The sequence below is a fragment of the Symsagittifera roscoffensis genome, chromosome 3, assembly GCF_963678635.1.
Source record: "Symsagittifera roscoffensis chromosome 3, txSymRosc1.1, whole genome shotgun sequence".
NCBI lineage: Eukaryota > Metazoa > Xenacoelomorpha > Acoela > Convolutidae > Symsagittifera > Symsagittifera roscoffensis.
The window spans coordinates 51,103,961-51,176,049 of NC_087064.1; the positions used below are offsets into that span (position 1 = coordinate 51,103,961).

Consider the following 72,089-nt stretch of genomic DNA (forward strand, 5'->3'; position numbering starts at 1 on the left):
GCTGGATTTGAAAGTCACACTTGGAAATCAGACGACACAAAGCTAGTAGAACGACTCCCAGGGCACTATCGAGAAGCAGCAGACAAAATGATAATGACAAGTGACGAGTATGTCATCAAAAGTCTTGGAATCAAAAGAAACCCTGTGCCAGATCATTTTTGTCTTACAGTTAACTTAACCGAACAGTCTCCGGTGATCAAACGACAAATACTCTCTAGTCACGAGACTCTATGACCCCCTTGGATGGCTTTCGCCTATGACGGTTCAACTGAATTCGTTCGTACTACTCATGTTGATGGACAAGATCTCGTGGGATCAAATGATATCATTCACACTACAGGAACACCCTGGACGCCTTCGACAGCAGCTAAAAAAATTGGAAGGTACAAGTTGTCTAAACGAGTTCTGTGTACCTGAGAAAACCTAAGGTCCTCATTTTTGTTTTGTGTGACGCATCAACTACAGGCTATGCAGCTGCCGTGTATATGCGACAAGAAACCAGCAAAAGGACAACAAGGACTGGATTTTCAAGCTGCACTTCAAAACGTAGCGTAGTCAACTGTTACAGGAGGTATTAGTACCCGAGATGGTATTGGCACAACAATAGGTTTGCTGACAGAGGAAAGCGATAATGCCCGGGAAGGTTATCGTACAAAAACAGGTGTTGGTACAGGAAAAGGTTTTGGTACTGAGAATAATCGGAAAAACGCAATGGAAAAACGCAAGGAAACCTAGGAAGGCATTGGTACAGGGGCAGGTATTTGCGTAATGGTTGTTATTGATAAAGTTATGGATACTAAAACGCATTATTACTGGATGCTAAAAAAGGAACAGGTACAAGACTAGATGATGGAACAGGTGTGGGTAAAGATTTGGATACAAGCGCGATTTCTGTTAGCGCCACTGATTGTCGTTCTGGTAAAGGTACAGGTAGGGAAATTAGAAGTAAAGGTACGGGGTTGGATAGCATCTGCTTTGGGGAGCTAAATTGCAGACTTCGCCGCAATCGCTAATTGCGCAAAGGCAACTATTTCGTAGAGCAGAAACTCAGGGAGCGAAAACATCGACATTTAAACTTACGACTCATGACAATGAAAGCTTAGTGAAGTTCATTCAAGGGAACGACAACGACTCAGAGGAACTGCATCAGATGCCTATAGCTGAAAAACTTTCAGCCGTAGAAGTTACGGAAGCTCGCTCGACTCTGTACAGCTTGATTCAGCAGCATCATCATGCCGAGTTTCAACTTATCAGAAAGGCAGAAAGGGAAACGTATTTCAAAGAAAAGCAACCTTCTGAGCTTTTCACCCATCTTCGACGATGAGAGCAACGTCATTCGTGCAGGAGGATGCTTCGCATGTTCAACAAAAAATATTCCCGTGTTGATTCCCAGGAAATCACCCATCAACAATTTGCTCATTAGGGAAGCGCATGATAGATCGTTTCATAGCTGTCGACGGATGACACTCTCTATTCTTCGACAAACGGTATGGAACCAGGAGGTATAGCGTTGGCCGAACAAGCTTTTCATAATTGCGATCCTTGCATTCGATAGGACGCCAGGCTTCTTCAACCAGAGATGGGAGATTTGCTCTTAAAAGAATTGTAGAATCTTTCACCTTTAATAACACAGCACTCGATTTTTATGGACCTCTCTACATCAAAGACAGCAGCAGCCAAAAAAATAAAGTATACTTGGGTATCTTCATTTGCTTTGCAACTAAAGCAGTTCACATGGAAGCCGTCAACTCTCTCACAAAGGACGATTTCTTAGACGATGTAGAACGATTTTGCGCCAGAAGATGATTACCAAAAGCTTTTTCAGTGACATTTAGATGACTTTTATTGGCTCGCGAGGTGAAATAGGATGCCAAAATCTGATGATGAACGAAGAATTTAAAGAAATATTCAGCACCTTCTCTAACGACAACTCAGTTTTATTGTAAAATATTCCACTCAGAGTGCCACACTTCGGAGGATCACGGGAAGTGGCAGTAAAATTGCTGAAACGACACTTCTACTGAACAGTTGGGAAGCGCTACTACAACTTCATCATTTTCCGACAGTTCTGACACAAATTCAGGCCATCCTCAGTTCAAGACCAATTGTTACGCCATCGAATGAATGACGTCAACGATGCACTCGCTTCAACGCCAGGACATTTTCTCATCGGACGACCACTGACAGCAATGCCGAGTTCGACACACGACAAGAAGTCATCGCTTAGTCGACAAATCAAAGCCATTTTTCGACAACATAGTTCGACAATTTTGGAAACATTGAAAAGAAGAATACTACTTCTTTGCAACAAAAAGCTAAACAGACGACTTCGCCATCACGACAATTCGAAATTGGAGACGTTGTTATTGTCGAAAAGGACAACATCCCGCCTTTGATGTGACCGATGGGTCTTATCATTAAAGTCTTCGATGGCAATGACAACAACATCTGGTTTGCACAAGTCAAACCCGAACAGGACTCAACAATCGACCAGTCAACAGATTCATTCAGGACGTATCTCAAAGGTTCTTTGTAGCCTTTCAATTGAACCCGTTCATAGAGGCCGGGAAATAAAGTTACCTATCTCTGCAAGGCATTGTAGCCGGGAAACCTGTATCCATGTGGACAACTGTAACCGTGGAGCTATTGACTTTAGCTTAGTTCGTGAAACTAAAAGAAAATCATTTTACTCAATTCTGAAGAGTTTGACTTTCTCACGTTTACATGTTAGTAAACTAGGAATTTATCTTAATGTGGTTAGGAATCTATGATTTAGGAACAGAATTGGAATATAACAATACCCGCATGCGCGTTTTATCATAGTATGAACTGGCTCAGCGAAACTTAAGATCACACAGTCACAATCATTTTTTTTTTAAGTTAGCGAGCATTTGAGTCAAAAATTGACAAGTTTCAAATGATCTGAACAAGCAATTGGACACTTTGTTTTATAAGCTAGTTATTGTTCGTACCTTGTCAAATATGTTCGAGTCATGACTGGGGAAATTTTGAGCTACGCAGGCACATCAAACATCATAGATGGATCAATGTAATTCCATATTAATAAACAATTGTCTTGTAATAGGTATCATAGTTTAGTTCTCTTTCAATTTAAGCCTTGAAAATTCACTTTTACTCCAGTAACTTTAGTAGTCAAGGTTTTTGTAGTCAATTTTTGGTGTTTTCTTTTCTAACTTTGAAAAAAATATATTGGCGAATTTAGTTAAATCAATAGGATTGTCAAATCTGCCAGAGTTCCAGAGTTTACTTCGATCTTTTCATCACGCCTCGAACAAACAACAAAATTTGAAACAGAAAGACACTATTTTTCAACCAGTACCCTTAAAAGTTTTGGATGCATGAGTTTTCTCATTTTGATTATGTTGCTTTAAGAGTTGGTAATTTAAACTGTGTGATGGAAACCCGAATTGCAATAAGAAAATGTTTCTGAGAAAAACAAGCCAGCTAAAAAATAAATTCACTTTATATCGCACTCATCATGCTGAAAAACGAATTCGAAAAAACTTTGTTGTGTTTTTTTAAGACTATTGCCGGAACATTCTGTGATACTTGCACAGTAACCTGCTATCTTTGTTTTTTATCAACGGTCAATAACTCAAGTTATTTACTGTTTTTTTTTGCTTTTGTTCCTCGTGAAAGCTATTGTTCTTGAAAATTGTATTAACTGATGAACCTGTTTAAATGAATAAATGAATAAATGTGCTGAAGGTAACGAAAAGGGAAATGAATTATTCTTATACAATTATGGTTTAATAAATTTTTTCTCAAACTGACGTAATTTGAAATAGGTTTTCCTTGAACTAGTTTGTTTCTTCTTCATAGCGGGAGCCTTTCAGTAGCGACTCATCAAAATTGTATGTTTGCCAATTCTTCATTTTATGAGACAAAAGTATTATAGCCTTGCAGCCATTGTAATAAGATCTCGCGTGCTAACTTTTGGTCTTTTCGATGAGTGGACTATTAGAACTGCGTTCACAGGAAATGCACAACCATGTCCGTTAGAAAAATAAATAATCCGTTTTCGGCTCTGGAACTGTAGCTGTTAACATTTTCATGCTGCCATCAAAACCTAGGAAGCAAAGCAAACAAAGAAAGCAGGGCAGTCACTCATCCCAATCGAAGAAGTAAGAGCCGTAATCAGATAACAAATTTCAATTTCCAGGGGAGTTATACTGTCCATAGCGTTTTTGTTACTCATCTACAAAATTCAAGAATCTCGTGTCGTTAAAAAATTACTATGATACAGATAAAGGTAATGACAACGTTAAGACGTTGGGATACTTAAATTAAGTCTAGCTTAAGACTCGATAGGATAATGGATCTCTACTAAACTAACTAGTAGACTTTTATCTAAGACAAGATTAAAAGACGTTGGTATAAGATAACTAAGCTAGATAAAAGATATAATTGGTTACGAAGTTGAATTGAGAATTAGTTTCCATAAAAACATACATTGACTAAAGCTCAGTTGTGCCAAAAGTCGATTCGTTTTTGGCAGGTATCAAATCTGAATTAAGTTTAGAGCAAGAGCAACATAAAGTTCAAAAGATCACTTGTGACATTCCCCTCGAAAATTTAAAATGCGGCAGTATGTGTTGTAAGAATTTAAATGCACTTTTCACCCATGAGTTGCGGCTAAGGGGCAAGATGGCAAAACGGCCATACAAGTATTACGCCCGAGGATCACGACCGAGCTCAGTTGTGCCAAAAGTCGATTCGTTTTTGGCAGGTATCAAATCTGAATTAAGTTTAGAGCAAGAGCAACATAAAGTTCAAAAGATCACTTGTGACATTCCCCTCGAAAATTTAAAATGCGGCAGTATGTGTTGTAAGAATTTAAATGCACTTTTCACCCATGAGTTGCGGCTAAAGGGCAAGATGGCAAAACGGCCATACAAATATTATGCCCGAGGATCACGACCGATCGGTAAATTTTTAGCACTCAGTAAAAGGTTAAGGTCCGCGTAGACCAGACAGAAAACTGAAGGTTTAATGAACTAACTAAAAAGAAAAAAAGCTGTTTTGAGCACCATGATTGTATTTGATCTTAAAACGGAAAAATCCGAGTTGAAGATCGAACCAAAGCCAAGGTAATTAACGCCGGATACAACACAAGACTTTTTTTGCTTGTGGAAAGAAGTCGTGAAAGTATTTAAAGCACACAACTTTTTTGAAACTCATTTCAAGGAATGTAAGTTTGTTTTTAACAAAAAGTTTATGCTTCATCTCTGTTCAGGGCTCTATTTTCAGTCCATTTCCTGAGTTTTTGAAGTGTCATTAAAAGGCCTAGCAGCTCTATCGCGGTGAGGATTGAAGATGTGTTAAGCCAATCGGGTTTGATCACTGTAGGTAATTCTGCGACGGCCGACGGTTCAGTGGGTAAGCCCGATGGGTCGTATTCACTCTTCCGTACGTCCAGCTTGAACTGCAATATTTTGGAAAGTGATGTAGGTGAATTGATTGTCAAATATTTCGCTTTCTTTCACAATTCGGATCCGCGTCTTCTAGAGCTATCAGGGTTCGAGTGTCGTAGTGGAGAAGAGTTTGGGGTGGTTAAGTTCACGACGTTTACCGTCGGATTTTCTGTTTGGATAGTGATTTCTTCTAAAGATGAGATGGGCAGAGCGGTCGATAAGTAGGTTGAAGTATGTTCACCTGGTCTGTCGTCTAAAGCTTCAACAAGGCTCGTAATTAATCTTTCTCCCAATAAGAATGGAGGTGGTCTAGCTCGAATGGGCATCGTATTTTGTCTGATCTGGGTTTTAGAATTTTTTCGTGGAGATGTCGATTTCATGGGCGACGATACTTTACTGTAAGTTTTGTTTTAGACGAACCCTGAGTCGGAACAGGGACTATTCTCTGGATTTCGGGGTCCGTATCGACTATGTTCGTAGGTTTCTTCGTGTCCCGAGTTGTTATTGGGTTTTGAAATTCTGACCTTTCGCCTTCGTTCAGTTTTTGAGCGATTTTTACCCATTTCTTCCTGACTACCGAATTGGATCATTGGTGGTATTGTGAGTTGTTCAAGATTGATCACGGTTGAATTCGGGTCAGCTGCGGCTTGAGGTGGGTCCTGCTCGTTTCCTAGTTTCGGTTTTTTCCGTAGTGTTTCTTTTTTTTTATTATCGCTCGGTTTTGAACTGTGTTATCCTGTAATTTTTCTAAATTATTTCTGGTGAAAGGCTTAATTTCTTTGAGTATTATCCATCGACATATTTGCGAGTGTTATGTCTGATTTGTCTGGTGTTCGTAGTCGGCTGGGTTGTCCTGACGGGATAAAATCTTGGTTACCCTCTAATCCAACACGACATCGAAGTCTTTTTCTCTCATCTTCCTCCTCTCGTAACAAAGTATCCATCGAGCTATTCATGACTGCGCTTCGACTACCGTTGTATCTTTTTTTTCGAATTTAGCCTGGAGGTTCCTTTTATTTTGAGTTGTCTTCGAACTTTTAAATTCGACATTTCTGGCTGGTTTTATCACTTTCCTATAGGTCCTTTTTTGGCATTAAACTTCATTAGTTGATTCTTCTTACGAGGGCTCACCTTCTTCGGTTTGGTAGGTCTTTTCACGGCTAAATCACATGCACTGATTTTTTAAAGCACTTTTAAGAGGTATTGTATGATCCGATTCCCTTACTATTTCTTCTTTAAGTTCCTTATAGTATTGCTCGTTCTTTTTTGTGTCTTGAACGTTTCTATAGACAAGGGTTTTACCCGATTGGTTACTCAGAACGGGATTGGCCACGCCTACAATTTTTTGTTTATCTGGACAGCGGAGAACTTTCATTGGAGAGCCCGAGCTTGTTGGCACGTATCTGGTAGCGTTTGAAACGTCGTCTGATGAGAAGGAATTGTCGTCTAAGTCTTACCAGATTGAGCCGAATAGTTATTGGTGAATTACCGAAATTTGCTTCAAAAGGAGAACAATTTAGGGATTGTTGAGTTACAGTCCTTAAACATTTTATAATCTTCAGTAAGGCTATTTCTCAAAAGGGTTTTGGCTTCTCTTGTGCCATGATCATAAGTTGTTCCTTAAATGTTCAAATCAACCTTTCAAACAGTCATGTAGCTCTTTGGTCGCCCATTGGGCTGAATATAACATTAATATTTTGTTCTTCAAAAGTCTCGGCGAAAATCTCGGACTTCTTTAGAAACAAATTCCGACCCTTGGTCCATTCTAATTGTTCTAGGTATTCCGTGCAGAGTGATATAGTTTCTAAGAAAGTTTATGACGGATTCAGGAGATGTGCTAGATATTGTTTGCGCCGAGAGGAGTTTTGAGAATCGGTCTTCGCACAGGAAGTATATATTTTTTTGTTCCCCAAGTTGAAGGTAGCGGGCCGGCAAAATCTAACTCCTTTTCTTGGTTTGGTTCTACCACCAATGGCAGTTTTCGGAGATCTTCTTTTTTTCAAAGAGTTTTTATATTTTTACCTACTTTAACTCACTAAAAACAGATCTCTCCGTGAACTTAGATTTCTCGGTAAATTTTCTGCCACCAGATGTAAAGGGTTGCCAAATTTTTCATCGCGAGCTGGACAGGTTGTGCTTCATGTAGCCTATGTAGCATAGCAGTCCGTAGGCATGCTGGTATCACAAGTCTTCCGTCAAAGTAAAGACATTCCCCGTTCACGTGTAATTTTTTAATAGAAGGTGTATAGTAATTTCGCTTTTGCAAGATACCTTGTTTCCGATCTTCTTCGATAGTTTTCTTTATCTTTTTTAATACAAGGTCTTTTTTAGTAGGTAACGCCATGAATTTAGAAAAAAAAACTTTTGGACCGCGAGAATAGAAATAGTTCATGCTTAATAGACTTGGGGCTTTTTTCATTTCTTTGTGTCTGGTCTGCGGATGTACTCGGCGGGTAGCAAGTACAGGGCAAAGAAGATGCGGATTCATTTGCAATTAGATTTTCAGTTTGTTCGGTAGTGTCTATTTGATCGGAAATTTTTAAAAGATTTTTCAAATTATTTGAAAAATCGATTGTTTGGCAAGATGGAATGCCATCTTCTGTTCGCGAGTGAAAATTTCGATAAACTGAGACTTTTGAATGCTTAAATAGAGTCTGCAGAGATTCTGCTGCCTTCTGAATTCGTTTCTCACGTTCGAATTTTTTTCTTTTCATGTAATTAGTCGATTGATCAGTCACAATGCAGTATTCAAAGTCATGAGATGCTGTTTGTTGAGAAAATTTGTCCCTTATTTGCGAGGGAGAATATCTAGGCATCAATTTTTCAAAGCCTAAAAGAAAGCTAATATGAGTTACGAAGGCACTCACGAATTCATCGGAAACTGGTACGTCATTTCGTTGTCATAGGAAACTGGTACGGGGTCGCATCGATGGGTGTCTAGAAAGGTAGTCCGCAAATCCCATTTCCTTGCCCGGGAGATGTTCTACCGTAAAATCATATGGTAAAAGTTAATCTGCCCAGCGGGTGAGGAGAGGTTGGGCTGTCTTTGTATATTTATCGTCCTTCGGTGCCCCTAATAAAATTTTATGATCGGGAAGAATAGAAAATTGTTTACCCTAATATTAATTTTTAAAATGGTCTAATGCCCAAACAAAACCCAACAGTTTGAGTTCATTCGTGCTGTGTTTTAATTCGGCAATATTGAGGAACCTACCCGTGAACGCTACCGTTTTCCAGACTCGAGGGATGCACCCAATTCTAAGTGTGAAGCATCGCATTTTTTTCTCTCATTGAGCTTAACGTTGAAATGGTGGTTTGTTACCGTATTACAAGTTTCCTTCTTGATTTTCGCGAATGCAGCTAAATGTACCTCCGACCACTTAAATTGTTTTTTTTTGCATTAGTTCTCACAATGGTGTAGATAAGGTTGCTAAGTTCGGCATGAATTCATTAAAAAGGTTGGTTGAGCACATTAACGATTTTATGTCCTTGATACATCACGGTTCTTTCAAGTTTCTAATTGCGTCTGGTTTGTGGACTAAAAGAGCGGTCCCCTTCGGGTCGAATTTGAACCCCAAGCACTCTTTGTCGTAGGTCAGTTTATTAATTTTCTCCCAATTTGTAGCTAGTCCTTCGTTGTACAAAATTTTTTGAACGTCAGTAAATAATTTGCAGTGTTCTTTAGCGCTACCTGCTGTAGCGATTAAAATTTCGTCTATGTAACAGTAACTATTCGGTAGTTTTTCCGTTAGACGGTCCATAATACGTTGAAACTCTTTCGGCATATTGCCCAATCTTTAAAATCCCGTTTTAAAACGGTATGAGTATGTAAACTCTCCTCCCACAAAGTTAATATTGCATTGGTTACTTGCTTTTTGAAAGTTTTATCTGGCTGTATGAATATCTTAGGTCGATAGATGAAAACCTGATTTCGTTTTCGTCGTGACCACTAATTGTTAAAGCGACGTTATCAATTAGTTCAAACCAATTGGCCGTTTGATATCAGTTGCAAAATATTTGTTTGTTGAGTAGTTTGAGCTCAGAGCCAATTTAATTGACCCGTCTCTTTTTGCTGTTATGACGATGGGTGAATTATAACAATCTTTTGAACATCTGGACAAATTTTCAATATGTCCCTCGCTAAGCAACTGATCAATATATAATTTCACTTTAGGCAGTAGTTATATTGGTATACGCTTGCCCTTTGCATGTATTGGTTTTAAAGGTTGGTTGAAATATGTGCTTACTATAAAAAAAAGTTTGATCTGCCTGTTCTTTTTAAAAGTTCGGGAAATCGATTGGATATATACAGTTTGATCTCACGTTGGAGTGACGTGTCGAGAAGTGGACAGGGTTGACTGTCATATTCAAACTTTATCTGGCCTACTTCTATTCCGAAACACCCGGGATATTCCAGGTGTCTGACACTGTGGGTGGAGCCTGCTTCTGTGAGACCTTTATTCCCAAATTCGGAAGTATGTCATTTCCCAGTAAGTTTCCTTCTGCCCCTTCAGTAATAAGCAGTTGTTGATCTTTGGCATCCCATTCCTTCGATCGTATCCTCCCTGTGACTTTTTCTATTATATTGATCACCTCCTAAAGCCTTGGTACGCCTTTATGCGATCTCATCAACTGCTTCTACCTTTTGAAAGCTGTATCTTATCTTGAGATCGTGAAGTAGATCCCTTTTCATGAACGATACCGTGATGGCTGAGTCAACCTGTTTTTCGGCTAGGTAAGGATTAAAATTGCCCATTAATACCATCAATATCTTCTTCAGATCAAGTCCTTCATGTGTAAATACTGTTCTGATTCCTCCTTCGATTGTGTCCTTAACAGCTTTCATTTGATTATGAAAATCTAGGGCTCGGACTGAAAAGTCTTCTAAACCTACTTCGAGTTATCCTGCCGTTTTTTTCTGTGGGTTTCTATTTCGGGTAGTTTCGGATTTTGTTCAATTATGTTGGTTTCTGTTCTGGCTGCACTTTTACAATGTTTAGCGAACTGATCTCTGCGACCGTAGGTGTTGCAGTTTCTCTCTCTTGCGGGACAAAATGAAAGGGGTCCTTTCTTGAATTATTAGCCACAATTTCTACATTTATTACTTTCTACAGTAATTAAAATTGGCTCGTTTTTTCTACACAATGTGGTTTTTGTACAGAGTTATATACAGGGACTTTTATATGCTGTTGGTGTAATTTCGTGCCTTTCTCGTGGACCAGAACGCAGGCTAGCACAATTTCTGGGGTCAGATATTCGATGCACAATTGTTTCTAGATTTGTACATTTCTCATATTCGTATTAAAGATATCTCCGACTAATTCGGTCTCTATTTTGCCTAGTTTACAATTTTTTGCCATTTCTGAAAGGTCTTTGTAAAGTGTAATTTTTCTAATGACTCATGAAATTTTTGTCTACGACCGAAGAATTTGTGTCTTTCGCAAGTCAAGTTTGTAGTTATCGTGAATGTAGTTTTTAGTAATTCCAAAAATTCTTCAAAATTTATATCTAGTATTCTTTTACGGGGTTTTTGTGTGCGAAATATTTTGTTCTTTTTTTCCAAGTGCCAAGTACAGTTGTGATTTTAGTTTTTTGTCGATATCACCAATTTGTGAGCCACTAAATTTTGCGTTGTTTTCCGCTTTCCTCCTTCTCGCTTCTTCTTTGTAGGCTTGTTGTGCTTGTTTGTATCGTTCTTCTTTTTGTGTCCGACGGGTTTGATCGTCGAAAGACTCCGATGTTTCTGGGACAGGGTATAATAACTCGGATCTCTCCGGTGGATTAGTCACATCTTCGATATCCACGGAATCTTCAGCGATAACTGTTAGTTGAAAATTTCCGCCCATTTTTCCCAGTCTTGATGGTTCTCGCTTGATGCGTTGTTCCAGAGGAACTCTAGATCTCGTAGGTTCGACTCGTTTGACTGCGCCATGTTAAAAAATTACTATGATACAGATAAAGGTAATGATGATGTTAAGACGTTGGGGTACTTAAACTAAGTCTAGTTTAAGACTTGATACGATAATGGATCTCTACTAAACTTACTAGTAGGCTTTTATCAAAGACTAGATTAAAAGACGTTGGTATAAGATAACTAAGCTAGATAAACGATAAAATTGGTTACGAAGTTGAATTGAGATTTAGTTTCCATAAAAACATATATTGACTAAAGCTCAGTTGTGCCAAAAGCCGATTCGTTTTGGCAGGTATCAAATCTGAATGAAGTTAAGAGCAAGAGCAACATGAAGGTTAAAAGATCACCTTTAAGATAAAAGATCACTTTTGACATTTCGCTCGAAAAATTAAAATGCGGCAGTATGTGTTGTAAGAATTTACTCTCACTTTTCACCCATAAGTTGCGCCCAAATGGCAAGGTGGCAAAACGGCCAAACAAGTATTACGCCCGAGGATGACGACCGATTGGTAAAATTTTAGCACTCAGTGAGAGATTAAGGTCCGCGTAGACCAGACACAAAACTGAAAGTTTAATGAACTAACTAAAAAGAAAAAAAAGGTTTTGAGCACCAAGATTGTATTTGATCATAAAACGGAATAGTCGAACTAAAGAATTGAACATCGAACCAAAGCCAAGGTAACCAACCCCGGATACAACACAACACTTTTTACCACCCATAGCATTGGCAGTTTAATAGCATATGTAGCTGCGTTATTGGTGGCTAGTGTTCGTAAGGTGTCCACTGAGGGTGGCGCAGATTTGAGGACAGGCGACTACAAATCTTTTGGTCGTGGGTTCAAATCCGTTAAAACAATTTTTTCCTTTTCAAGGCTTATTTTTACTTTTTTTTCTTATTTACAGCTAATTTTGTCGTTTTCTTGCTTGTGTTTTCGAAGAGCTACTTCGCCTCTGTGTCTTTTGTAGTAATTGATTTTGTGTGGTAAATAAAAAAAGAAAACACTGAAACACACGATGTCAAAAATCTTCCTCATTTTCAATTGAGTCATTATCCGGAGAAATGTTATGTTCAAGCCCAAAAAACTAATGTATAGATAATAAAGCTTATTGGTAACAGCGTTTTAAAAATTGAGCTTGAGCGAAAATTAAAGCCAGCAGCCTGGAATTGAATCCAAGTTTTAAGTTCTTTCTGATTTTTTCTCGCATGTACTTGCGAAGCATTCACTCGTCTCTGTGAAAACATTTTAAGATGTTTGGTATCAGAGGAGAAACTGTTTGAAGTACGAGACTTTTACCATTGCTAAATTGCTTGGAATCTTGCTTAAGGAGTGTGAAAGTTTTCATTATGAATTAAATATTCACAGTGACCGCTTGTCGAATGTCTTTTTTTTCCGACTTTCACAAAAAGCAAAATTTATGCTTGGGGGTAGTTTTTCCATCCATAGACTAATTTCCATCTTTAAGTAGTCATTTTAGAGAGAACTTATTTACATCTGAATGCTATTAATGTCTTCAACTCAAAATCAAAATATCAAGTTATGGGAGTTTCGAAATTGCCAATTTGAAATAATGAACACGATGGGTTATGGCTGGCTTATTCAAGGCTATCAGATTCAAGCAAAACTGCTGAAATTCTGATTTTGGGTGGAATATAGGTATAGAATTTGTATGGGTTATTAAAAAACTAGTTCAGATGCCTTAACGGGCAGTCGGAACATTCAAGGCTTTGCCTTGCAGTCTTGCGAGCAGTCTCGTTTCCATTTTAATTTTTCATTTTTTCGAAACCGCAACAAAAGAATGCTATTAAGCAAAAAACTATCCTCGCTAAGAATATTATTATTTATTTTCGAGACACTCAAATACTTCGAGTTTCTTCTAATTATGAAATCGATAAGCCCGCAAATACTTTTAACCCCTACAATCTCATGCAGGTTTGCGATCAGAAGAAGTGACATACATAACTTAGTGTCTTTGCCTTTTCGAGATTTTCTTGTCTATTCGTGCCTTAGTGTGGAGTCTCACTTTCAGCTATTTCAGTTTATTTTACAGTTTCGATGGCCATATCTAAGCCAAGAACGGGATAATTATATCGCAAATCGTAAAACCCACCAGGCCTTTCTTTACTTGCTGCTATTTACTTCAGACGCAAACAGACTGTTTAAGACTCCGTTTAAAATCGGGCAAACATTCTTTTCTGGGTCCGTTCGCGGTTTGGGTTACACTCTGAACTCGAGATATTTCCCCTCAGCTGTCAAGTTTACCGGCGCTAGTTATAAGCAAAACAGGCGCGTTTAAACTTGTATTTAGTATGTCCACAAAGCGAGTTCTGTTTGAGAGCTGTCGTCGTGTATTATGATTACCAAGTCACTTCAGGGGCCCTTACGTGGATTTTAAGCAGTTCCTTCTTACATGCATGCAATCATAGGTCTCGCAATGCTCTTGTTGTATTTATACCTAACATTTTTCCTTGTGATTGAATGAAATGAAATGTCTCTCAGAGCCTGTTTCTATTGGTCCTTTTAATTCTTTCAGCCGGTCGTTCTGTTTTTATGTTAATGCAGTTTTGCTGAATACGACTTAGTAAAATGCTAAATAGCAGCAGAATTTAAATTAGGTCCAACTGTGACGGCCGATTGTTTAAATCGGACGGGCAATTTTTTGAATTTATTTGGCCGCTAGTTAGAAACAAAAAACAAGCCCTAGTGCTGGTTAGGGTAGCTCAAAATCACTCGCTTTGAATAAAAAACTGCTGATCCAAAATTGCAGTGAAATTGATTGTGGACGATTTTACCTGGAGATAACGTAATTTTTACTTATTATTTCTGGTTGTATTACCTATCTTATATCTTTAATCTTTTTGGAGCTATTTCAGTTACTGTATTAATAGCACACTTGGTTGGCTACGTTTCAAAATTTTATATCCTTTGTTTTTTCTCGCTATTTATTTGGTCCATTGAAATTGGCGAAATCAAATAAACGGATATTTTGAATGGATTCTTTGTTGGTATTTTCCTGAATGTTTCCCATTTTTTCAATGATGTATCATTTGCTTAAAGGCTGTTTAAAACGTCATTACAATCATTATGCATGCTACAAGTACACCTTTTAGACATTACCAATTCATTTCCCACTCTTCTGTTTTAATAACTCTCAATAACGAGATGTGTTCCTGAAGTTGTTAAAAAAGGTGATTTCATTGATCGAATGCGAGGAAAACTTCATTGTTCGACACAGCAATTAAAACCTCGGTTCTGTTGATAATTATCCTCAACGAGTTATAATGAGCTCCGGCTAAAATCATCATTAGTCCAATACGAAAAAAAAACATAGATGCAAACTCGTTTGAATGAGTTATGAAAATCGTTTAATAAATTCAAATTTTTTCACTGCAGTACGGATTTAAAATTACAGATACTTTGCATCACTCAACGGAGGAGCGTAGGACGCTTAATTACTTACAGTATACAGTTAAAATCATTATTAATTATCACAAGGTTACGATTTGCAATGAATCAGAAAGCAATATCTAACCACTTTTTTCTTGCCTTCGTTACAGCTATGCTGTGCAATGCCGCTTCAATTGTTGGTCAAAAAAAGCTTAACTTGCCCGAAAATTCTCCAATTGGGTTTCAACTTAGTTCACTTCGAAAACTCGACATATACGCTTCGAGTAACCAAGAAATTCTGCTAGACCCTTCTGAGCCTTTCAAAATTTCAAAAGACTCAAAAGGTGAATTGTATTTAGCTGTTGCGAAATCCATTGACCGGGAGGACTCCTCGTTGTGTAAACTATCTCGACAAGATGACTTTAAGTGCATTGTAAACTTGGACGTGATTTTAATATTTGATAACGGAATCCCAGAAAGTCATCGGGTTAATGTTTTCGTCGAAGACCAAAACGACAACGTGCCCCGTTTTGACGAGAAACAGCATTTCATATCTGTTCCAGAAAATGCCGACCCTTCCAATAGTGCTTTTAGTATACCATACGCTACGGATGCAGACTCTTCTGAATACGCCATACGAAGTTACACCTTAGAACCCACTGACAACTCCTACTTCTCTTTGAAGGTATCGGAGAGATCGGACGGTGTCCTAATTCCGAAGTTGCTGGTCGGCCGTAATCTGGACTTTGAGGAGCAAAGTAGCTTTAAACTGACCTTAATTGCGAAAGATCCAATGAACGAAGGGTCCATGGAGATAATTGTGTCGATTATTGATATCAACGACAATACTCCTGTTTTCGAACAGTCAGAACAAGCTGTTGAGATTCTCGAGAATGACCCAATTGGTAAAGTGGTGCTCCAAGTTCAAGCTAAAGACGAAGATTCGGGTAAAAACGGCCGAATATTTTATCGTTTTGCGGAAGAAACTTTGCCTGAAATTTTGGAGTATTTTACTATTGACGAGACCACGGGTAAAATTGTTTTGTCAAAATCACTCAAAAGTCAGGGAGGTCAAACGTTGTCAGTGCAAGTTGAAGCTCGTGACGGAGGAGTACCACCTTTCAAAGATTTGATGACAACTGAATTTGTCATCAAAGATGTGAACGACAACAAACCAACCATATCTTTCAACCCTAGAAGTTTCTGGGAGGTTGAAGGCCAGGAAATCTACTTCTCTGAAAACGAGGACCCGAGAATGATAGGGTTCTTTAAAATAACCGACGAAGATCCCGGAGTTTTTGGGAAAACCCAGATGGTGCAACTAAACGGAACTAGCTTCTTCACTCTGCATAAAATCGGGACTGGCATGTACTCGTTTTCGACTACACAGACGTTCGATCGAGAAGAACAAGGTGCTTACTGGGTGAAATTGGAGGCTTCTGATTGTGCCGTGGAAGAGTGGGATCCGGAATACAGAAGCTGCACCCCTCTGAAGACATCCGAAGTGTTTCAATTCAATGTCGGAGATGTAAATGATTTCAAGCCTCGATTTGAAAAGTGAGATAAATTGTTCCTTACTGCTTATCATAGCTAATCCTATTTTTCCGAAACTTGGATAAAACTTTTTAAAAGCTCCGGAAAAGTAAGTAGGCGAGATCACTCAATTTATCGTAACTTGATGGCACTTTCATTCTTATCATTTAAACTTATCAATTGTAATTTTTCAAGACTCGATGTATGATACCGCTTTTTCTACGATCAGCAACTAGATTTAATCGTGTGTGATATATAGAAGTGATGACTTAACAGAATCAAACTCAAATGATTGTCAGGTACCGATACAACTACACTATTATTGAGGAAACAGAGCCCAAAATTTTGGATCGAATCGTGGTCGAAGACATGGATTTCGGAGCCAATGGGACAGTCAAGTTTTCAATCCACTCTCTTCAGCACGAGAAGTGGTTCCACATAGATCCAGACACTGGAGTTTTCAAGATACTGAGAAAACTGGATCGAGAGATTCTGGGGTCATCTGTCAATGTCACTATCAAGGTATATTTTGTAATATTTTATATTTTTGTTATGCCCTTAGGTTAAATGAAATTTGCTTTTCAGTTACTTTTAAGATTCATAAATGCAGTTTGAAACAAGTTTTTGACAATCAGTAACTTGAATTAAGTTCACCTAGGAGATCTTGCTTTGTCGAAAACTGTCACAATTTATAACTTGATGTTTTCTTAATTGAGCAGTTATTTCCAGGCATACGATTTGGGATCCCCTGCCAAAATGTCTTACAAGCTATTCGAGATCACACTAATTGATATCGATGACAACCAGCCAAAATTCAACCAATCAAGTTACAAGTTCGACATCCTTGAGGGTCGTGGGATCGGTTGGGAGGTGGGACGAGTCACCGCTGTAGATCCCGACATTGACGGGTGTGTTCGCTATTATGCCGCAGATGATGACATATACAAGGCCATTTTCAAGGTCAACGAGACGACGGGTGTAATTAAGACATTGAGGGATTTTGATTACGAGACTGAAAAGCAGAAGGAGTTTTATTTTGAGATCCTGGCCAAGGCGTGTAAGAAACCAGAGCAGGTGGCGCTTGCGAGAGCGAACATCCAGTTGATTGATGAAAATGACAACAGGTGGGCATTAATGTTTAGGAAACAATTATTACAAGATGGGGACTTCAATTTGCTGTTTTATTCTAGAATATTAGTGAAAAATTTGTTTGTAGTAATGGGAAACATTTTTTTTGGATGTGGATAGACCAGTCGAAAGAATAATGAATCAAAACGGAGCATGCTAGTCAATTGGAACATGCTTAATTTGCGTAAAAATTTGTAGGATTTTTCATTACGGTTGCGCATTTGTTGCATAATTATTACGTAACTGTTCACCGCCTTTGACTACTTTAAAAAGTAGCTGATTTCTTTGTCGGCTGGCTTCTATAGAATTAAAATATTAAAGTTATATGAAAAAATCGCTTGATTAAAATGCCTTTTTTGTCACTTTCAGCCCTCAAATTCTCAAACCATTGCCGAACGAGGAATTCTCAATACCCTGGGATGCAAACCCGACTTACATTGTCACCCAAATCCGAGCAGTAGACGACGACTTCGGGCGAAACGCGAAGCTCACATATCACATTTCGGACTCTGCCAAGATATTCGGAGTAGATCCCGACCAGGGTTCAATCATAGTAAAGAAACACGAAATATTCCGCAACAGAGATCGGAAAATCAAAGTAGAAATTTGGGTTTCGGATAATGGGTTGGAACGCAATGAGAGAAGGCAATGGAATTTTATCTATTTGGACGGTAACGAGACTTTATTCAACCACACTTCACTAGACGAGACGAGAGTAGCTTTTCTGCCGACTGTGCCTCGATTCATGGTGAGTTGACCTACAGAAAACATTTACTGCGATCATGGACAATTCAATTAGGCGAGACAAAACCAGAGCTCGGTTTTAAAAATGATCTCACTTGAAACGATTAAATCTGATCTTCCGTGTTATTCGGAAAAATTCTTAATCTATTCCTGGCTTTCAATCGAGGCCAAAAATTAGGTTTTTCGTAGTGACAGCAAACAATGGTTCACGATGCCATGTTACCTATGCTTATGAACTTTATTAATATGCTAATTTTTTCAATGAAAGAAGCAGGAAATAACAAAATTTTGTTCAATGTTTTTCCGCGAAATTGCAGAAAAAAAAGAATTCCTGTCAGACATTTTGTTAATTTTGAATGATGTGATTTTATTAAAAGGCTTATTTGCAACATAATTTAATATGAAGACCCGTTGAGAAAATGAGTTATTATGAAGTCTAAGTGAAAAGGTGCATAATTCATCTTCATTAGAGTAAACGTCTATGTCCATTGCGTAATACCTCTGCGTGAACAACGTGAACGACCTTTTTATTCATCAAATTTATCCCGGAAATCGTGCCAAGTGGGAAAAAATATTCCATTATGGACTTGCATGACTAATCTTGGTACTTAACTTCTTAACCAATATTGAAAAACAAACCACTGCTAACCAGATTAAATGGTTTATTCATCCTCAAATTTGAAACAAAAAGATCTTTTTTACTCTTCTTTGTACGTATGAGTGACATAAAATTAAGTTCAGGTGTTTCATTTGGGAAATTTAATTAAGCTACTAATATTTTCTGTCACTTTTTGTTCTCCAACTTATTCATGGAATGTAGGTGGGTCACCTTTAGCAGTTATAATTTATAAAGAGGTTATCGGAAATTTAGTTTAATATTAAAAGATGAAGATGGGCTCTCGGTGAGATGCAATCTTTCCTAACCGCACAGGCCCTCTGGGAATATTGGAATGGGCGGCGATTTACTACCCACTGATCGCTATGCAAATTTGTCCGATTTCGCAGCAGAACTGGCTAGGAATTTTAAAATAGCTTCTTTTTTTCTCGAATTGAATCTAATCATTGAACTTAACAAAAATACAGAATTAATGGGTCTCGTCTTACTCTGATAAAAATGTCAAGAAATTTCAAGACTATCAAATTTTTAACCTGACGACTCCAATTTCATTTCAAAATTGGAACTGCAAAAAGACTTCAAAAGGAATACACCTACTTAACTGCCTACATTAGAACGATTATTTTTTCTTTTAAAAATCCTTCGCTACATTGATTTTCTTCCCGAAAGAGATCACGAAACAAAATGCACTTTTTAAGATAATTATAGATGATCTACTTTTAATGACCTGTGTAGTTTAATTTAGATCTTACTGCCTTACATTGCTTTTTAATATCTCCAAAACGGTTCTGTTTTGGGTCCAGAAAATTGGTGTGCATTAACTACAAAACGAATCTGTGTTTTGATAATGTGGCCACTTTAGATTAAAATGGACCCAATCTAGAGCTGATTAGCCCCGCAGTATCCTATCGTCAAGTCATACCGGCAGACTTATGAGACGGTATCAAATAAAGGGCAACACTAGGACAATTTCTGCGCATTAGGAGTGCATTTGAAAGCTTGATTGTAGATTACCTGGGCCCATCTCAGCTAACAGAAAGCTCACCTGACCGAAAAATAAATCGCGTTCAACTCTCCTAGTATTTTTGTTTCAGTCTGATTACCAAAAAGTTAAATCGATGTTTTTTGACGTTTACTAGCTTAGATGCAATGTAATGAACTGGTATAATCTGTTCAGCTTTCGATTTGTTGACAAATATTGGAAAATAGGCTCTATTTAATTTATTCCCCAGAATCCACGCTAGCTTGATTAATCACGGGATTAGTGGCGGGCAATCTGGGATAGGAGAAAAGCGACTCAGATCCCGCTGGAGGGGTGGGATCAATTCAAAGCATGGAAGCAGTAACGGGCATTTGTCATAAAAGATTAAATAGTACAAAGGGAAACAGACAAGAATAAATTCGAACACCGCCTGACAGTAGAGAAGAAATTTGCGCAGTTGCCGTAATTGAAAAAACTCCCCAATTTCTACAAGTGCGGTTCGATACGTCTTTTTACACTTGTGTAAATTTTAGCTCGAATGGTCGTTTATTGTGTCAAAATAAATTAAATTTTACGGCATTAAAAAAGTTTTAGTCCGAAAGTTTTCATTGACGTCAAACTTGTGTTTTTTTTTCTGTGAGAATAACGTTGAATTGATACTTAGTCTTAGTTTTAACGGTTTTTGGCCGTTGAACTTTGACCTCCCTCGAGTGCCTGTGAAATGTATTGAAATTACTGAATACGTACAAAGTTTTCACAAGTAAAAAATTCGAATTTTTCTCAAAGAGTTTCAAACTATTAAAAATTTATTCTTGCATGTAAAAAAAACATTTCACTTGAAAAACAATCTTTTCTCTTTAGATCTACGCCGTGTGCACGATCGCAGCAATAGTAGTCCTTATAATCGTCGTCTGGCTCGTCCTCTTAATCCGACTAAGATCTGCCCGATCCACCCGTGCCTCCACTGTCAAGGCCCAGTACTCAGCAGTAGCCGGAGAGGCTCAACTACACCGCCACCACCCACATCACAACCAGTACACTTTAAGCAACGGAACTCTAGCAAGAAGTCAGTCGCCTTTGGGAGGCAGTCTAGCTAGTTCAGGTCAAGGTGCGTTCCTGAAAAGTTCCTACCCTTCTCCGGACGCGGTTGCCGGTGGGGATTCGGTATCCCGTGGAACCCCAAGTCCAGACGACAATAACAGTGGAAGGGTGCAGGGAGGCAATGGGACTGTAGCTAGCAGTTCTCTGCATAGTAGTCAGCTGAGCACTTTCAATGAGAAAGGGGGACTGTTGGCTCCCCATCCGAACCCGGCCGGAAACGGGAGGTATTCTGCAAACAACACTATTGATGGTCGAGGTAAATTTTTTAGTTCGTCTTATAGTTCAATTATTAAGTTTTATGATAAGGTTATTTATGTGGTAGAAAATTTACCTGTAAAGCGCGAGTTACATCGAACCATTTTCAATCCTTGATTTAGATGCATTTCAATTCGTTTCGTTTTCCTAAATGAAATTTTTGTCAAAACTAATTGAAGTTATACGCAAAATTTTGATCCAGAGAAAACTATTTAGTACAAAATTCTTTCAATATCAATATCATTATAAGATTTAGCGCAAAGTATGGTCATTTACTGATTAGAATGGAAGAACTGCGTTCCATGCTTTTACAATAAATTGAACGAAATGCATAATGACCATAAAAACCATAATGACTTTGATTCCGGGTCATCTCAACGTGCGACGAAATATCCTTTAATGTTTCACAAATTTCCTCAAAGAGGCGTGATCGTGGAAAACCCGTGACGCTAAAACCTCATTTAACTTTCTAGTGTAAACTAACATCATCAGCTAACGGGGCCGTCTTAGCTACGAGGGGTAAATTGCTTCATTCTCAACCGCTTTACTCTAGCGATTTTCATACCTTTGAACATAATTGATAAGTGGAATCTAGAAAGCGATGTCCCGCGAGTGTAAAATTTAAACTACAAGACTAAGCTGTACGGTCAGTCAGTTACGCTTAATTTCGAATTCATCGGAGTGGTTCGATGTGGTAAATACTGCGATATTATCGGCCCTGGTACAAAATGACGAAATATGCAAGCGACGAAGCGAGACTGAAAACTTGTGGCATCTGATAGTTTATTGACTTGAATGAAGATACTTCAATTGGTTTTAATCAGTGCGTTTGTTATTGAATCACAAAAACAACAAACAAGTGAAATGGTGGTGTGATTAGAGCCAGGTAATTGGGTTGGGCTATGCTCGAGTTATGCCAAACATGCATTTTGGCCTCATTGTATTTATTGATCCGTAGATACTCCTCAAATCAACAATATCCTGTAATAACTAAGGTAACAACATTGTGGCTAACATTCATTTATGAGACGCTTTAAAAAAGTTTTTTAGCAGTTCTCAAAGTTCTTGACAGCAAACGACTTAATTCCTTAAATTCTTATAAGGGCTCTTGAAGATAATTTTTTATGGTACAACAGATATTCTTTCAAATGAATGCAATTTATGCGATATACTCATCATCATACTTAACTCGACTCTTTAACAAATTTCTCCGATGAAAACGGTCATCTCCTCATGTTTAAGTGCTTTTTATTAGGCTGTTTTTTGTTTAAAAAATGAGACATTTTATCGGATCATGCCATAAAGAAGCGACAATATTCCTAAACGCTATTGTAAAATTAGTGATAGATTTTTTTCCTCCTGGCAATACATGGTCGAAATTGGATTTGGTGATTGGCTTTTTTGAGTTCATTCACATGGTATTAGGTTGCTCAGTTTTAATTATGCGCTTCCGTTATGGTGCAAAATTCCGCAATTAGCCATCAATATCGTGTATGTGATCCTAGTATATGGCTTCGCCTATTACTTGACTCTTTATTTCCTGAAGCCTTTTGAACTTTACACCAACAAAATGTGAAATTCAATAGCAAACAAAAGTTTAATGGCTTTTGTTTGGAAACATGATCGGTCAGAAAACCACAAGCAAACATGTTATTCAGTTCTCATTATGGGTTAGTTTGTGGCTTTTACATCATGCATTTTGTTACATTTGCGGGGAAAAAAATTGCATTTGTAAAGACCGCTGTCAACTTTGAAAGTGACGCTTTTATAGGTCGCACTTAAGCAAGAAAATATAAGATTAGACGAAGTAATAAGAACTTCGCAATCGTTATTGAAGTCGGGCGAGGTTGATGACTATACAGTACGGGAAGGGTATAAAACTGCGTTTAACTGCTCTCCGTTTTACTGAGAATTAAGTCAACTTCTATGCACAGCCTAATAGTTCTATCATTGATCACTCTATTGACTTGCAAATTGAGTGAATTAAATTCTTCATTTGAATTCTCAACTGTCTGTATATATTTGATGCTTTTGATCAGCTGGTTTGGTTTGAATGGGCCTTGATCGGTCTGCTGTGGTTGTTTGTTGTATTGTCTGATTCAAGAACAATTGACTTAAGAAAAGGCATTAACATCCGTTTTCAGGATGTCTGGTCTAAATCAAACCGGTCCCAAAGTATCTTTTTCTGATAAAGCTGAGCTGATAAAATAATATAGCACAACAATTTATTGACCTAGCGTGTATTGTTTAAGAAGGATTGTGGTTTCATGTGCTTCTTTGAGCTCTGAAACTTTTTGCTTATGTAAATATCATAGAAATGGTGTTAGGATTTTTCTTTTAATTTTTTTGGGTAAAATTATTTTAAATGACCCAAAAATCGGAAGAACCAATTATTTGCTGGAAATTAAATGGTAGCAGCGACAGATTTTTCAACTGATTCAATTTTTACTTGCATCCTGAACTTGAATTGGTTTTGAGGTCTTATCTTCATACTTCATGAATCATTTTAGGTTTCGACAGCGGTAGCACTCTGGACAGACGTCGCAACTACAATCCCCAGTACAGCGGCGTTGGACCCCCAGGAGTAGCAAGTGCCCCTCCTCATCCCCACCAGATGATTCACTACCCCTCTCGATCCTGTCATCCCTCCATGTCCTCCCCACCCCCTCAGTACCCTGCACCAGGAGTACCCGCAGGATACCAACCCAATGTACAAGGTCAGAATAATAACAAGGGTAGCCGGCTGCTGAGCAAGTAGCATCGATTGTTCCGAATATACTCTTAAAAACAAAAAAAATATATTTTAATTTCTTTTTTTTTTCAAGTTAGTGTCGTTTTTTTTGTGCGTGGTGTGATAAAGGATCTGAACGAAAGCCTAAGACTTAAGCATATTCCACCGCTGTAGTAAGATAGGCAAATTGGTCAACATTTTTTGTCGAAAAATGAACAGAAAAACAAAACAATTCATAAAAAAATCAAAACTATTTTCCAAAACATTTTTGCTTTTTTTTTTGCAAAATTTTGAGTTTTTTATGTTAACTTGCTCGAAATTGAACTAAAATTAACTTTCTGTCGGCACTGAGACAATTTTTTAAAAAAAAAACTGATGTCATTTGAATTATCGCGCAAAGGGCTTTAAGTAATATGATTTATTCCTCGACACATTCCGATGTTTATTTGTTATACCTGATTTTTCGTAAAAAACAAAAAGTTAAAAAGCCGAAAACGCATCCAAATACAAAACAAGGATATCTGATAACTATGCAAATAGCACAGAATGTTCCGACCATAGTCCTAAGAAATACAAAAAAATATATATTTTTCTACGTAATGTGATAAAAGGGTCTGAACAAAAAATACATCTTAGACATAGTCGTCTGTCATTACAGAACAGGCAAATTGGACAACAGTTCTCCCAGAAACATGATTTAAAAAAATCGTTCTAAAAATCAATTTTTTTTTAATTTGAAGTTTTTGATTCCCAAATTTTATCTTGGAAAAAATCCAAAAAATACTTTTACTTGATTATAGCTAAATTTTTGCGGCCTAAATTAAGCATAAATAAGCTATCTTAAGCCGGCTAGCAAAACTTTCAAATCGGTTTTTCTCGACACAAGAAACATTTTTTGGGAATTTTTAATGTGGTTCGAATCACAACTGAAAATGATTTAGTTTGATATATCACTCCACCCTGTCCAATGATTATTTTGATTTACCTGATTTTGCCTGGAAAAAAAGTTAAAAAACCCGAATACAAAATTCCTCCCCATTTTCAATGGTCGGATCAATTACTCTCATTTGAGTGGCTGGAACAAAAGTATTTAAGTTATTCAGACGGCTGGATTCAATCTTTGGTGACGTGTGCTCTTTCTTACCGAAAAGAGGAACTTGAGGATTTAATTTTGTCAAGGTTCACGCCTAGATCAAAGAAATGTAAAACCCATATTTTTGGAAAAATTTTCGTTGAAAATAATTTTATTAAAAGTTTTTCCGACCACTACAAAAGGGGGCGCTATGTATTTCGGTGTGTTTTTTCATTTTTTTTTCGCAAAAACAGATACCATAATTAATCATCAAAATGGATCGAAAGGTATATAATTTTAAAAAAATTCAGTCGTGATTCTAAAGACATCAAAAATTTTTTTAGTCTCAAGAAAAACCAGTTGAAATTTTTGTTTTTTAGTTATATTTTGAACGAGTAAAGCGAGCAAGTAGCGATATTACATAAAAATTGGTTATATCAATTTTTGTTAGAATTTTTTCTAATATATATTTTTTGTTTTTTGTTTGTTTTCTTGCTCATCTTTTAAAGACAACTAGAGTCAATGAAGAAGCCCTATGCTAGTGTTCTGAGCAAGCTTTTAGATCCTCTGCTCTCATCACGTACAAAAAAACCTAAACTTGACAAAAAAGGCCAGAAAACGTTTTAAAAGAGTTTTTTAAGTTCCAAATAGCTGTGCCCGAATTTTCTGCGCTACTTGCACAGCAGTAGACTACTTTTTTTTTTATTGTTTCGGTCATTGAAAGTGATAATATCTTTGTACTAGGGTATGTTTTAGTTTTCTTTTCACGCAAGATTAGTTACCATAAATTATCATCAAAATAGGTCGAGTGATATATCATATTGAAGCCTTTTGAGTCGTGATTCGAACGACATCAATTTTTTTTTTCAAAAAGTCGTCCTAGTATCAAGCAGGTGCAAATTTTTGATCTTTGGATAACCAAAGCTTATTTATTTATATCTTAATTTAAAACGTGAAAACTTGGTGTTACTCCAGTAAAGTTAGTTTTGGAGTTTTTAGCGCCATTTCGGGAATCAAAAATATCTCAAATTCAATATTTTTTTGCAATGTTTTTCCATTCATTTTTCTACAAAAATTTTTGCCAAATTTTAATATGACTGTCGCGAATACCTAAGTTTTAGTTTTTCGTTCAGATTCTTTTAATATACATCGCAGAAAAACTACACTAATTTGAAACAACTTTTTTTGAATTTTAATAAGACTATGGCCGGAACATTTTGTGCTAGTTGCACTGTAACCGGCTATTCTTCTTTTTATTCAGCAATTGTCAGCATCCATAGAGTATTTCAAAAATGCAAAATATTAGAAAATTGGTTTGCATAACGTATCTCAGCCTTGTTATTTCTATCCGATTTTTATCAAGAAATTCTCAAAAATATATTGTTTTCGTTCTTATATGTACATTTTTTGAAAATTTTCCCAAATTACTCCAAAAATAAACACAATATTATTGTACTGCAACTTTTTTCTTTTCAGGATAAAAAAGTCGAGAATGTTTTTTTTGTTGATTGATCACATGCGCTTGATGATTAACTTCAAAAACTCGTTATTGAAGTTTTTTCTCTTATTCTAGTACCTAGTCATTTTTTCATTAAACTTTAATTAAGGCGCTATTTTTCAGTTTAATTTACCAACCGACGTCCAAATTTCTGCTTTGATCATTTTATTTATGTACCGATCACAAACTTCATAGAGTGGTGAATTTTACACCACCAGCAACATCTTTGAATAATTTCACCAACTTTTCCTTGCTTCAAACATGTTTTATTGTAACCCTTGCTTGTAAAAACAACATAAACTTCGGGTTTACGAAGCCAGTTAAATCCGGAGACAAAAATTGAACAAGTTCTCTGCTCAGATAAACCGAATGAAATTTAGGGAAACTTCACTTAGGAATTCGAGATCGCGGAATGTTTTTGGTTTGTGGTTATGTAACCTACAGGAAGCCCTAAATTAAAATAATTCAATAACACGAAAATATTTATGGTATTTGGTAGCAGCTAAATTTTAAATTGTAAGTCACGTTTTCCCTAAATCCCTCTAAGCTTTCTTAAAACGACCCTTAATTCGCGACTTCATTCTCAGTTTATATTCGAAGGACCGAAAATTTGAAACGAGCTTTTTCAAAGAGATAAGAAGCTCTTATTAAATTCTTTCTCTCTGGCTATATGTTACCACAATATAAGTAGTCATAAATTTTCAGTTGGTAACTAAGCTTTCATTTCAGTTTTCTTATCTGGTAAGAATTGAATCCATTAATTCTATAAGGGTCTTTGGTCGGCGCAATAAAAAACGGAAGACGGTGTTTACTAAGCTCGCGCTACCAATTTCCGCTCCAGTTTTATCCAGCCAATGTTTACTAGCCTTATCCAATTTGGAGAAAAGTGAGCAAATTTGGCAACCTAACGGGCGCCGAAAGCAAGTAAATATTCCCAAATCGATATTGCCGCTTACCATTTGAATACTTTGGTATGTTTGAGCAACACTCTTACCCAAAAAGTCAACGTTTTTGTGGTATTACAGTTTTAACTAACCAGTTGCAGCATAAGTCAAGCTTTGGGTTTTGGTCATAAGCTTGTAATTGTGATTTTGGTTTAGTTTCCTTTAGTGAACCCCCTTTCTCGTGGTCCAAAGTTCAAACAGCAGAAGAAGAATCGGCAAACTTTCCTTACTGAAGGCTCCTACATTTTTCGATTGTCTCGTAATTGTATTAAGTAGGGTGAGGCTTAAAGCCATTAGCATGCCGAGCGGGGGGCAAATCCTCCCCTCCTCAGTTCTATCAATTCTGGTTCCAAAGTTTTTCCAAAGGGTCCCCCTTCGGTACTATTTAGGTCATCTGCTTGAGTCGAACTCCAATATTTTTCTGTAACGTCTGTCATTGCCAATATACACTAAAACGCGCGCCCATAAAACGCAATTTTTGAACGGAAGATTGTGTGATACTTTAACAGCAACCGGCCACAAATCCTGTTTTTTTTTTCATTGAGCAATTTTGTTCGGTATGTATTGTCAAGAAAGAAGACAAAATGTCAACATGTCCAGATGCACAATCAAGGCCCAAAATATGATATTTTAAAGCATTTTTTTAAACAAATATAAGCAATTGAAAAGTAACCACCTTTTAAGTTTCAGACCAAAAACCGCGTTCTAAACTAATTCTTTTTATCTACGCAACGAAATTTTCAGATTCAGTGGGATCCGCCATCTACATTTTGAAAGGATTTTGATTTATTTGGAGCCATACACTCTCGATTTCTCAACACTCTCGATCATGGAACGTTTTTTTTCTCATTTTCAATTTTGACACAAAAGGACTGCATCATAAAAGGATGGCTTTGTAGAATCATACCAGTTTTAAAAGCGGCTGGTGGCATTATAAATAAAAACTATTTAGAGGCACCTGGCTTTTCGCGGCTTTTGTTCAGCACTTAATCGCAAAACGCCACCGTTGAGACGCGCCGTAAAACGTGAAATTGGGGAAATGGCGTTTTAAGGTGGTTTAAGTGGTTTAATTATTGATAACAGAGGCGTGAATACTTCTTGATCAATTTTTATTGCATGAGTTTTTTATGTTAACTTGCTCGAAATTGAACTAAAATTAACTTTCTGTCGGCACTGAGACAATTTTTAAAAAAAAAAAACTGATGTCATTTGAATTATCGCGCAAAGGGCTTTAAGTAATATGATTTATTCCTCGACACATTCCGATGTTTATTTGTTATACCTGATTTTTCGTAAAAAACAAAAAGTTAAAAAGCCGAAAACGCATCCAAATACAAAACAAGGATATCTGATAACTATGCAGATAGCACAGAATGTTCCGACCATAGTCCTAAGAAATACAAAAAAATATATATTTTTCTACGTAATGTGATAAAAGGGTCTGAACAAAAAAATACATCTTAGACATAGTCGTCTGTCATTACAGAACAGGCAAATTGGACAACAGTTCTCCCAGAAACATGATTTAAAAAAATCGTTCTAAAAATCAATTTTTTTTAATTTGAAGTTTTTGATTCCCAAATTTTATCTTGGAAAAAATCCAAAAAATACTTTTACTTGATTATAGCTAAATTTTTGCGGCCTAAATTAAGCATAAATAAGCTATCTTAAGCCGGCTAGCAAAACTTTCAAATCGGTTTTTCTCGACACAAGAAACATTTTTTGGGAATTTTTAATGTGGTTCGAATCACAACTGAAAATGATTTAGTTTGATATATCACTCCACCCTGTCCAATGATTATTTTGATTTACCTGATTTTGCCTGGAAAAAAAGTTAAAAAACCCGAATACAAAATTCCTCCCCATTTTCAATGGTCGGATCAATTACTCTCATTTGAGTGGCTGGAACAAAAGTATTTAAGTTATTCAGACGGCTGGATTCAATCTTTGGTGACGTGTGCTCTTTCTTACCGAAAAGAGGAACTTGAGGATTTAATTTTGTCAAGGTTCACGCCTAGATCAAAGAAATGTAAAACCCATATTTTTGGAAAAATTTTCGTTGAAAATAATTTTATTAAAAGTTTTTCCGACCACTACAAAAGGGGGCGCTATGTATTTCGGTGTGTTTTTTCATTTTTTTTTCGCAAAAACAGATACCATAATTAATCATCAAAATGGATCGAAAGGTATATAATTTTAAAAAAATTCAGTCGTGATTCTAACGACATCAAAAATTTTTTTAGTCTCAAGAAAAACCAGTTGAAATTTTTGTTTTTTAGTTATATTTTGAACGAGTAAAGCGAGCAAGTAGCGATATTACATAAAAATTGGTTATATCAATTTTTGTTAGAATTTTTTCTAATATATATTTTTTGTTTTTTGTGTGTTTTCTTGCTCATCTTTTAAAGACAACTAGAGTCAATGAAGAAGCCCTATGCTAGTGTTCTGAGCAAGCTTTTAGATCCTCTGCTCTCATCACGTACAAAAAAACCTAAACTTGACAAAAAAGGCCAGAAAACGTTTTAAAAGAGTTTTTTAAGTTCCAAATAGCTGTGCCCGAATTTTCTGCGCTACTTGCACAGCAGTAGACTACTCTTTTTTTTATTGTTTCGGTCATTGAAAGTGATAATATCTTTGTACTAGGGTATGTTTTAGTTTTCTTTTCACGCAAGATTAGTTACCATAAATTATCATCAAAATAGGTCGAGTGATATATCATATTGAAGCCTTTTGAGTCGTGATTCGAACGACATCAATTTTTTTTTTCAAAAAGTCGTCCTAGTATCAAGCAGGTGCAAATTTTTGATCTTTGGATAACAAAAGCTTATTTATTTATATCTTAATTTAAAACGTGAAAACTTGGTGTTACTCCAGTAAAGTTAGTTTTGGAGTTTTTAGCGCCATTTCGGGAATCAAAAATATCTCAAATTCAATATTTTTTTGCAATGTTTTTCCATTCATTTTTCTACAAAAATTTTTGCCAAATTTTAATATGACTGTCGCGAATACCTAAGTTTTAGTTTTTCGTTCAGATTCTTTTAATATACATCGCAGAAAAACTACACTAATTTGAAACAACTTTTTTTGAATTTTAATAAGACTATGGCCGGAACATTTTGTGCTAGTTGCACTGTAACCGGCTATTCTTCTTTTTATTCAGCAATTGTCAGCATCCATAGAGTATTTCAAAAATGCAAAATATTAGAAAATTGGTTTGCATAACGTATCTCAGCCTTGTTATTTCTATCCGATTTTTATCAAGAAATTCTCAAAAATATATTGTTTTCGTTCTTATATGTACATTTTTTGAAAATTTTCCCAAATTACTCCAAAAATAAACACAATATTATTGTACTGCAACTTTTTTCTTTTCAGGATAAAAAAGTCGAGAATGTTTTTTTTGTTGATTGATCACATGCGCTTGATGATTAACTTCAAAAACTCGTTATTGAAGTTTTTTCTCTTATTCTAGTACCTAGTCATTTTTTCATTAAACTTTAATTAAGGCGCTATTTTTCAGTTTAATTTACCAACCGACGTCCAAATTTCTGCTTTGATCATTTTATTTATGTACCGATCACAAACTTCATAGAGTGGTGAATTTTACACCACCAGCAACATCTTTGAATAATTTCACCAACTTTTCCTTGCTTCAAACATGTTTTATTGTAACCCTTGCTTGTAAAAACAACATAAACTTCGGGTTTACGAAGCCAGTTAAATCCGGAGACAAAAATTGAACAAGTTCTCTGCTCAGATAAACCGAATGAAATTTAGGGAAACTTCACTTAGGAATTCGAGATCGCGGAATGTTTTTGGTTTGTGGTTATGTAACCTACAGGAAGCCCTAAATTAAAATAATTCAATAACACGAAAATATTTATGGTATTTGGTAGCAGCTAAATTTTAAATTGTAAGTCACGTTTTCCCTAAATCCCTCTAAGCTTTCTTAAAACGACCCTTAATTCGCGACTTCATTCTCAGTTTATATTCGAAGGACCGAAAATTTGAAACGAGCTTTTTCAAAGAGATAAGAAGCTCTTATTAAATTCTTTCTCTCTGGCTATATGTTACCACAATATAAGTAGTCATAAATTTTCAGTTGGTAACTAAGCTTTCATTTCAGTTTTCTTATCTGGTAAGAATTGAATCCATTAATTCTATAAGGGTCTTTGGTCGGCGCAATAAAAAACGGAAGACGGTGTTTACTAAGCTCGCGCTACCAATTTCCGCTCCAGTTTTATCCAGCCAATGTTTACTAGCCTTATCCAATTTGGAGAAAAGTGAGCAAATTTGGCAACCTAACGGGCACCGAAAGCAAGTAAATATTCCCAAATCGATATTGCCGCTTACCATTTGAATACTTTGGTATGTTTGAGCAACACTCTTACCCAAAACGTCAACGTTTTTGTGGTATTACAGTTTTAACTAACCAGTTGCAGCATAAGTCAAGCTTTGGGTTTTGGTCATAAGCTTGTAATTGTGATTTTGGTTTAGTTTCCTTTAGTGAACCCCCCTTTCTCGTGGTCCAAAGTTCAAACAGCAGAAGAAGAATCGGCAAACTTTCCTTACTGAAGGCTCCTACATTTTTCGATTGTCTCGTAATTGTATTAAGTAGGGTGAGGCTTAAAGCCATTAGCATGCCGAGCGGGGGGCAAATCCTCCCCTCCTCAGTTCTATCAATTCTGGTTCCAAAGTTTTTCCAAAGGGTCCCCCTTCGGTACTATTTAGGTCATCTGCTTGAGTCGAACTCCAATATTTTTCTGTAACGTCTGTCATTGCCAATATACACTAAAACGCGCGCCCATAAAACGCAATTTTTGAACGGAAGATTGTGTGATACTTTAACAGCAACCGGCCACAAATCCTGTTTTTTTTTCATTGAGCAATTTTGTTCGGTATGTATTGTCAAGAAAGAAGACAAAATGTCAACATGTCCAGATGCACAATCAAGGCCCAAAATATGATATTTTAAAGCATTTTTTTAAACAAATATAAGCAATTGAAAAGTAACCACCTTTTAAGTTTCAGACCAAAAACCGCGTTCTAAACTAATTCTTTTTATCTACGCAACGAAATTTTCAGATTCAGTGGGATCCGCCATCTACATTTTGAAAGGATTTTGATTTATTTGGAGCCATACACTCTCGATTTCTCAACACTCTCGATCATGGAACGTTTTTTTTCTCATTTTCAATTTTGACACAAAAGGACTGCATCATAAAAGGATGGCTTTGTAGAATCATACCAGTTTTAAAAGCGGCTGGTGGCATTATAAATAAAAACTATTTAGAGGCACCTGGCTTTTCGCGGCTTTTGTTCAGCACTTAATCGCAAAACGCCACCGTTGAGACGCGCCGTAAAACGTGAAATTGGGGAAATGGCGTTTTAAGGTGGTTTAAGTGGTTTAATTATTGATAACAGAGGCGTGAATACTTCTTGATCAATTTTTATTGCATGGCTGGAACCTCAGTATTTTCTGAATGAAGTGTGATGGAAATCAATGTCGGCGTGTTCTTCTTGTGGAAAAAAAAACTAAATCAATTGAAAAACTTCAAATGTGATTTCTCGCGTCCGATCTGGCGCAGAAGGTTCTGAGTCTGACTGTTGTTTTTCTTCAGTTAGCTGCATGAGATCAGTAATCCTGAAAAAATTGAGATTAGTATGTATTAGTTGCAGTCGAAAGATCATTCTCACCTACGTTCGGCATCTTATATGATTGAAAAAAAATTACAAAATATATTAGAAAAAAAATTCTGAGAAAGTTATACAAACAATAAACGAAACTTTGGGTTAGCTCTAGCTGCTATTTCATTTTCATCTTCTTTAGTTACAGATTGGTCAAAATCTGAAAAAGAGAGGCTAAGGACATTTTATAGTCTTTTATATATATATATATATATCCCCAGTTCGCATCTTTGTTATTGATTTTTAAGCCCTCCGCCTCAAAACTGATTACCTCTATAGATAGAAACGTCACTACCGTTCTTTCTTTCTTTCAGCAACTTAAGATATACAGCAACTTCTATTATACACAAGATGCCCTTTGTTGAAAAAATCCTTCCAATTTTGGGAAACCGTTTTTTGTTGAAATGTGTACTTAAGGATAGAGTAAATTTAACATGAATATATAACCGGATTAAATGGACTCACGTAGATGCAGTATAAATGTCATGAGCCGAATTGTCATTTAACCGAATAAAAATTGAAATCTCGTTCATTTTAATTCTGGAAGCTCACTTAATATAATATTCTGCCAATACCTCACTTCGGCTTAGATGGGACTCAATTTGCTGACGCAGCGGAGTCTTGATTTTTTTCCGGCAGATTATTCGGTCTTAGGTACCGTTTAGAGGGGTTGAAGTTTTAAGCAAGATGGGAGGAAAGCGGCACAAATCAGCACCATTTAATCGGACATCCATGTCCGATCTATTGAAGATTGTGTACTTTGTGGTCTCTGCGTAATTGACAGGTTTCCTTTGAGACATTCAAGTCGTATTTTGTCAGTCTTTTGAAGCATTTTCAACTTAATAATTCAGCTTATAATTGAACTAAGGGCATGTCAAAAAAAACAATTCAGATAAAAGACTCCAGCTGTTTTACGGACGTTAAGAATTTAATGAGGTCGTTTTTCTCTTGTGTTCCGGCAGGGACGGATCTAGGGTTTTCTCGAGGGGGGATGGGAGATTTTCAAAAATGTTTCAAAAATTTTGTCGACCTTTTATTTTAGGTTGAACAAATTGATTTTTTGAGCGCTCTCACACCACTATAATAATTTCTTTTGTCGAAAAGTTTAGCGCTGCCGCAAATATTTGAAACAAACAGGTCAAAAATGCTGCTTTTGGGCACTTTGTTGAAAATTTCTACCAAAAAATTTCTTCCCTCAAAGTTAATATAAATTGGCACCCTTTGAAAAATGTTAGGATTGGTTGGCCGAAAATAGATGTCATATGAAAGATGGTGATGGGTAGAATCCCAGAGGAGGATCTACCCACGAGGGAAAAGAGCAACAATTGAACTGTTCGACTCTATGCGGAGAACCGCTGCAGCACCCATGACTAATATAACCGACCCATAATTTAAACACGAAGTGAGCTAAACAAGACTGCTCCTGTATATCAGGAAAAGTCTTGAATTTTCGGACTGCCCCTCAATCCATATCGAATGTTATTGGGAAAAAAGAATATTGAAAAACTTTAAATTTTGGACAAAATCAAAGATCAAGTGGGAAAATTTGAATCGTTCGAAATGAATACGACCGATTAGCTAGCCTCAATTCACTTTGGAACAATTTTGTTGTGCCGGATAACTCGCCACGCATAAATAGTTCGCGTTATGCTTTCAGTATTATGCATAAAATCTACAAAGCGCATACATTAGCCAAGAGCATGGCCAAACTTGCGATTTTCCCCAAAACTTTTCAAAAAACGATCGGAGGTAAAGTACCTTTTTAAATTGGATGTCAGGGAGTTGATATCTTCAATGAATCATATTTTTTTTGTTAAAAACTATTATTTTGATCGCCGAAAATTGCCTGAATAAAAAAACACACCAAGCATAAATTTTCCGTTTTCTTTGAAAGTCGGAATGATTTTGATTTTTAAGACGTAACTGATATAGTGAAACAAGAGTGCCATACTTTTCTGCAAGACGCTTATATTAATCTCAGATCAACAAGAATAAAGTATTTGTAAAATAATTATTGTTCCGACTTTCGATACGAAAGTAACGGAATATTTGTGCTCGGGGTGGGTTTTTTTTTCTTCAGACAAATTTCGACTTTTTAACTAGCCATTTTTGACGGAATTTTTTTATATCATTCGAAAGGTATTGTTGTCCTGAGCTCAAGTTTGAAACGATATTTCACCTGTGATCATTTTTCGTAAAGTTACGGGGGTTTAAAGATTTCAATTTTGGCCAATTTGGGACAATTAACGCGCGATATATTTCGCGCTATTAACGCGTAAGCGGAGAGTTAATCCGTCTTAGAAATCGTTCCAAATTGGTTAAAAGAAGCTTATTTGCTATACTTGTTTTGTTACAAAGAGCGAAGTTTATCTTTTTGTACTTTATATGGCGTGTGGGGGGAAAGTTTTCATAAAAAACTACAATATTTAGAAAAAAATTTTTTTTTTTCATTTTGTTCTATTTCATATAATTTTTTAATGTTATTACTGATCCATAAACCTTAAAAGGCAGTCGGAACATTCAGGGCTTCGCCCTGATACGAGCAGTCTTGTTTGCTTTGTGGTATAAAAAAATTTGATCATATTAGGTTAAGTTTTTGTTCCGTCCACTGAAATTAGGGAGGAACCTCGACTTCGGGTTGGTTTTGATTTTTTATATTTTATCTTAATTTTTTTCCACGTAAAATCTGCTACCAAAAAAATTATTGAAAGGAATCGAATGATATATCATATTAAAGCCCTCCAGGTTGTGATTCGAGCTACTTTTATAACTTCAAAAAAAATTCCGTGTCAAGAAATTTTAAAATTTTTGAGTTTTTGTTTACTTTGAGCAATTTAAGTAAACGAGTAAGTCCTTAATGGGAATACACTAGTCTCAGTCATAAGCTAAGCCATGAAAATTTATTTTTGTTGGAGTAAAATTATTGTTCCGACTTTCGATAAGAAAGTAACGGAATATTTGTGCTCGGGGTGGGTTTTTTTTTCTTCAGACAAATTTTGACTTTTTAACTAGCCATTTTGACGGAATTTTTTATATCATTCGAAAGGTTTTGTTGTCCTGAGCTTGAATTTGAAAAGGTATTTCACCTGTGATTATGTTTCGTAAAGTTATGGTGGTTTAAAGATTGTCATTTTGGCAATTTGGGACAATTAACGCGCGATATATTTCGCGCTATTAACGCGTTAGTGGAGATTTAGTCAGTCTTAGAAATCGTTCCGATTTGGTCAAAAGAAGCTTATTTGCTTTGAAGAAGCGTAATTGTTTGGTTACAAGGAGCGAAATCAATCGTTTTGTAATTTTTTGAAAAAAAAATTCAAATTTTAGAAGAAAAAAATTTCTTTTTATTTTATTTCATTTAATTTTTTATTGTTATTACTGCTCCATAAAACTTAAAAGGCAGTCGGAACATTCAGGGCTTCGCCCTGATACGAGCAATCTTGTTTTATTTGTTGTAATTTAGAGGCTTTATCAGAACTTTTAATCAAAAAAGTTTTCAGATTTTTTTCTTGTTGTGGTCGGAACTTTCTGTGCTATCTTGTTTTACTACTGTTTCAATGCGTAAGGAAAGCGTGCGGGAAACTGAACTTAGAAAATTAAGCATTTTTTTCTACTTTGGATGTACTGGAGCGCGTCTAGAAATATCTCGAGGGGCGGGGAGTTTCAAGAAGAAACTCAAAAATCTCACTTTTTTAGAAGCACTTTTGATTTTAAGAGATTCAGGCGCATTAACATTGATCCATGTGCACGGTTTCTTCTTCCCGAATGCAAGCGCAGTGGAGCAAGTGGTCGCTATAGTAATTGCCAATGCCATGTTATGAATTGGAGGGTTGTAGGTCGTGGTGAACCTTAGTAGAGAGGGTATGGGGAGTCATTGTACGATTGACCCAAACTTATTTGTTATTTCTAAGTTCATGAAATTCATGTGAAAAAGTTAGTTTCTGGTTCAAAACGAAAAAAGTTTCTGGCTTTTTGACATTTGGATAATAGAAAGGCTTTCTCAATGAATCAAAATTATATCAGATTTTCTTTTAAATTTATGATTACTTCTGACATTTTTTGTTCAGATTTGCTTAATCCCGGGTTAGTTTGTAAGCTGTCCATAAATCCGCTTTTTTGTATCTTTTTCATTTATTTTATAGCTCTTTGTTGATAAGAAAGAAGAACAATGACAATAAAAGCGAGGCGGCAAAAACAAAGACGCTCCTAGGAAGAGATTTTTCTTTTGATTTCATTCTGTTTATTTATTTTTCCTTGTGTTTACCTTCGGGGCAGGGTCAAAATCATCAGAAAAACAAGCAACATAAGATTTGATGGAGAAAAAAAATCAGAAAATGCCACATGTGGTCATGGTTTAAATCAATCCTGTACCAAGCCGACGATCTTTGTTAATCAGTGTTAGCATTATTTGATTTCAGCTTTTAATCACTGTCTGAAGTAAGGGACTTCTAATGTCAATTGAACGCGAAAAAATTGGCTTTTAGTCTACGGCATTCAACTTTTTAGCTAATATCTAAGGGTTATTTGAGAAGACGAATTTGTGTGATGAAAATTTTTCCCGCAATTTTTAAAATAATAATTCAAATGATTTCATGCTGCAAATCAATATTCAGATATCAAACTTTTGGTTGGTTCACTTTTTTGTTCTTGAATTTGGTAACTTCGGTGACAACTTCGTGTAAGTAACAAGACGGCCCATTTTGTCTTGCATTTCGTTTACTTTCTGTACCTGAACATACGTCAAAAGCTGAGATTGAAATTGTGTCACATCAATATATTCTACAGTGTACTTCATTAAAGTTACATACTCTCCTCCAACTTCACGTAATTGGATGTTCGTCTAAGATAAATGTCGATAGCTCTTCACTGGGAGTTGAGCTAATTCTGCAATATTGCTTTGTGCTATCAGATTTCAAGGATTTATTCAAAGGCACGCTTAAAGGGTTATAGCAGAAAAACAAGTCATTTAAAAGGAAAGACTTTAAAAACGGTTTTGAAAATCATGCATATTACAGATTGTCTAAGTGTACTTAAATTTCAACCCGAAATACCAAACTTGCTCCATCATTATTAAACAAGCTTAGCTTGTGCTATAGTATGAACAATATATTTTTTTTCAACCTAAGTCGCAAGTATTGTTGCGGCAAAATTTGTTCATTTTGATCAATAACCAGCTATTAAGTACTGCCAATGTTAAGGATATTAGCACAGACTATTAAATTACAAATTCCTGTTTGATAAAAAACATATTATGACAATGTATGGGATCGGTTTTTTTTTCAGACGCTTTTGGAAAATTTTCGTTTTTCTCAAAAACTACTACACCGAGTTTCAAAAAATTGGTACTAATGGCGAGTCCGGCCACTCCCTTGTTTGCTTGCATACTCTACTAGTCTGTTTCTACCTTACGCCACTTTCTACAGCCTTAGAAAACGTGTGTGGGAAATTTTGACCCCAATTTTTGGATTGTTTTTTGTATTTTCTCGGAAACTACCCGCCCAAATCTGAGATTTTGGGTTCAATGGATAGAACAGGTTGTGCTGCCCTGCATAAGTGGCTACGCCCAATTTTTTTCACAAATTGTTACGGCCTTCAAAATAGACAATTTGAGATTTTGGTTTCAATTGGTAGAACGGGTTGTGGGAAGCTGTCTTGCTAATGCGGTTACGCACATCTTCTTTTACACAGAAAGTTATGACCCTCGGACCATGGAAAAATTAAATTTTTGGCTGTTTTCTTCAAAATTTTTGACTTTTCTCAAAAAGTGCCCTCCCGAATCTGAGATATTGGTTTCAATGAAGAGAGAAAGGGCTCATTGTATAAACTCTAATGTTCAATTTTTCTAACACAAAAAAGTTATGGCCTTCAGAAAAGTCAACGTTTTGATTTCTAGTCCGTTTTAAACTTTTGCCTTCTCGAAAACAACTCAATCTGATATCAAAGGTTTAATCAAGGCAACAGGTTGTAAGACGCCTCTGTGCATAAACTGTTACGCATTAAAGTTTGAGCAAAAAACATGTGTTTGGGAAAATTCTAGAATTACAAAATTTTTCACTCATTTTGTTATAGAGCAACAACCAAAGTTTTGGCTGAAGCTCAAAGCATAAATTTTTTAAATAACCTACTTCATCCCGTATCGGTACAACAAATTCAGAAATATCAAACAGTTACCTCAAGCTTTAGCTGGGTATCTAGTAGCTTTTACGTTTTAAGGTATCATGGATCTGTAGTGTAGACGTGGGAAAGGAGGCCCGCAACAAAATAACTGGGTGCGAACCTGGCCAGCGTCGGATGTTTTTATGAACTTCTTCGTATACTAGTTAAAATGCGTCCGCTCCATAAAATGAGGCATGTTAGTTCTTACGTTCCTTTTTTTCAAACTTACTGGTTCTGCTAATGCGTCATAACTGGCGTGCGTCACTTGAGAAGTTTTGTAGACTCAAAATTTTCCTCATTCAGTTTTCAGGTTTTCCCAGTTGCGTTATCGGTCATATTTTTGCTTGTGTACGCGAAGTGCAACTTCACCTCTGTGTAAAACCTAGCCTTTTAACTGTTTTCAGACCAACTTCAGCCTTGTTGACTTTGTATCCACAATTTTTTATAGTAATTTTTCGAAAACTATCATTTTGTTATAGCGTAAGAATCAACCATATGTGAACTGATTTTGATGTCACTTAGCAGGATGAGATTTTCAACCGGACTGCAGCAGGTCCCTATTCCGCTACCACCTTTCCTTTTCCCTCTTCGAATTGATCGACAAGGGCCCGTTGTTTACTTATCAAACAGGTGTGCTAGATTGCGCCTTCGGGCGAAAATGTGGGCTGCGAGATAAGAAGCAAAAATCAATCCACCGAATTGAATCGTTCCATTCAGTGTCTCGGTTTGTGTGCTAAAGCACACACAATGAATAACAACTATAGTGTTAACCCAAAAAAGTTGTAAAAAATAAGCTACCACAAGAATAGCCGGCTTCTGTGCAATTACTAAAAATTCCAACCGCTAATACTATTGCAAAAAAGTTATACTTCAATCAGAAAATTTTCAAAAAAATTGAATTTCTATTTTCTCGCATGATTTTCTACACCAAGTAAAATCACTTGCTTAATTTGGTGTTTCAATATCGAGTTTTCCAAATGTTTCAATATCGATCAAAATGACAAATGAAAGGTCTTGAACATGATAGATCACTCGACCCATCTGACATTTGTTTGTGGTACTTGATTTTGGGAAAAAACACACACTTGAAGCCTTGATTCCCTCTATTTTTTGGTTGTCCAAACAAAAATGGTCGTTTTTGAAAAATTGATGTATGAAAAATTGTAGAAGCTTATTAATCATTAGGCTTTTGATCTTTTGAACACAATAAAACAAATGAAAAATTGACTCTTAAAATATTTCGTATTCCGTTCTTGCATTTATTGCTCGTCTATTAAGTGGGCGGAATTTCAATTATCGGTCAATTTTTAAATATTTAATCACACTCTTTTGAGGTGCAATTTGAGCTAATAATTAAATAGCTTGTCTGTAGGCTTCAATTTGAATAGCACAAGTGTGTGTGGTTCCTTTCAAAAATAAAGAGCCCCCGGGTCTTCTCCTTTTTTCTCTTCTCGAGCCTCGTGAATGAATCAGTCTCCTCCGAGCATCTTTTCACGTGCGCTTCCTTCCCCCCTCATCCCCTTTCTATCCTGTCAATCAAAGTGGAATGCGTATTTCCGCATGTCTTGCTGGTCCTCGGGGCTCCTTTCACATTAAATAGACGACACACGTGTCAAGTAACGGAACTGAGTACCTTCCACCACCACCAGGCTTTTTGAACAATGTGAATTAAAATTCTCACCTTCACTTCACGTTCAAACAAGGACGCTTCAACTTGGGCTCAGAGAAGTCTTTAAGGGAAACTAACCCAATCTAAGTTCATGATAACAACTACCTGGCCAATTTTCGGGATAATATCTCCGATAAAAAATGTCGCTAAAAGATCCCAGCCGGTAAAAAATTAAATGTCAGGAAAGCGATCAAAAAGAGATAATTTACTGCCATAGTGCAAAAAATAATTTTTGTAGTTTTGGAATAGTGTTTCAACGCCTAGCCCAATCTTCAAGACACAACCGAATCTGAACTTTTTGATCAACAGCCAATCTTAATGGTAGTTGAGCAGGGAATTCAATGCCCGCAGTTTTTGCTACAATGTGATCTATAACTGTCTCCAGAAAATTGCCCTTTTTTGAAATCCTTTTTTGGCCGCCAGATCGCCCTGCTGTCAGCCATTCGAGGGAGGAGATGTTCATATATGGTATTTGTCAAAGTTAACACAACACGTGTGAGAGCCCCTTGACATTTTCAGTCTACCAGTTTTATGCTATCGACCATCGAGGGTTGCAAACCCCTCAAGGCCACCGTGTGAGACATGGTATGCGGCGTTCCCTTTTCAAGCCCAGTTGTTGAATTTGAAGCAGTATTCAGGAACTTAAGGGGGGCTGATTTCCAAAAAATGGGGCTGATTTCCTGTGGGGCTGATTTCCAAAAAATTGTCAAAAATGTTTGGTAGTCACAAATTTATTTTTCGAGCAGTCTCAGAAACCAATAAAAATTTTGGAAATTTTTGACCAAAGAATCGCGTCCCTTCAAAATTAAAATATATTGGCGCCATAGACGCCTTCAGAAAAATTTTAAGGTTGGTCGGCCGAAAATGGATGTCATAAAACAAAATAATAGGGGCGACCTTTTGGCTGGTGAGAAGGAAAAAAAGCGTCCCCCCGAAATCTGCCCCTGGTTGAATTCAGATATTTTTGCAAAACATTTTGGGCCGAGGAGCAATAAAAGCCGTTGGTATCTCTCAATTTTGTTTCTTTTTAGTGAGGGTAAAAATGCATGGAAAACTGTAAATTGAACGTGATTCATGGAAGGTTTCTATAGGAGATCTCAATTCAGAATTTGAGAAAGGAAACAGATTGCGACCACAGTTTTTGAAAAAAAATTCAAGAAAAACGAGAAAACTTTTTTTGTTAAAAAAAAGTTCACGGAGAAGATGTAAGCTTTTAAAAATCGGTTAATTTATTCCGATCTTTTAGAAATTGTTTCTGCTTCAACCTTATCTTAACAGTTTACTCGGATTCGGTAGTTCAGTTGTAATTTCTTCACCTCGACGTTTTCTCTACCTTCGTGAGCCATGAACGCCTACTCGAAGTTATTCAACTACTCGAATTTTCAAAATAAAATCGCAACGGCGATGCCCGATCAACAAGTTATCTCAATTGCATTTGAGTGGAGAAAATAAATGCCAGCTTTTTGGGTTTAAGAACGCTCCAGAAAGTCACATAAAATTGTAGTTTTTTGTCCCTTGGTCGCCCAACTTTTTTTGGAGAATCTGTTTATTAAAAAAATGCATCATACTTATCCAAGTTTACATCTGTGAGTGGCTTGGTAGCATTTTGAGAATACAAGTTTGAGGCTATCGACCATCCAGACCATCCACCTCAATTTGACAGTGTAGACAATGTACACGACTGTCGCATTTCAGACCCAGCTGTTGAGTTTGAAGTTAATAAAAGATACAATTGCAGTTCTAAGGACAGCAAATCAGATCTCTTCTTTCAATGGTCAAGAAATTAACCATTATAGTATTTAACTACTGACGTTTTTTCAACTCTATTTCAGCGAAAGATGGACAAAACTTGTTGGAATCTCTTTTTTTTTTCAATTATAGTGTGGGGGAAAATTTTATGTGCACTTGTTTGGATTACACTTGCTAGAGCAAGTGTCTTGCATTTGGGAACTAGACTCTTTTCCCTTTAGCAACTTTAAGAACTTGAAAAATTGTAAGAAACAAGCTTGCTTCATCATTAAACTTTGAAAATTTCCACTCCTTCAACTTTCCTTAGAGGCAACGCGGTTGGACTAACAACCTGAGGTCTGAAGTTTGACTCACAGCTGTCATTTTTTCGTGTAGCTGCAATGTTGTTCATTGCAGTTTCAGGTTGTTCATTGTAGTTTCTATTTTTATTTTATAAAATCAAAATGTTTACGGCTCAATTGGTGTCTATTCAAAGTTTGTCCGCGTTGTTTTCTTTTCGTAAGTTTTGTTCCGTTGCTAATTTAGTATTCAAATGTGTCGCTTGGTATGTTTGTACCGACTGAACACTTTTGTCGAGACAAACGAAAATTTTGGTAGACGTAGTTTTTGTTCAATATTTTTCTTTTTTGTTTTTTTTACTCTTTTTTTTGTGTGTTTGTGTTGTATCGCAAGTGGTCTCTGTGTTAAAACTTGATACAGATATTGAGTTAATACCGGATTGCGACAACAGTTATTGTTGTTGCTAGAAAAATTCCAAAAAACGAAAAACGTTTCGATTAAAAAATTAAGTTAGGTTTGGCCTATGTATTGTAACAAAAATATACCAATTATTTTTTTGCTCAGATATTAGATAAATGGAATTAGTTTTGACTTCAAAATGATATTGGGCTAAAAAGCGAAACTATTTGTTTTTTTTTCTCTACAGTTTTCTGATTTTTGGGACACCTTTAATTGAGCACGAATTACGACTGGCTAGGCTTGCTGGGACGTAATTTTGCGTGGGACAAAAAACTACCAAATCCCAAAACGCCATAAGAGATATAGTGAAGAAACATCAGAGTATTCCTAATTAGGTTCCTGAAGTTACGACCATGATAAGTTTTATTACAAATTTGAGTTTTAAAAAATTTAACTTAAATTTGTAACACTCCATTGGGTTTGTTATAGCTTATTTGACCTCTGTGGATCAGGTGTCATTTTTGGTTTTGACTTTTTCTCTCTCTTCTTGAGGCGTGAACACCCTATTTATCCACAATTCCCACCACACCGATTGAGATTTATTGCCTTTTTTGGGCCATTAAGGAGGCCCCCAGAAATGCAGTCGTCATATCATAAACACAGTATTGTCAGTCTGCTTGCAGTAGAATAATAATTTGATCTGGAGTAATTGTTTGCCGATTATAAAAATGGATATCCAGTTTATTTTGTGTTTTAGGGCCTTTTATTTCCCTTTTTAAGAAAAAAGAAAAGTGAATATAAATAGCAATCTAGGCAAATTTGCATGATTTTTTATTTGTCTTTGAAAGGCGATCTATAGATTTTGTGCTAATTTCATATACTTTTTCCGTTTTTTTCTTAGAAGAATTATTAATAAATGTGAAGTTCTTCTTAACTCTGAGGTTCATTTGTGCTTTGATGTTTTTGAAAGAAAAACATAAGCTCAATGAAAACCATTGCAAATTTACTCAAGTGGCAACGATATATTTACACTTCTCTCTATAAATCCTCTCAAATTGTCTGATTTATCCCAACTTCGCGCGCAATCAAAGCTGGTCTTAGTCTTAGTGAGCCCAGTTGATAATGTATCAAAACCAAACATCCGTAGGAAAATAGGTCTGCTTATCAGCAAAAGGTAACTAATGATTTATCTCAAGGGCCTTTTCATTAGTTTAATGGACGCGATAATGACCTTTCAGTGCTTTATATATTTTTCAATTACATCTTTTTTCTTACAAATTGAGCTTAACCCCCGGTTTTTCCATTAATTGGCAATTTTAATGGCTTTAAAAATTGTAATTGCCGGTAAAAATCAGATCTTTGACAGATATATGAGATAAAAACTTAGTCGACATTTTAAGTCTCAAATGTAAATTAAGAGCGCATCATAAATCAATTAACAATGGTGATGATGATGTGTGGTCTGTTTTTAGCATGTCATTATTTCTGAAATGCTTTATATGGCCCTGTTTTTCGAAAATCCGCATCTTAGATGATGGATAATTTGGGTCTGAGAACTTCTAAGATATTCAAAAACTTTTATTAGCTTATTGGGAAAAGATGCTGCTCAGTCAGAATGATATTAAAATTGCGAATTCTCCTCTCTGAAAGAGTAATTGAGCTAATAGTTTTGCACCAGAAATTGTTTACCACTCTTTCGGTAACTTCGTGAACAATCCTCGGTATCTGTAACCCTACGGCTTCTGAAATATTAGATTTTGGCGCATTTCTGAAGTTCTCACAAAGTTACTACGGGGTCTTTTTGCGAAAAAAAAATGTTTTAAAAGGTGAAAACAGATATCTTTCACCCAATGATTCACTTAACAAAATTGACCCAGTTAGCAAAAGGCAGTTGATATCAGAGTCTTCCACCCGAGATAAATTAGGAATCTCTTTAATCCATTGTCTCAATTTCCATTGCTTTTCTTTTAATCAAAAAATCCAAGGGGGGCTTAGGTGAAATTGAGACACAAAAGAAAATAGAGTGAGTTTTTTTACTTATAATAAAACGATGCATGATCTAAATTTTTAACGGCGTTCTCTCACAAATATTTGACAAGTTTTCTGCCTGAAATAAATCTTATGTGACTCATAGTTGTCTATCCTTCAAACGCTTGTCAGTTCAGCTGAGGTACAAAATTATACTTTTTTCTGGTCTTTTGTATATTATCTTTGTCTGCTGGATGGTAAATTATTTTATGGCATGGAATTTTGTAGTGTATTTGATGTTTGCTCGTCTGAAAAAGGTTATTTCTAAATTTAGGCAATAGATCTAATGGAAATTACCATAAATCAAATCAAGCTTACACGGTTTTTGCTGTTGGCTGTCAAACAAGATCAGGGCAAAACAACATGCCATCATGATGATTAAAATACATAAAGGACATTGTTAACCATTCGTTCGTCGCCGTTTGTTGAAATCACGATAAAAAAATGAGAGCATAATATAATTAGAAGAATTTTTTTGCCTCAAACCCTAGTTCTTGATGATAAGAGTTTGCGGACATTTCCAGTCTATAATTTGAAAATTTTCCAATATTATATACGTTTTTCAACAAAAACCTTAACTAGCTGTTAAAGTATCACAAAATTCGTACCACAAAAAGTACCACAAGAAGGAGTCGTGATGCAGAATCCTTAGCAGTTACATCTCTCCTCGTCTAATCGACTTTCTATCATTTCAGGCGATGACTTGTCCGCTTTCCAGAACAGGTATGCTGTGGGAGGACCCCAAATTCCCTATGACAGCCGATATGCCCCCAGTGGCTACGAAAGTCGCACTCCTCAAACTCTTCGCAATAATCACCACCAGGTGAACAGATCAGTTTGATACATTCCTAGAGATTTTGTATGCAAACAACGTAAATCAGTGGTTTGTACCATAAAATAAAAAGCTAATACTGGCTATGAATTCAAGATGAAAAAGTCTAGAATGGTAGAAAATATAGCATACCAAGTCTTAGATTACGCTCAAATTTTACGAAAAATCATCTTTTTGTTATTCCCGTTTCAGAGCAAAATGTCAAAAGTCCTAATTCTAAAAAGTAAATTGCTTTGTGAAGGTCTTGAATTTTACTACCAATATATCTGTTTAACTTTCCTTGCTTATTCAACCCTTGAGAACAGTAGCGGATTTAGGGGGGCGGACGCCTTTCTCAGGGATTCGACCCCCTGCCACACTCAAAGGGCCCTCCTTTGTACCATTTTGAGATATCCATTTTTGGCTGACTGACATTCAAAGATCTTTTAAGGCGCCTACGGCGCCATTGTATACTAATTTTGAGGTGGGAGCTCGCACCGAAAAAAGGCGATTGTTTCGTCCAAATTTTCAAAATGTGCCTAAAAACACCTGCGGTGCAGAAACTTTGGTCAAAATAAGGTCTTTATGAAGATTTGGGAGAGCTCAGAAAATCAATTTAGTCGATCTAAAAAAATCTTTTTGAATTTTTTTTTGAGAATCCGCCCCTCGAGAAAATCCTAGATCCGCGCCTGCTTGAGAACCCTAATTTCCCCGAATCATCCGAAAATCTAAAGATATTCATTGCAAGAGGCGACAATTCGTTAACATTTGATTAAGTGACAAACACTGATTCGCTCAAAATACCTCTCGCGCCGAGTAAGCGCAGCGGAGAAAGTGGTCGCTACTTGCCAATGCGCCTTTTCACGAACTGTCGCTATTTGCGATTTGTCTCCTGTTATGAAGTGTTGCTTAACCCTTGCTTTGTGTGCATAACTGAAAAAAATAATTTGGCTATTTTGCAGAACTTGTACATTTTAGCTGGAGATGTTCTTTTTATTTAGAGTGGTGAAAACTCTAGTGCCATGTTTTCTGTAAGTTGTCGTGCAGCAGCCTTGACGAGATCACTTAAAATGTCAACTTGAAACAAAAATCTCTAATGAATAACATGTCTCATTAAATGCGTCTTATTCCTTGTTACATTTTACCCTCAGAAAAAACAGCGTCTTTTCCCCACGAATGTTTTATATCTCCATGTGTTGTTGTGATGCGTGAAGGACGTAGTAGGATTTTTGTAACCAATGAAATTTTGATCAATGTATAGATATTTTTGAACCTATTTTTCGTTTTAATTGGTTTATATTTCGTATGTGGGCTGACCTTTTGATTGGAAAAATTGGTTGATTTCTGAATTTATTTAAAACACTAGAGAGCCATTTGCTCAATGAAAAAGTTTTCAGCGACACATGCAAATGATTAAGACAATATAACCAAAAAATGCTGATGAAGCTACTAAATAGTCACGAGCTAAATAAAAAGCAATGATTAAATGAGGTTATTATAACTTGAAGTTAATGTTTTCACACTTTTTAGACATTTCACCCGAACAGAAGTCCCCCAGATGGTGAGCAAAACATGAACAATATCTACGCCACCAGCGGAAGGGGTCAGAATAGTTCAGCCACTCCTGCACCTGGAAAAAACAACTGGAACAACAACCACGTAGACGACAACTCCTCCTATGGTAAATATGAACTACATGCATCATCAGAAACCTTATTATTGTGCATGTTACTTTTTTAACAGTTTTTAGTGTTAAATTTTATGTTTTTTTAAAGGCTGTCGTCTTTTATTATACAAACAGTAAAATAGAATAATTAACAAAAAATGTGAACACCATTAGCTTTTTTCTATGTTAAACGTACTTCTGACTGTTAGAAACTTCCTAACTTTAAATTTGATTTACTGACTAACATAAACTAAATGAATATGTTTTTAAAACTTGGTGAATATTTCAGTTTAAAGTGTCAAGGCGCTAAACGCTTCTGGTTAGTTAAAATTAACGAATCGTTTAGAATAGCCAGTTTTGTCTCTGACCTGATTCGTGCCTGGAGTTTATTGGTTTCCATGATTAAAACACGACTCGAATCAACGAAATGTTCCCTAATTGAAATCATTCCAGTAACGTTTGGTTTTAACTTTTACACTTGAGTAATCGTCGTATAGTGTTTAACAACTACCTGCACTGTTTGTTATTTTTTCTCACTCCGCCAAAATCTTTAAAAAAAACGGACAATTTGGACATTTTAGGCAGACCAGTTCCAGGACTCTTGCATGTCGGCAAACCACCCGCAACTAATCCGACATCCGAAACACCTCCTCTATCAAGTCCAAGGAAACAAAAACAACCCTCCCCAGCTAACTCTTCAATCAGCGAGGGCGACGAAGTCTCACCCGAAGTCCCCCCTCGACCCCAAAACCCTTCCCATCCCAAAAACTCAAGTTCGCGACCCGGAGCATGGAATCTGCCGAGTGAAAACTCGTTTCGAGCTGGCGGAGTTGTTAACAGTCCGACAAATAATTTTCAACCCGAATCGCAATCTCCTTTAGAAGCGCCCGACTTGTGCAAAGACGTTAGAAATAGTCTGGAAAGGAGTCAAAGCTCTTCGGCAAAAAATTCTCTCAAACGACAGCAAAACGAGAACGGCGAGTCACGAATAGCTCAAGTTTAGCTTAACGCGCTGTGCTATTTTATACAAGCTAAAATAAGCTATGCAAAAATATAATCATTAGAAACGTCAGATTGACAATTTTATGGGCGAGGATTTTATGTCGGATATGATGATCTTACAAGTTCGCTTCAAGCAAGATAATCTTAATTGTAAATTTATAATTTTTTGTATTTTGCAAACCGTTTTGTATTTATGTTCGTGTATTGATTTAATCGTTGATTTTAGTTTGATTGCAAATTTACAAATTATATCAAATTTGGATTTGTTTTATATTTTATGACAAATTGGTCATCGCAAGGTTGGTGAAGCAAGATAAGTAAAACATAAGTCAATACGACGTAACAAGCGGATCATGCTAAGTGCGAATGCCCAGAAATAGTTCACCACGGATGTTTTTTCCTTGATTCACCCCTTCTGCAGTAAAACAAGACTGCTCGTATATCAGGGCAAAGCCCTGAATGTTTTGACTGCTCTTTAATTAGTCTCCAATAGTTTTTTGTCAAAAAATGATAAACTTTGATTTTCAATATCAAATATTAAGTGTTAAAACACGACTCATAAAGGATATAAAGAAAGGGTATGAATAATTAGTTCCATGATTACACTTCAGGAACATTTTTGTGTGCCAATGCTTGGTGCAAAAATTGCACACCTCAAAACAGATTTGGCAGAAATGTTTTGCCGCGGTTTCTTATAGCTTAAAACATTTTTTATAGTTGAAAACAAAATTTTGATCAAAACCATCTCATTTCGTCTTTAGTTTAAAAAATGAAAAAATTAATTTAAAATGAAATGAAAGTAAATTTTAACCTAGTCTTTGTTCAAGCTAAATTTCGACCATTTTCTTTTACATATACCCACACACACACACACACACACACACACACACACACACACACACACACACACACACACACACACCACACACACACACACACACACACACAATGATTCTTTCTCATTAAATTCTTTCTAACTGATACTTGATTCTTTCTCAATAAAACTTGCCAATTTGATAACTATAAATGAGAGACTCAATACAGCCGTAGTTTTGTATTATGAGGGGGCTATAATTTCCTGGGGTGGTACTATAATCGGAAAACGCCAATTACTTGGGTCGGGTAATTTTTTCTCTTGACAATTTTCAGCTTTTGGACCAGCAAATTTTTGAATGAATTTTTCAGTACCTTCTAAAAAAATTTATTTTCTTGAGCTCAAAATAAAAAAACGAATTTTTTTTTGCTTAATTTTGATTGAGCGCACGGTTTGAAACTTGCTATTTTGTTCATTTCGGGAAAATTAACGCGTGCTGTATTTCTGTTAATGCATATCGGATAAGACGAAATAATCCGGCAGTTCAGTTAAATTATTTAAAAATTGATTTGAGCGAAATTAAACCGTGCCAATATATTGCAGATAATCTGAGAAATATTTCATTTTTTTTTCGAGAAGGCGTGCATTCTCAAGATTTCTCCAAAAAAAACAAGAAACTGAGATAGGCACCAGTTTGAGTTTATATGAATTATATGAGTTTGTTTCTTCCTGTCTGGGGACCTGCTGTTGAGACCTTGCGATCTCTATCGTCCGGTGATGTTAAAACAGAAAGGTGCAGTAAGATTTAGATTTGATGCCTTACAGTTGATTTGCAATTAAATTTAAACAACTATTCTTTTCATTACTATGCATTCTACAGCTTCAACATGGCGCAGCCAGCGGAACGAAAAGGAGGAGGGAAAAATCCGCTAAATATTGTATCATTCTGGGACGCACGGACGCCTGTGAGTGGAAGAGCGGGAAGAGTGGATCATACAGTTCCAGGGGGCATGATAGCAAAATATGACATCGACCCTGATGATTTTTATTTTGCGCGTACTCTAAATGCAGCGGCCATTGCGGCGTTATCGGAGGATGTAAATGGAAAAAATCGTATCGAGGCGGAGAAGAAGTTGAAGTCTAACCTATATCTCTGTATTGGAGACGAGGGGCAAAGGATATTTAAAGCCCGAAAACCGGCGGTGAATGTTAAAACGGAAAGATACCCACGGGTATTGGACGAAATGCAAAACGTGTTCAAACGTGAGCGAATTGTGACACATGAGAGGGGACTATTCTATGGGAGAAAGCAGAGGGAGAATGAAACGTTCGAGAAATTCACGCTGAGTTAAACGCCCTTGCGGGAAGGTGTGATTTTGCTAACGCGGCTGAAAATGTTCGTGATATTTTTATTATGAATATGCGGGAATCTGATGTCAAAGAGAATTATCACGGTCAACCAAGTTACCAGAGGAGGTATATAGGATAGCACTATCGTATGAGAGAGGTGAACGTGCATATAAATCCTACACCGGAAAATTGGCCTCGTCTGCGCCGCCAATAACCATAAAACAGGAGCCAGTTAGTAATATCAGAAGGGGCAAATATATTTCAGATGTCGAGCACGCGGGGAACGCGGAGGATATACCCAAGGATCAGGCAGTGGAGACGGCGGAAATGACCGTAGGTGTTATAATTGTGAGGCGCCGAATTTTAAGCTAGACCATATTGCGAGTTGTCCTGCGAAAAGAGCAACATGTAATGCGTCCCGAAAATTGGGACATTTTGAACGCACATGCAGGGGAGTTAGAAGAGGTACTAACCATTGGAGAGGACGAGGACGAGTAGGACTGGCGAGGGATGAAAACGAGCATCACCAGAGCATGCATAGTGTAGACAACGCGTCAGAAGATCAAATGGCATGGGTGAATCAGCAGGGCAGCGGGGAGAATGAATCCATGACATCGGGATCCGATGACTACATGGCGATGTCGATCAAGAAAAAAAATGTGATAGAATTGAAAAATCCCAGAAGCCAGAGTCCAGGTTGAGGTGTCGGGAAAGAAGATGTGGCTTTGGGTGGGTAGCGGATCTCCTGTGACGATTTTCAGCTTGACGGACCTGAAAGCAACATTAGGTAAAAATAATATTCATTTACAACCATCTGAAGAAGAATTCTTTGACTACAACAACAACCGATTACACATACTTGGGAAAATGGCGGTGACGATGGCATTAAATGGCTGGGCTTCTCCAGCGCAAGTGTCAGTAATATCAGGGAATCATCAGTCAATCCTTGGTCGCGATCTGATGGGTACCCTAGGCCTGGAGTTGGTGCAGAGAAAGAAAGTGATGGGGATCACGGGGGAAGGGAGCAGTCAGGAAGAGGAGGATTATGATGAATTACAAACAAATTTCTGTAAGTTGTACCCAAATTTATTTATCAGAATAGGGAAAATCTGAAACGTTAAAGTAAGAGCCGAATTATTTGAAAATCTAAAGCCGATACAACAAAAAGGGCGTCGAGTGCCTATCAGTCTACAGAATAAAGTAGACAAGGAAATAGACAAGGAAGGCCATATCATTAAATTACAAGAATATTCGGATGAGTACTTCGTCTCTCCTATAGTAATCACAGTAAAAAAAGATGGAAGCATAATATTGGCATTGGAATCAAGAGAACTTAAAAAGCAGGTACACAAGAATATGTACCAAATGCCAAACATTGTCGAACAAGTAGACGGGATTAGTCAACTAATTGCAGAACGAAAAGCGGGGGATGTATACGTTACAACATTGGATTTCACTTACGCGTACGGAAAAGTATCATTGGAACAAAAGACTAGCGAACAGTGTAATTTTTCACTAGTCGGCGGAAAATCGACGGGAACATCTCGTTTTAGAAACGGATTTTACGGGCTCACATCAATGCCGGCGGAGTTTCAAAAAGTCATTGATAATTTACTTAAAGAATTTACTCAGGCAAATGCTTTCATCGACGATATCTTAATTGCGTCAAAGGGAACAAGAGTAGAGCGTATTGCAATAGTGGAAAAACTTTTGAAGAAGTTGGACGTATCAAACGTTTCATTGAAACTAAGGAAATGCGAATTTGCAAAAAACCGACTGCGAGTGGTTAGGGTTCCGAATTGGGAAAAATGGCATCGCGCCATTAGTTCGGAAAACTCAAGCGGTAGAAGATCTGAAAACCCCAAAATCTGGAAAACAATTAAAATCATTAATGGGTTCAACGCACAATTCGCATAAATTTTTGCCAAAACAATCTGAAGTGAGCGCACCGTTAAGACCGTTACTCAGTCAGAACAACGATTTTGTCTGGACATCGAATTGCAAGAACGCGTTTCAACAATTGAAATCTCTAGTGAAAAACATTGTAGAGCTTAGGCACTTTGATATTCACCGTGAAACTAGGATAATTTGCGATGCTAGTCACGATGGCCTAGCGGCCGTGTTAGAATAATACAGCGCCTCCGGTTGGCACCCCAATTCATTTGCGTCACGCTATCATAATCCGACCGAGAAAAAGTATTCTACAAATGAATCGGAGTTACTCGCGGTATTGTGGGCTACGAAACACTTTCAAAACTATATCTACGGACGATGTTTTTACGGTTATATCGGATCACAAGGCGTTACTGACACTACTAAATTCTTTACCAAAAGGAAATAAAACATTTTTTAGTCGGTTGACTCGATGGTACGATCGTTAAGTACCGTATGATTTCAAAGTTGAGCATAGACAAGGGTCGAAAATGGGAATGGCAGATTATTTGTCTCGGTTTTCATCTGCAGCGGCGCCCTTGACAAGCCATTACGATGAAAGTTTTACAGTTGCGAAAAAAAATGATAAACGATGCAGTGAAACCTAAGGACCAGTTAAAGCCTGGGGGTCAAAAGGTAAATCAAATTATAAAAAAAATCCGACGCTAGAGGGCGGACGATCATCTTGTACTCAAAGAAAAAAGTTGTATCCAATGAAAGTAAAAGGAAAGTTGAATATGCAAACCTTAACCGTGAGACCACACGCTCACTAGAGGGCGTTGCTACATGCAACCGGCGGTTAGCCAATCAGAATCAGAATATTTGCATACCGGCGGAAATATGCAAATTACGAAGCAAGAAAATCAGACGTGGTTCTCAGTACGTAAAATCAAGTTGTTGTCTGAAAGAAAAAATCAAGAAAAGAATCATCTATAAATTCTCCAGAGAAAACCGATCCGAAAACACCTTCTGCTATTGTTAATACCTCCACTCATTCCGGAAATGTAAATATAAATGTAGTTCGAAATGGAGCTAACCAGCCGCCGAGTTTCAGTTCAGATTCTGATATAGAATTAATACCTCCAGATAAAGTTATTCCGAAAAAGACTAATTCGAAAAAGCTAAACTCTGTTATCTCTTTTCCCCATCAGTTCCCCAGATTTTCTTATCCCCTTGTGCAAAGTGATAAATGGATTTATTCAATAGTGCCTACTGATAGTCGAATAGTTAAGAAAATTGATTATCCTGAAATTCTGAATTTAAAATTAATTGAGGCTAACTTGGAAACGAACCCGATATTGAAAACGATCCGCGACGCGATACGAGACAAGGACCCACGGGCCAAGGAGATTATCACCAGACTGGAGCAATATTACGCTCAATATTTCAACGATTTTGCTGTGCGCGAAAACTGCTTGTGGATGGATGGTCGGCTGGCCATAAGGAAGGATATGTCGTCAGCAGCGTTAAACCGATTGCATCACAATCATCAGGGGCGGGGCAAACTGTTCGCAGAGGCGAAGAACGTCTAGATACCGCTCATACATAGGAACCTTGCGGCCACAGCCAAATATTGTAAAAGCTGCCTAGAAGCAGGTAAAAACTTTAAGCCGTACACTCCAAAAAATGATAAGGGGGACACATATGTACCTAGGGAACCTAATGATCTGGTTCAATTGGATTTCTGGGGTCCTGTAACTTATGTACGGGGTCGAAAGAAATATGTTATAGTAGCAGTAGATACGTTCTCACATTGGCCGTCGGCTTATGTCTGTTCAAGTACCAAATCTAAAAATGTATTAAAATTCCTAAGGAAATACATAAATACACATGGGTACCCAAAGAAATTACATATGGATCAGGCAACCGGATTCTTTTCGAATGACATACAAAACTTCTGTAATTATGAGGGCATTGAACTAATAAAATCTCCGGTTAAAGACCACCGCGCTACAGTGATGGTCGAAAGGACCATTGGCTCGATAAAAAACTACGTTCTAACATATCTACAGGAAAATAAGAACTATGAATTTGGATTGATGATATCCCGTGCCCTGAGCGCTCTACGATTTGTGACCCACTCTAAAACTAAGCTTAGGCCATTTGAGGCCTATCATGGAAGAGAAGCAAATACCGCCCTTCGAAATTTGACAAAAAACCATTATTAAAAAACCTGAATTGGAAAAATGTCATTAACCAGAAATTATCATGTTTAGACAAGGCGAGTGGTCTACCCAACGTGGAACTGAATCTCGATTGGGAGAAGGGTAGCGATCTCGTGTACGCCCCGGAAAACCGCAAGACGCCGAGGGTTTTGGATGAGAACGAACTAATTGAAACTGACGTGGACCCTAAGGCCAAAGAGGTGGACCCTAAGGCACAAGAGTTACCTAAGGCACCATAGTGGCTAAAGCGACATAGAACAAGTACCACGACGGTATACCAGAGGACCGAAAAAACGGACCCAAACGACCCAAGAAGGTATAAACGTTTACTATTAAAAATTGAAAAATTGACAAAACATACGGTGCAAACGAAAAAAGGATTGTTACTAAGGCGAAGTGGTGTTTCATTTAGATCGGAGACTGAAGAAAGCTGAATTGAGAAGGGGACCGACGCTAACAACCCGGGTCCAAGCAAGCCTACGGAGCATAAAAGTCAAGCGGAAAAGTCGAAAGGGGACCAAATAGAAATGAAACGGGTGCAAACAAACAGTGAGAACCGAAAAACAAAGAAAAAGCGGATAGTCGAGAGCAGCAAAGACGAGGGCGACGAAGAGGAGGAGAGCGAATGGGCAGTAGTAGGGCGAGAGGGCGAAGCCGAGAAAACTGCAGCGAGTGGGGCGGACGAACCGTCGGGAACGGATAACGCAAAAGCACCGAAAACCGTCGGTAACAAAAGGAAGCTGAGCGAGGAGGCAACACGCCGATCGACGCGACAACGTAGAGGAGAAGACAAAATGGGCGGAGTGATGATTCACCGCAACGAACACAAATGAGAAGAAACCTCAGGGAGAGGTTTGGCAAGCATGCCTAAAAGCTCAAGTTGAAACTAAAACTGTTCAGTAAAACTATGACGAAAATTATGAGTTGATAAATTTTCTATCTACGATCTTAAATTTATTGGTGGTTGCCCGAATGAGATAGGGACCCGTTTGAGTTTCTATAAGTTATATGAGTTTGTTGCTTTCATTCTGGGGACCTGCTGTTGTGACCTTGCGATCTCTATCGTCCGGTACGAGCTATAACAGAAAGGTGCAGTAAGATTAAGATTTGATGCCTTACAGTTGCTTTGCAATTAACGTTAAACAACTATTCTTTTCATTACTATACATTCTACAGCTTCAACAAAACTTGAAAATACTTTGAAAAAACTGTATCCATTTTTTTCCAAAAACTATTTCAGTGAAAGGCAGTCCAAAGAAGACTCATCGCATTGCCTTGACACAACCAGTTTTTATCGTTTGAATTCGATGGCATTTCACTTTAGTCCAATACATTTTTCTGCAATAATTGCCGCTCATGAAGTGATGTGCGTATGTAGCAGAACTACAGTGCTGATTTAAATTATCCGGACAAAACGAACAAAACTTGAAATTCAAACGCGTTTTTCTCAAATTGGGTTAAGATTAGACAAAAAGTGAAGAGAACAAAAATTGCTTAGATTTTCACTAGAATTAATATACTCTTAAACAGCCCAACAAAGTTTAAGCAGGGTTAAATCTCCATAAACCTGTATAAGAGAAAAAAAATACTTGATTGTCAATAAATGTGATTTTTACTATATAAAACCCAGAATTTTTGCTTAATAACAAGTTTTAAACAATTTGCGCGAATTTTTGGAGATAATACCCTTCTTAAAGCTTGTTGGGCTACGTAAGGGGCTCACTTTGATAAAGCTATGTCTGCGATTGACTGGGAATTTTCGGCGTAATTTTTGATTAACTAAGAAACGCCAAAATGACACATTTTTGGGGTAAATATTTGGGCCCGAATTTCGCAAAACAAATTACACCATATTAATTCTGCTAATTTTTTAAGCAAGTTTTGTCTTCATAAGTTTTCACCTAAACTCAACCCAATTTGAGAAAAACGGGTTTTAAACTTCAAGTTTAGCGCGTTTTGTCCGGTTAGTTTAAATCAGCACTGTAGGATCAAGTTATCATTGCCTGAAAATTCAAACTCAAAACCAAGTTAACATCTTCCTCCCTGAACGGATTTGAAATAGGAGGGAGTGTCAACTTGGTACTACAACTCTTGTAGCGTCCCGTTGGGTTTCATGTATTAATGTTGATTTTTGACATTTTTGAATACGCGGGATCAACAATGTTTGTCCCAAAAGCGTATATGAAAGCTGTCCTTCATTAAAACAAGTCCGATTATGGTCAAATAATTTAATAGCAAAGAAACATTGTCTGAACATAATCAAAAGATAATTGAGCTTCTTATCGAACCACGAGCGAGCATTTATAGGCCCAGCTAAGAGTTGCAAAATATTTGAACCCAGAGTTGAAACAAACATAAGCACAAGGAAAAGACTGCTTGTATATCAGGGCAAAGCCCTGATGGTTCCAATTGTCGCTTAATTCATATCGAATAGTTTTTGGGAAAACAAAAAAATTGAAAATCTATAAGTTTTGAACAATATCAAAGAGTGAAATGTTAAGCCGCACAATTTGGAACGATTTTGTTGTGCGGGATAATTTTCCACGCATAAATGATTCGCGTTACGCTCTAGCCAATATGAATAAACTATTCAAAGTGCAAATGAATTACTCCAGAACATGGCCAAATTGGCAATTTTTTCAACCCCCAGATTTTTACAAAAAATTAATCGAAGGTAAAATATCTTTTTAAATTTGAACTCAGGAAGTCAATGTCTTCAATGGGGTATAAAATGTTTTTGTCGAAAACTTTTATTTCGATAGGCGAAAATTGACTGAAAAACAAAAAACCACACCGAGCATAAATTTTCCGTTTTCTTCGAAAGTCGGAACAAAAAAGTTATCTATGCTCATGTGACATTGTGCTTCATGAACTTTTGAATTTCTCATTAACAGTTGAGTTACGTCAATTAGAATGTCAGTTGCGCCAGATCAAAGTGAGGGCAGCCGGTTGCTGTTTTTTACTTTAACTTCATTGACGTAATTCAGCTGCTGCCGGCTACCCTACTTTCTTTTCACTCTGGTGCACTTGACTTCCTAATTGACGTAACACAACAGTTAAGGACAATCTTGAAAGTTTATGAGGCAGGATAACTTACAGGCTAGGATATGATCAGCGTGAACGTGTATCATGGATTTTTCATTTCAGCTGTTTGGTTGTTGTTCAAACTTTTGTAACAAAAGTAACGGAATATTTGTGCTCGGGGTGGGTTTTTTTTCTTCAGACAAAATTCGACTTTTTAGCTAGCCATTTTGACAATTTTTTTTTTATCGTTGAAAAAGTTTTGTTGTTCTGAGCTTAAATTTGAAAAGATAATTTACCTGAGATCATCTTTCGTAACGTTATGGGGGTCTAAAAACTGCCATTTTAGCCAATTTGGGACAATTAACGCGCGATATATTTCGCGCTATTAACGCGTATTTCGAGATTTAATCTGTCTTAGAAATCGTTCCAAAACGGTTGAAAGAAGCTTATTTGCCTTAATTCATTTGTTGGTGCATATACAAAACAGTCCCATACAAAACAGTCCGATACAAAATAGTTCAAAAATTCCGTGTCTGTTCAAAACAGTCCCATAGAAAACAGTCCAATACAAAACAATCCGGAAAAGTATGAAAATGAACGAAAAAACAGTCCGATACAAAACAGTCTGAAAAACAGTCCCAATTAATAATTGTTTTAACAAGCCGGCAGGCCGAAAATTGTCAATGTTCAACAAGCATAATGAACAAAATAGAGACCACCGCAGTCGCGCCAACGAGTTGCGAGCTTGCCAACAGAGGGTAGGACGTAATACGAAAATTAGTGCCGGTTATCGCCGCGAAGCGGCGACGGGCGCGAAGCGCGCCTACGGCGACCTTAAACCGGACTGTTTTGTATTGGACTGTTTTTTTCCTCCATTACATGATTTTTCGGCGCCTTAATTCATTTGTTGGTGCATATACAAAACAGTCCCATACAAAACAGTCCGATACAAAATAGTTCAAAAATTCCGTGTCTGTTCAAAACAGTCCCATAGAAAACAGTCCAATACAAAACAATCCGGAAAAGTATGAAAATGAACGAAAAAACAGTCCGATACAAAACAGTCTGAAAAACAGTCCCAATTAATAATTGTTTTAACAAGCCGGCAGGCCGAAAATTGTCAATGTTCAACAAGCATAATGAACAAAATAGAGACCACCGCAGTCGCGCCAACGAGTTGCGAGCTTGCCAACAGAGGGTAGGACGTAATACGAAAATTAGTGCCGGTTATCGCCGCGAAGCGGCGACGGGCGCGCAGCGCGCCTACGGCGACCTTAAACCGGACTGTTTTGTATTGGACTGTTTTTTTCCTCCATTACATGATTTTTCGGCGCAAATACAAAACAGTCCCATACAAAACAGTCCAATACAAAATAGTCCGAAAAATCAAGTAATGGAGGAAAAAAACAGTCCAATACAAAACAGTCCGGTTTAAGTTCGCGTTGGGCGCTCTGCGCGCCCGTCGCCGCTTCGCGGCGATAACCGGCACTAATTTTCGTGTTACGTCCTACCCTCTGTTGGCAAGCTCGCAACTCGTTGGCGCGTCTGCGGTGGTCTCTATTTTGTTCGTTATGCTTGTTGAACAAAGGACAATTTTCGGCCTGCCGGCTTGTTAACACAATTATTAATTGGGACTGTTTTTCGGACTGTTTTGTATCGGACTGTTTTTTCGTTCATTTTCATACTTTTCCGGATTGTTTTCTATTACACTGTTTTGTATGGAACTGTTTTGAACAGACACGGATTTGTTACTAGTGAAGAAATCTATCACTTTGTACTTAAAATGGCGTGTGGGGGGATGATTTTCCCAAAAAACCTCAAATTTGATAGAAAATTTTCTAAAATTTCTTTTCATTGCATTTAATTTTTCTTTGTTATTACTGCTCCATAGACCTTAAAAGGCAGTCGGAACATTCAGGGATGTGCCTTGCTACGAGCAGTTTTTTTTTGTATGAGATTATGCTCTCCAGGCTCCTGTCTAAAATCACATGATCAAAGGTGGCTTTTCTCGTGTATTTATGTTTGTTTCAACTCTGGTTTCGATGCGTTGCAACTCAGTAACAGCAGCCGATTGCTGTTAAAATCACAAAACTTGTTAGAAAACTTGTTAGAAAATATGTTATATTTTATTAGGGAGAAAAAAATTGAAATTCAGATCAAGATTATAAAAGTTTGGCCTAAATTAGAAAAAAAAACAGTTGCAAAATTATATATCTATTTGAAATAACGTTGATACACTACTGAAACATTACTGAAACGATTCTTTGAGAATCCAATTCATGACCCATTAGCCTCTACAACGATTCCATACTCGGCTACTTAAAAGCTGTTTCAGAAAATTTTGTTTCATTCTGAAAATAAAATTCTCTCCTAACTCATAAATCTTATCAGAAGGGATGAGGCAATTACCGCGGGATTGACTTGATGCGTATTTGTTCTGCTGGTTGCTGCCAGTTATACATAATTGCAAAGAAGATGGTTGAGGCTATGATTGTAACAACTGAGTTGTTTTTGACGTCTAGACTTTTGCTATCATTAAAAATAGTAACTGAGTTTGCTTAATTCATTAACAAATCTACGGTGATTTTGCTTTACGATCCAGTGTTTTTTGCTGTCCATTGAACTATTTTTTTAAAAATCAGTTTTCCATCTGGCTGCTTGGGCTTGGCTGGCTGTGAACATCGCAAATCCATGATTGATCCAAACACATCACATTTTGCTTAAACCAACCGAAAGTTAGAAAGTCTCCTGGATTCAAGAAAGGTATTGAAGGCGTCCAGTCATTCCCTATATTCAGAACATAGGGCATCCCAAATTTAGGTCGCGGTAGACCGTACAAATGATTCTTTCTTTGTAATTGGCCGATTCCAAATCCTAATTTTGTAATTACATTTGAATCGCAGCTCGTTGAAAAATAAGCCCAAATTTCATTCAACTTTTTGTTTTCGTCTGAGAAATCAGTTAGTTTTGTATAATATTCTTGGGGTGTCAACAACATTTCCAAAAAACCAGCTGTGAAATACTCGAAATATTGGTGCGTGCAACAGCCATTTTGACCAACAAAGTTATTGATGCGCTTGTAGCTGGACTCGAAAACACTTTCAGTCTCATGATAAGCCATTTTTTCGAACCAAATGAAATTATACCTCAAGTCTGGGTGGAGTGCTTGCAAAGGATTGCTTGAAAACGAGCGTAGCGCCGGATTGTTGTTGCTAGTGGTAGCGTAAAAATTTTGCAAGCAGTATATTCGACTGAATTTTCTGCAAGCGATCCAATACAGCTCTAGAGGCTCTCTGTCTGGAATTACAAATACCAGAGACGACCAGGTAGGCGTATATGTCGAATTGATGACAATATCCGGCAGATAAGATAAAACAATGCGAAAACTTATCAGGAAAAAGTAAAACAGATATAAAAACTTGCTCATTACAAAGTCATGTATGCTGATGTTTTGGTGTATGTGTTCTACGGTTTGTTAAAAAGATTTGAAACGTAGATCTAAAACTGGTGACAAGGTCATAGCTAATGTTTACCAACTTGTTTTAACTTTGCCGTTGGAAAACAGAAAATGATTCGAAATCAACAAATTTGATTGCGGATAATTGAGCTGAGCAAATGTTACAGCGCTGTGATGAACTAAATTACTTGTTTTTTTTTTGCTTAAATGAAAGCAGTGCTCAATGCCGCTCCAATTTTCTATCATACCAGATAGAGTGTCTTTTAAACTCGTTTCGCTATTATAGAACAATAAGTTTACAAACACTTTTTCGACCCCTCAGGAATACGACCGCCTGCTGACCCAAAGGGTCCCACCTTTGTACTAGTTTGAGATATCAAAGATACTAGTTTTGCTAATTGACCTTGAATTTTTTTAAAGGCGCCTTTGAACACAATATAAAATTGTCCAATAAGTGACTAAAAACGCCTTTTTGGCCTGTTTTTTTTTTTGAAAAGTTTGCCTGCAGCGCATCAAATTTGGTCAAAAAAGGTCTTGATAAGGGTTTGGAAGAGCTCAGAGAATCAATTTGGTCGACAAAAAAGAAATTATTCGTTATTAGATATGATCTATAGATTTTGTGTTCTTTTTGGATATGGCAAAAAGGTTGTGAAAAAAGAAGGAGAACATTTGGAATATAAAGTTATCAAATTTTCCAAATTATTTTACTTCAATTACCCTACAAGGCGGTCAAGGCTTTCAGGGCCCGGGCATAATGAAAATATCCCTGCTTTTGACATCAAACTTATCTATCCTATTGCGAGTCAAAAACAGTTTCATTTCATATCATATTGACGCTCAAAAAACTAGCATATTGAATTAAAATTAACCAAAAAGTTAAAATTACGACTTGGAAAAGATTGATTTTTTTTGTAGTATTTAACCTTCAATTATACCATAAAAATAAATTGAATTTAAGTTTGAAGCCGAATAAAAAGATCACTAGGAAATGAAATGAGTTTCGAAAGATAATGAAATGTGGTTTCTACGATTCGCAGAAAATTTTGACAAAAACTATCCTGTCGCTGATGAAACTGCTGGTTGGGCAAGTAAATTGGATGAAAAAACTTCGGTTTCGAGAAAGTGTCGGGTATCAAGCATTCAGTACTGCATTTAAACTAAACTCTGTCACAACGCACCATATCCAAGTGTAAAGTTTCACTCGCTCGGCAAAACACAGATAGACGAAAACCTGTTTCAATCATATTTGTTTCATGAATAAAAATGAATAGGTATACATGAAAACTGAACTTTTTGGGTGTTGGTGGTTCGAGTTCGGTTTTTGTGTGATTAGTGATTTTTTTTGTAATCGATTCTTGCAATCTAACCGCAAAACAAGCGTTGACTATAATTCTTCTTAAGTTTTTCTTAATTTAGTAATTGCAATCGCTCTCATACCTATCTATCTTGCAAGAAAGCTAAAATATGCCAGCTTCACTTCGCAATGCAACTTATCCCCCGGGAAGAGAGCCGGAACGAATTTAACCAAATCAACAGCCTAATTGTACTTAACTGAGCCTCTCTTATCACTTGGCATTTTCGGCTGCCAAGATTTTCAACAAGTGTCTGCGACAGCGCATCTAGAAGGATCCCGTCCAGTGTTAACGCTTCTAATTGTTAAAGTTTGAAGCTAAAAGGATACTAAAATCTATAGATTCCGATGGTTATTTGTGGTAGCTGATTTTGCGAGGAAAACAAAAAAAAAGAAAAAAAGGAAAAACTAACGCAGACCCGAATACAAAATTTTTCGCCGTTTTCAATGGTCGAAGCAAATATTGAACAGATAATGATAAATCTGTTTGTAACCATTTTTAAAATCAATTTAAGAGAAGAGGCGAGCGTAAATGCCTTCCTTGTAAAAGTTCTAATTTAGATCTGAAATAATCTTTTTTAGATCTAAATTTCAGATCTGATGTAAGTTGTAAAATTTTAAAGTAACGCTTGGATACTTTAGGAATGAATTATTTCTGATCTAATTTCAGATCTGAAATTTTGTTTTTCTTGATTTGTTCAGATCTGGGGTCTTATGCACTAAACCGCCCAAAATAAGTATTTCTATTTCTTGATCTCAAGTCAATATGTGGTTCAATATGTTTGGTTCATTAGCCAATCAAATGCAAATAACATGGTTCGGCATTTCAATTAAAGTTTGAAGCAGATAAAATTATTGGCCGAAATGACCAAAACGATAGAAATTTTTCCGCGTTCAAACCATTTTTCTGAATTTTTTTGTTTGGGTTTAATTTCACAAAAAAACATGAAACTAATTTTATTATTTGATTAAGATTCACATTCTCAGTAAGTTCGGCTACGATTTGTTTCTGCTGGAACGGTTGATTGACATGCCTGGCAATGTTGCTTGAGTTTGATTGGCTAATATCAGCCAATCAAATTCTTCTGCATTAGTTTTAGCTAAGACATGGAAAGATTTTAATTTTGGGCCGTTTTGTGCATAAGACCCCAGATCTGAGAAAATCTACTGTATTTCAGATTTAATTTCAGATCTGAAGTTTAGTTTTTCTTGGTGATTTTAGGTCTGAAAAATCAATAAATTTGACCCACTTTTGCTAGTTTTGATACTTCAGCTTTTGGTAGCTTCTGCTAGTTACTAGCAAGAACTCAGCAAGGACTGACAGGAAAAGTCTCCTCAAGCATGAGATGAACACCGGAAACGCTGGAGTAACGCAACTCTTCACTAAGTATCTGACAGTTTTTGATAACTTTTTAAACACATTTAAGCAAGAAAATTAGTTCGAAAGAAAATTGTTTGTGAAATTATTCGGAAGTTTTTTTTACCGCTATTTCATCTAGATGTATTTGCGTTATGCAGAATCATCAAAAAAAAAACAAATACTCAATTGTTTGCTCGCAATGCATAAATTAAAATTCAACAAAGGTTTTTTAATGTCTAGTTTCAGATCTGAAACTTTGTTTTTCAAGGTTATTGAGTTGGGACGGAAGGTCTAACTCATAGAGTAATTTCAGATAAAGTACATCGTCTGCTCGTTGGCGGATGTAACGCAGGATAGATTCGGCCGGATAGATTCGTGCAACTTCTTAGTCTAATACCGATCTTAATCTTAATCTTACTCTTATATCTCTCAGTCTCAATAGATCTAGAGTATACTGGTTTGTTACGAGTTGGTCTCTTGGAAGAAGCAACTAAGCTGTAAGTTAAATTCAGAATGCTCTGGTGCTGAAGTTACAAGTAATTTCAGCACTTACAATAAAGTGGGTTGTCAGTTAGATGGATCATGATTGGTTAGTATTAAATATTTTATAGTGACAAATATTCAATAATAACATATAGTTTAGATCTGGTTCCACCCATCCGGGGTTTACAGAGTTTTTTTGAATCTTTTATCTTCTATCTGTAATGAAGGATGGATGATGATCGTTGGTATTTGGCGAGCATCATTTCTTGTTCGTTCCGTTCTTGGAGAAGAAAGCTCCAGGAAGCTAGAATCGTCGACATGAAGTTGTAAGTTGTCGTTCGACAATGACTATGAACGCCAACGAAATCAATCTGATTTCAAGATGGTTTGTTATGATCGTCTGTTCTTGATCGGTTGTGGAGAACTATGTTTCGATCTGAATTGGGAATGTCGTGAAGCTCGAGTTTGGAGGGAATGCCCTGTAACTCGGATCTGTACGGAGTCAAGTCGTACTTTAAATCGTTTGAGTTGTGGTTGTGGGTGGCATATCGGTTGTGCTCGGCCATTCTGTAGGTTGTATGTGATGAGGTCGTCTTAGCTGCTTGATGCTTGTCTTCGTGATTGTATATGATCTATATTACTGCAATATATATTTTACATAAATAAATGTTTAGTTAATCTTTCTTTCAGTTATGATTTTTTATTAGGTTTTATTGCAAAAGCTTTTATTTTTAGTTCAGTTATTTTGAAAAAGTTACTCACACTTGAGTACCTCTTATCAAAAATAAGGAGTGTGGTCACAGAGCGTGGATTCTAGCACGGTGGGTTAGGCCGGCTATTAAGCATGGTCAGGACTTCGTCCTCTTCTGGTGGGTTAGGCCAGGAGTGAGGGTATGATTTCATGCTGGTTTTTTATGGGGTCCTGTTTTGTGTTAACCTTTTGTGTTGTGTTTGTTTCTAGTTTTTTCCTTTTGTTGTTTTAGTTGTAACTTTTTTTCAAAAATTGAATTGTTTGGTTTGGGTTTGTCTTCCGACTTTTTGGTGTTTTATGCTTTCTTTTTTAGACTAATCAATAGTCTTCAAAAGAATAAGTTATCGGTTCTTTAAACCGGTTTAATCCAGTTTGGGTACTGTGGGTTTTCGTTTCTTAGTCATGCTGTTTTTTATGTTTTATAGTGTTTAGTAAGCTGCGTTGGTTAGTTTGGATTATTATATAATTACTTTCCAACCGGGTTAAAAGAAAGTTTGAAATTTGTTAGTTTTAGTGTGAGTTGTAATCAGTGAGAGTTGAAACTTGAAATCATTATTTTGAACAATTCTTCGTGGGCGAGCTGTGCGAGTGTAGATCTAATTTGTGTGCGATTGATTCTTGAAAAAGTTAGTACTGCTAACATTTGTATAAAATTACTGCTGAAAGTTTTAAATTTACTGCATTGAGGGGTTTGAAATTATTAAAATTTTTTCAGTGTATTCAAATTAACTACATCGCGGGGAAAGAAATTATTGATGAATTTAATGCTGTGGAGAAGAAATTTACTGCGTCTTTTACTGCTGTTAGTTAATAAGAGTTTACAATTTAGAAAAAAAATTGCTATTTGAAAAGTTTATAATAAATAAAAGAGTTTGCTATTTTTATTTCTGTTTTCTGTTTTCTTGATTGTAGATGATGGTGATCTAAAGACTAATAAAGATTTATTTATTAAGAAATGGTTAGTTTGTGTTAAATTTTTTAGTTATAAATTAATTAATTCATATTTAACTATGCATTGGGGAAGAAACCATGAGGGAAGATGTCGTGAATTGAATCTGATGTGGTTAGTAATTTTGCTAATATGCGGATGATATTTTTAGTTTCGAGCAGTGGCCTTAGCTTCGAGCAATTGAAGTGCTTTTATAGTGTTTAGTTCTTTGGTGCCAACGCAAAACTCGTGATTGGTGTGTTGAATGAGGTTGAAAAGCTTGTAATTATATTTAGTATTGTGAATGAATTCTAATATCGGGATTTCTATAGGTTGGATATATTCATGCGGGACAATGAGGGGTTGGGATTCTTCTACATTAAAGGTCTTGGTGAGTGGACAAAATATATACTTTTGGGTTATTGGGTCGTATTTCTGAGGATGCCTTGGAAGTTAGTGCCTTTAATACAGTATGTGAAATTTAAGAAAAATGGTGAAGTATACATTGGACTAATTAACTGAAAACGATGGTGAGGTTGTCGGGAAGGTGTGTGTAAATTAAAATGATTTTGAATAAATTTATAATATGTGTAAGTGTGTGTTTGCTTAGTTCGTAACATGATGTCGAGTGAACAGTGCAAATCTCGTTCTTTTGGAGTAAGGAAGTGAAAAGTTAGTGGAAAAGTTTGAAATTTATCGTGAAATGAATCATAAGTTTGGATGTCGATTAGTGCTTCGGAAATAATATGGTCGTGTTTCTTATCTAGTGATTTTAGTGTAAAGATGTAGGGTGTTTGGATAAAAAAAATTTCTGTTAAATGAGGGTTAGCGAACTTATCATCGTCTAAAGATTGGTCTTGGTTAGGTCTTATGATGTTGTGATCGTAATATTCAAAAGAAAAAACATTTGCTCGGGGTGCAGTGAAAGTTTTTAGTATCTTTTCATATCCTATGTGAGTAAATTGTCTAGGTGTCAATGCTGTGGTGAGTCTAAAAAGGTCTAGTTTACTTCTTTCTGTTTCGTGAACTGTGTTTTTTAATGGTATACAAAGTGGGTTTGAAAAATAACAAAATGATGACCAGTGAAGTGCAGGGATTAGTACATGCTCATCAGAATAGTGGATATATAGTGATGAGCAATCCACATATATTTTTTGGAATAATTTTTCCACATCTATAAATAAAATACTTTTAGACGCACAAATAAAACTATAAAATACAAAATTATCAACTACGCCAAACGCATATGACGAATCACACAATAACACAAATGCATTACCTACAGCACCACAACTACCAAGTTTAAATCGTAACCATCCACTATCACTAGTACCACGGAACTTCAGAAACTTAGCACTAGTAAACATTGCAAATTCAAGACCAAATCATATACAAAATCCAATTAAACACATTGTCACTCAACAACCTCAAACCGACGATACATATGAACAAATAATTGAACAACCACATACCACAAGTTTTCAATCTCAGAACAATCATTTTTTTTTAGCCCACGATGAGCCGACAAGTTGGATCCCTTCACCGTTCCATTTCCCACCCAGCCAACCTCCAAAATCTACTTCCGACCATCCCACATTTTGCCTTCCCGCCAACTGAATCACCCCATGATAACACATCATCCGGCATGGTTTCTGCCACTAATTCAGATATCACCGTTTTTAATACAATTTCCCAATTTAATAACTCCGACATCGAAACCCCAGACGAATTTGCAAACTCCGAACCCAGCCCATCAGTATTGTCCCAACCCCCCCCCCCCCTTTCGACCTATTCACTCCCAGTCCACAAATGATTCCCCCTCATCCATTTCTCATATTTCCCAAGCAACCCCGACATACTCTCCCTTTACCAATGACCATTCCAACAACGATTCTCCAGAAACCACACAAATTTCACAAGAACTAGATAATCTGATAACTCTTCAAAAACAAATACAACATCCTCACACTCTAACTATTCACCAATTATCATCAAATATAACATCATCAAACCCCCCAACTCCTACACCCTCTTCAGATTATACCCCTTCTTTAGATCAATCCTCAACATCAACCCATTCATCATCCATAACTAATCGTGCATATTGAACGTTCAAAAGAAAATTCCCTAACCACCCATTTCCCTCCAAAGCCGGAACAGCCCGCGATTATGTAAACCACCTTGAACACATTAATACTCTAGCCTTTCTCCAATTTTCCCTACCCCTCTTCCCCCAATACACCATTAGCCATTCCAACCCCCACACTGAACAACCTCATTATGTTGATGAGCATGTACTAATCCCTACACTTCACTGGACATCATTTTGTTTTATTAGAAAATAAATCCAATAAAATTAAACATTGCGTATAATATAGTCAATCTTTCTAAGATGTAATATGGCCATCCTAGAAAGGCTAAAAATTCATTTTTAAGATTTACAAAACTAAAAATGTTGATTGGTGATATATCTTGAGGTCGATATTTTCGCCGCTTAGATAAATATAGTCTTTTATGCCTTTAAAATATTCGCTGTAATCTTGTGTGTAAATTTCTGAAAAACCTGCTGTTTCTGCAAGTTTTCGTAAATTTTGGTCTTTTGATTGTCGTTGTATAGTGCCCATTTTTTAAAGTAGTTCTTGAAATTGTTGTGCACGTATGTGGTGTTTTATGTCGGATTTAGAATAAATGCCTATCGATTGTAACTCGATATTCGGGTTTCGGGCTAAAGCTCTAATGCTTTCGGTTGAAAACTTTTTTATTGTTGGCATTAATGTTGGATATGGTGTAAGTAGATAGTATTATCTTCATCGGGATTTAATTGTATAACATTGTGGCTATTTTCTGATCCACATCTGTATCCGAAAAAAAGTTCTGCGGGAGAGTGTATCAACAAAATGTACTTTATTTTTTGTAGAATATTTGGATTCTTTTATAGCATCTTTTGTCTTCAAAAACAAATAAAGGTGATACTTTTTTGGTACAAGTGTAATATAATAATATATTTCATTCATAGTCAATATAAATTGATCTGTTTCCTGACAATAAATGTCCTGCAAGAAGGATTTTAAGTACTGCTAGTACAAGTGATTGAACTCGTAGACAGCGTGTCCCAAATCTCGTCAAGGGAAATGCTTCGTAAGTCTTTTTGTCCAAAAACGAAAATCCTTCCGTGATTTCTGCCTTATTGGCTTGCTTCTGCTCCAATCTATCATACAAATAAGTTTACCTATTGAGGCTGTCAGCATTTTGGTGCTTGTCACGCTCGACTATTATATGGTAGCCATCCTACCTGGCTATACAACGACCCATATAACTCTGGTTCATCGAGTACGTCTTCAACCAGGATAGCGCTCTGTTATCCTCAGGCAATTTAGATAGTATTTATCTTGATCGGAATTTAATTGTACAACATTGTGGCTGTTTTCTGATCCACATGGTACTGCTGTATCCCAAAAATATGATCGTCTTGAGAGTGTATCAACATAAGATACTTTTTTTTTGTAGAATTTTTGGATTCATATGTAACATCGTTTATCTTCAAAAACGTAAAAAGGTGATACTTTTTTGGTACAAGTGTAATACCATAAGATGTTTTCTTCATAATCAATGAAATTTGATCTAATTCCGGATAATAAATATCCTGCATATGGTATTTTTAGAACTGCTAGTGCTAGTGACTGTAGAATATGTGTTCTTTCAAGTTCACATAATTGGTGTAGTGTTTCTAGTTCTGAAAGGGACATTTCTTGAAAAATTCTGCTTATTGTGTAGTCTAGTTTCATATATAAATCTATATCCTAATGAATTGCCCCAAAATATGTGCCATCCATAAGTGCTAGTTCTTGTAATCGTGTGCGTTCTGTGTCTTGTGGTTTTAATTTTCCACCGATTCGTTCTGTGCTTTTTTGAAATTTTACTGAAACGTAGGAATTTTCGTCGGTAATTGAGTGCGATGTGGCCATCGGGCTTACGATTAAATGTCCTGTATTCAGTTCAAAACCATTTTCGTATTCGGCAAGAATTTCTGAATACTGTGTTTTATAAATTGGCTTGTTGTATTTACAGGCAAGTTCCGTTTCCGGGTATAATTGAAATCGTTTAATTTATTTTCTATAATGTGGATGTTTCTACATTTATAGTTCATAGATATAATTTGATCCGGATTTATTTCTTTATATGGAAATGATTCAATAAAATATTTAGGGTGAAATTTGATCATTCTAGCGTGTACTTTCGCTACTTAAAAAACTGTGCAGGTTTCTTTTGGAAACCATACAATGGTTTTTTGTGTTCGTGTTGTAGGATCGCAATATCCTCGGTCATTTTTGCAAGGGAGTCTAAAACCTTGGTAAAAAAATTGTATCGCCTTTTAAGTCGCCTGTATGTTGTATTTTCTAGTTGTATTTTCCAATCAAAAAACATTATTTCTTGATATCCTTTATTTTTTGTGTCTGCTTTGCATTTTCAGGGATTATTTATTCCTATGTGTGGTATCCAATGTTTATCATGAAGATCGTATATTGATCTTTCGTGTACTCCATTGAAGGGGAATTTCGTATCTAGTCTTATGTGGCCTTGGTGTTTTTCAAGTTCTGCTTGATGTGCTACATCTGGAAAAACTTGGAAATTTACAAGTTTTCTGTTCGTTCCTTCGTTTGATGTTAAGTTGAGTCGTTTTAATTCGTTTTTACAGTCTTGAGTGATGAGATGTAGTAATCTTTCAATATTACTTTGAAAGAAAGATTCGTGATCCAATCTATTTTTATTTCCGTTTCAAACTTGTGAACAATGTGCTTTCTTTTCGGAAAACGTTGCTGTAAATTTGTATGCTGTTAGTGTTGTCGCTCGGGCTTTTGAGTATAATGTAGCTATTGTATTTGTTGTCTCTATAGCTTGTGGCTTGGATTCACATTGTGTGACTTGATTGATAGCATATTTGTGTAGTATTTTTTGTTCGTTTACTTCACAATCGTAGTGTGTTACTAATAAATCTAGGGGTCCTGTGCCAGGAGAAGGATTTTGATTTGGTTCGGAAAAAATGAGAAAAAGGAGGTGGTGAAATGTGAATATCTTTAGATTATACATGTGTATGACAATCCTGAGTATGAATTATAAAAGGTTATGTATCCGATTGTCTTTTATGTATATCTATCGTATATATATTATTTCTGTTGTTATAAATGGGGGAGGTAAAGAATGAACTGTGAACTTTGGTGGTTCTAATGGAAATGGATGTTGAACAATGTTGTTTAGTCTTACTGTAAGTTCGAATTTTAGCGTGAGATTGTTTTCTTGTAGTATTTGGATGTTATGTTCTTGTATATCTTTGTGAATATCGTGTCGATATTGTAATCTGTTTAATGCCCAGTTGTGTAGTCTATTACTTTGTTGATGTTTACCAAATAATTGTGGCGGTGCTACGAATGTACAGGGAAGGGAAGGGAAAGTGAGGGAAGGGAAAGTGTTTCGGGTAATGAAGATAGTGTTGTATCGAATGAAACGTCATAGTTAAAGTGGTGTATTTCTACTAAGGGAATCAGGTAGTGCAAGGTTTTTTGCTGCTGTCCATACTAAGTGTAAGTTTGGAAATTTCATTAGGATTCGTTGAAATCTATAAACTCTATAGTTTGGATTTGATTTTTGTGTAAATGATAAGTTTTGGTCTGTAAACAAAATTGTTGGAATTTT

The 72,089-nt window shown here is 36.6% G+C and overlaps 1 protein-coding gene across 2 annotated transcripts; it reads left to right on the forward strand.

The window, feature by feature from the left end:
- The first annotated feature begins 13,880 nt into the window (after window positions 1–13,880).
- LOC134841215 (protocadherin-1-like) lies at window positions 13,881–49,010 on the forward strand. 2 transcript variants are annotated; one of them, XM_063857051.1, is made up of 10 exons: window positions 13,881–16,292; window positions 16,568–16,790; window positions 16,998–17,392; window positions 17,766–18,144; window positions 20,600–21,095; window positions 23,605–23,811; window positions 46,000–46,127; window positions 47,646–47,796; window positions 48,071–48,100; window positions 48,363–48,477. In XM_063857051.1, the coding sequence occupies exons 1-9, from the start codon at window positions 14,857–14,859 to the stop codon at window positions 48,073–48,075; spliced, it is 3,420 nt and encodes a 1,139-aa protein (XP_063713121.1). In that variant the 5' UTR covers window positions 13,881–14,856; the 3' UTR covers window positions 48,076–48,100; window positions 48,363–48,477. The 2 variants fall into 2 exon arrangements, with proteins under 2 accessions (XP_063713121.1, XP_063713119.1); XM_063857049.1 differs by lacking the exon at window positions 48,071–48,100 and having other exon boundaries at window positions 48,363–49,010.
- The last annotated feature ends 23,079 nt before the right edge of the window (window positions 49,011–72,089 follow it).

What these genes read in the sequence shown, in the direction of transcription:
- LOC134841215 (XM_063857049.1), top strand. Translation starts at nt 14,857, where the DNA reads ATGAATCAGAAAGCAATATCTAACCACTTTTTTCTTGCCTTCGTTACA. An exon ending in TTCAAGCCTCGATTTGAAAA is followed by an intron (nt 16,293 to 16,567) that starts GTGAGATAAATT and finishes AATGATTGTCAG; the next exon opens with GTACCGATACAACTACACTA. An exon ending in ATTGATGAAAATGACAACAG is followed by an intron (nt 17,393 to 17,765) that starts GTGGGCATTAAT and finishes TGTCACTTTCAG; the next exon opens with CCCTCAAATTCTCAAACCAT.